Genomic DNA, 72,089 nt, shown 5'->3' with positions numbered 1-72,089 from the left:
AAGCGCAGGTTGCTACCCTGATTAGAGGAGGAAGCACTTGATGCGGCCGATCGGCCACCTCGTGGTCGCGACAGAGAGGCCTCTGAGCCCTCCAATCAAGCCGCACCCCGTACCAAGGCACGGGAATATGCGTCGGACTTACGAGACATGTTGGAGGACAAGGCAAGGCAAACAAGATCCATCTACGGATCGCGTGGGCGCCCCACGGCTCGAGACGGTAACCGTCACGCCGGCCAAAAATTCGGCGCAGCCGAACACAGTAGACAAGGCTCATTGGAGCTACGTCACGATATAGCCCAATACAGAGGCGCCGCACACCCACTCTGCTTTACAGACGAAATAATGGATCATCAAATCCCCGAGGGTTTCAAACCCGTAAACATCGAATCATATGATGGCACAACAGATCCTGCAGTATGGATCGGGGATTATCTCCTTCATATCCACATGGCCCGCGGCGATGATTTCCACGCCATCAAATACCTCCCACTCAAGCTTAAAGGACCAGCTCGGCATTGGCTTAACAGCTTGCCAACAGGATCAATCAGTTGTTGGGAGGACCTGGAAGCCGAATTCCTCGACAATTTCCAGGGCACTTATGTGCGACCCCCAGACGCCGATGACCTAAGTCGCGTAATTCAGCAGCCAGAGGAATCGGCCAGGCAATTCTGGACACGGTTCCTAACAAAGAAAAATCAAATAGTCGATTGGCCGGACGCTGAGGCCCTAGCAGCGCTTCAAACACAATATCCGTGACGAGTGGCTGGCCCGGCACCTCGGACAGGAAAAGCCGAAATCTATGGCAGCACTCACGACACTCATGACCCGCTTTTGCGCGGGAGAAGACAGCTAGCTTGCTCATAGCAACAATATGACCAAGAACCCTGGTAATTCGGACACCAGGGATAGTAGTGACAGGTCGCGTCGCAACAAGCAGAAGCGCCGCATTAACAGCGACAATGCTGAGGATACGGCAGTTAATGCCGGATTCATAGGCTCTAAATCCGGTCAGCGGAAAAAGCCATTCAAAAGGAATCCTAGGGGCCCGTCCTGTTTGGACCGAATACTCGACCGCTCGTGCCAGATACATGGCACCCCCGAAAAGCCAGCCAATCACACCAACAGGGATTGTTGGGTGTTCAAGCAGGCAGGCAAGTTAAACGCCGAAAATGAAGACAAGGGGCTGCATAGCGATGACGACGAGGAGCCTCGGGCGCCGAACAACAGCGGACAGAAGGGTTTTCCCCCACAAGTGCAGACGGTGAACATGATATACGCAACCCATGTCCCCAAAAGGGAGTGGAAGCGCGCGTTAAGGGACGTATACGCGGTAGAGCCAGTAGCCCCAAAGTTCAACCCATGGTCCTCCTGCCCGATCACCTTTGATCGAAGGGACCATCCCACTAGCATCCGTCATGGCGGATTTGCCGCATTGGTTCTAGACCCAATTATTGACGGATTTCATCTCACTAGAGTCCTTATGGACGGCGGCAGCAGCCTGAACCTGCTTTACCAGGATACAGTGCGGAAAATGGGCATAGATCCCTCGAGGATTAAGCCCACCAAAACGACCTTTAAAGGCGTAATACCAGGTGTAGAGGCCAACTGTACAGGCTCAGTCACACTTGAAGTGGTCTTTGGATCTCCGGATAATTTCCGAAGCGAGGAGTTAATCTTCGACATAGTCCCATTTCGCAGTGGTTATCACGCACTGCTCGGGCGAACCGCATTCGCTAAGTTCAATGCGGTACCGCATTACGCATACCTTAAGCTCAAGATGCCAGGCCCTCGAGGAGTAATTACGGTCAATGGAAACACCGAACGCTCCCTCCGAATGGAGGAGCACACGGCGGCCCTTGCAGCGGAAGTACAAAGCAGGCTCTTCAAGCAGTTCTCCAGTCCGGCCACTAAACGACCGGGCACCGTCAAGCGCGCCCGGAGTAACCTACAACAAGACCGCCTGGCATGATCCGAGCAGGCGTAGCAATGCAGCCCCAACCCCAACCCTCGTAAAAAGGCGACGACAGTACTTCGCGTACATAACTACGCTCTAGAGATACCATGGGCACAGGGGGAGGGGCACCATCACGGCACGCCCAAAACACGGCTTAAACCATACCAGGGGCTGCCGACTTTTTAATTTTCTCTTACTTTCAGGACTTCATCCTTCGGAAGGCCTATTCGGCAGTTCTATTGCCGCACAAACGATGCAAGAACCAGGGAAGTAGACAAGCCACGCGGCATTACGGAACTCCCAGGTGCTCTCTATCACGAGCAGTATAGCCATTCCACATACTATTCCGCAGCTTGCCCCTGGAATGGACATGTTAATCAGTCCAACCTTCCACTTATCGCATTACTTGTATCGTTCTGCCTTGATCGCACACCTTCTTAATAAACAATGCATAGCTTTCGTCTATTTTTGCATTACCTTTTTTCTTTATATATGTTCCTTAACGACATGTTGCACCCGTACACGTTGGTACGGCCAAAACACGCCAGGGGCTTTAGTACCCCTCAATATGGTGTGAGAAGTCCGAACACTTTAACAAGTGCGGCACCCTGAACTTATAGCATTATATGCATCGGCTCCGAATCATGTCTTGGGTCAATAGTTGGGTTTGCCCGGCTCCTATGTTTTGGTGCCTTACGTTCCGCTATATCGGCTAAGGTAGCACTAGGAGAACCACTGCGATTGTGCCCCAGTTGAGCTGGGTCGAGCACCTCAGTGGAGAAAGCTAAAACTGACTGTCATGATGAAGCGAGAGCTGGTCGCTGTTCGAGAGGTTTTTTCGAGTCCCTAAAGACTTATGCCGCTTAGGGCGAGGAGCCAGCTCTGTCCGGCCAAGGCGTGGATAGCGCCCCGAACTCGGTCTTCCAAATACCAGGGGCTTCGCTGAAATTTAAAATTATAGAATTCGATGGCTAGCCTTGTTCGTTGGGCTGAGCGCCTCCCTCGAAGGACCCAAACATGGGAAAAAGAGCGCTCAGGTTTATCCCCGAACACCCCAGCACTAGCGGCACGGGGGCAGAAGTCGACGACTCGCCATCTCTCAGAATTGATAAACAGCCGCACAGAAGGTAATATTTTAAATTCCAACAGCATTGCTTAGCGCATATAAACAAGTTTTCAGCGCACAGGACAAAACGAGCAAGTTTCACTCAAAAATTACATCCCTAGAACATTCATCCGCCACAAGGCGGGCACCCTTCAGAACATCCTTGTAGTAATTCTCGGGCTTGCGATGCTCTTTCCCCGGCGGTGGCCCGTCCTTCACAAGCTTCTCAGCATCCAGCTTGCCCCAGTGCACCTTAGCACGGGCAAGGGCCCTACGGGCACCCTCAATGCAGACGGAGCGCTTGATGACTTCGAGCCTTGGACAGGCCTCCACCAGCCCCCGCACCAACCCGAAATAGCTCCCAGGCAGAGCCCCTCCAGGCCACAGCCGAATAATGAGGCCCTTCATGGCCTGTTCGGCCGCCTTGTGGAGCTCGACCAGTTGCTTCAGCTGGTCGCTCAGGGGCACGGGGTGTCCGGCCTCAGCATACTGAGACCAGAACACCTTCTCTGTCGAGCTGCCCTCCTCGGCTCGATAGAATGCGGCGGCATCGGACACACTCCGGGGAAGATCTGCGAACGCTCCTGGAGAGCTCCGGATTCGGGTAAGTAACAAGTAACTCACGTTTATGTGTTTGCTTTGCATAAAGAATGCCTTACCCACCGCTATCTTCTTCACCTCATCCAACTCCTGGAGGGTCTTCTGGGATTCGGCCTTGGCAGACTTGGCATTTTCAATAGCCACCCCGAGCTCGGACGCTCGCGTCATTGAGTCAAGCTCCAAACTCTCATATTTTTCCATGAGAGCCTGGAGCTCTTGCCACACCTTGCCAACCTCGGCCTCATACTTCTCCCGCTGTGTGCGCTCCAAGGCCGCACTCTTCTCGGCCTCGACCAGCGCTTGCTTAAGGGTCACCACTTCAGACGTGGCCCCTACAATGGCCATGATAATCCTGTCATTCTTTGCAATTGCACCTTTTTATATATTTTTTTAACAAGGTATTTCTTACCTTCGTTGTCCTCGAGCTGCTTCTTGGCACGACCGAGCTCTTGCTCGGACCGCTCGAGGTTCTGCTTTAGCGTGTCCACTTCCGCAGTCAGTGCGGCGGACGCAAGCGGAGAAGCCTGCATACACATATTGACTCCTTTTGTCAGACTCCTACGAATTTTATTTGATCCTCTATTCGGCTTTTCTTCCCGAACGCCAAACAGAGCATCAGGGGCTACTGTCTATGCGGTAATATTATTTACACATTCTTTACTTACCTCAAAGCCTGTCAAAAGGCTAGTACAAGCTTCAGTCAATCTGCTCTTGGCGGACTGAACCTTCTGGACCACCGCACTCATAATGGAACGGTGCTCCTCGTCGATGGAGGCGCCTTGGAGCGCCTCCAACATATTGTCCGGCGCCTCCGGTTGGACGGGGGCCACCGGCACGGCGGACTTGCTCCTCTTGGAAGGAGGTCCCCCGCCGGACTCTGGAACCTCTGAAGGTTCCGGAGCGGTGTCCGGCCTAGAGCCGGACTTGGAGCCCCAAGGGGTTTCATCCCCTTTACTCCTGGAGTCCGGGAGGTCGCCTTGTGGCGCCTCTAGGACCACCTCCTCCCGGCTTGGAACCTGTTGGGACAACACTTCGGTGTCGTCCGTAGGGCGGGGGGAGGAAGCCGTTGGAAGTGAGTTCACATCCGACGAGTCCAGTGAGCCGCTCGACGACGCGTCGAGCCGGTCTTTGGGTGGGCTGCATAAACATATTCGACATGAGGGAAAGCTGTGCAATAAATGAATACTATGAATTACTCTGGTATCCGGATACTTACGATTTGGCTAGGGGCTTGGCCCTAGGCGCCCACTCCTCTCCGCCGCCGTCGGCGTCGGTGGAGCAGTCCGGAGGAAGGGTTTTCCCCTTCTTGGACCCTTCGGCCTCCCCAGTTGGGGGGGCCTTCCTTTTCTTCCCTTCCCCCGCTGGAGGGTGAGGGGTCTCTTCTTCCTACTCCTCGTCTTCGCGGGAGGAGTGTGTCTTGGATTCGTCGGATGATGAATCCGACACCTCTGGGCGTCGGGCACTCTTTCGAGTCCCCATGGCCTTCTTCTTGGCCTTCTTCTCCGGCACCACATAGGGTGCCGGAACCAGCAGCCTCGCCAAGCGAGCATCCGCTGGGCCTTCGGGCAAAGGGGCCGAACAGTTGATCTGTTCGGACGTCACCTGCCAATCCTGTCAAAGGAAAGGGAGCTTAGATCCCGCATAGAGTCAAACTATGAAAAGTTGATACCCTGTAAAAGGAAAAAACAGCTTACCGCGAGAGCGTGATGCTGCGCACTGAATCCGCGATCCTCAGTAGCGGATGCGGGAGCCTCGGCGCCCTTGGAAAGCACCTTCCAGGAATCTTCGTACGTCGTGTTGAAGAGCCTGCTCAGAGTTTGGTGCCGCGCCGGGTCGAACTCCCACAGGTTGAAAGCCCGTTGTTGGCACGGGAGGATCAAGCGAATGAGCATAACCTGGACTACGTTGACAAGTTTGAGCTTCTTGTCCACCAGGGTTTTGACGCATGTTTGGAGTCCGGTCAGCTCTCATTCTTTACCCCACGACAGGCCCATCTCTTTCCAGGACGTGAGCCGCTTTGGGGGTCCGGACCGGAACTCGGGGGGTGCGACCCATTCGGCATCGCGCGGCTCGGTGATGTAAAAGCACCCTGATTGCCACCCCTTCAGGGTCTCCACAAAGGAGCCCTCGAGCCATAGGACGTTGTCCATCTTGCCCACCATGGCACCTCCGCACTCCGCTTGGCTGCCGCGCACCACCTTCGGCTTGACGTTGAAAGTCTTGAGCCATAGGCCGAAATGGGGGCGGATGCGGAGGAAGGCCTCGCACACGACGATAAACGCCGAGATGTTGAGGACAAAGTTCAGGGCCAGATCGTGGAAATCCAAGCCGTAGTAGAACATGAGCCCCCGGACAAATGGGTGGAGAGGGAAGCCCAGTCCGCGGAGAAAATGGGGGAGAAACACCACCCTCTCATGGGGCCTAGGGGTGGGGATGAGCTGCCCCTTCTCGGGGAGCCGGTACGCGATGTCGTTAGACAGGTATCCGGCCTTCCTCAGCTTTTTGATATGTCCCTCCGTGACGGAGGAGACCATCCACTTGCTTCCCGCTCCAGACATGGCTGGAGAAGGTTGAGGTGGGGAGTGCGGACTTGGGCGCTGGAGCTCGAGTGCGCAAGAATGGATAGGCGAAGGAGGAAGAAGGCGTAGGTGAAAAGGTGGATCCTTATCGCCTTATATGGGTGGAAGCAACTACATGTCCCCACCAGCCTGGTAAAACTCGCTTATCTCCCAAGCGTCGTAATCAATGGCGTGGTTGGGTTACCCATGCCCGTGTTGATGAGAATCCCGCAAAAAGGGGACACGATCTCTGCTTTAACAAGATGTGCCAAGGAAACCGCCTCGCATAACGCGCTGAGATGGGACAGTAAAACGGTTCGAATAAAAGCTTGGTCGTGGTGTGATGTCACACTACGGAATACGTTAGCAGATTAGATTTGTGTAAATATTATTCTCTCTATGGCAATATGTGGAAACTTATTTTGCAGAGCCGGACACTATCTTTGTGTTCAAAATCTTCTATGAAGTACTTGGAGGAGGAACCCGCCTTGCAATGCCGAAGACAATCTGCACGCCGGACTCGTCGTCATTGAAGCCTGGTTCAGGGGCTACTGAGGGAGTCCTGGATTAGGGGGTGTCCGGATGGCCGGACTATACCTTCAGCCGGACTCCTGGACTATGAAGATACAAGATTGAAGACTCCGTCCCGTGTACGGAAGGGACTTTCCTTGGCGTGGAAGGCAAGCTTGGCGATACGGATATGTAGATCTCCTACCATTGTAACCGACTCTATGTAACCCTAACCCTACCCGGTGTCTATATAAACCGGGGGGTTTTAGTCCGTAGGACAACGTACACATCAACAATCATACCATAGGCTAGCTTCTAGGGTTTAGCCTCCTCGATCTCGTGGTTGATCTAGTCTTGTACTGCCCATATCATCAATATTAATCAAGCAGGACGTATGGTTTTACCTCCATCGAGAGGGCCCGAACCTGGGTAAAACTTCGTGTCCCTTGTCTCCTGTTACCATCCGGCCTAGACGCACAGTTCGGGACCCCCTACCCGAGATCCGCCGGTTTTGACACCGACAAGTACCATTACATGTTGAATTTCGAGGTGCTTAGATCACCCAACGCAAGCAGTGTCAAGAGGAAACTAACCAATGCATGTATAAGTTCATGGAAATTAAGTGGTCATTCATGCATTCATTCTAATTAATGCCTCGGTAAACATAAATTCTTGAGAAAACGAGCGTACTAATTACTTGTGCAAACTATGAAATTAATTCGACCACTCACCGTCTACCATGGTTGGAGAGATTTTGAAATTGAGCCATAAACTGGAAAGGTGGGAGTAGTAACTTTTGTCTCGATTACTATTTGTGGCCTTGTATAGATGCAAAATGTATTTTTTATAGTGGCCTTGTATAAGTAAATGGAGGGAGTACTAACCAAAGTACGTAGTAGGGACGAGGAGTAAACGGAGGGAGTAGTAAAATTCTCTCCTCGTGCTGCGAGCCACCGCGCGCGTGGGCGAGGGAGCGGGCGTAAAGGCGTACAGTAGTAGTAGTACTACTACTACTCGTAAGCAAGCTTCACCTCATCCTACGAGCCACCGCGCCCGTGGGTGGGGGAGACGGTGTACTAAGCAAGCTTCTCCTCGTTCTGCGAGTTGAAGGGACACATCAAAAGGACTCCAGTGTATAGAGCCTTGCCTCTAAGGTAGGCCCCACATGGTTTGCCTCTTTTTTTAATTTAACATAACGCGTCAAGTCGCAATTTGTTTGTCCACCCGTGGTAGATGATCCTCCCTCCACCAAGTGGACAACCAGTACATGTGCCAAATTACCACATGGGCTGCCTTTTTTGTACAAAAATGAGCTCCACCGTGTACCCGCGCGGGTGTGGTTGGGAAAGAGATAGGAGTACGTGCGCCGTGCGTGCATCTCTTCTCTTCGTGCACGTCCCCCACCTACGTGGGTGTGTGTGAGAGAGATACAAACCTAGACATAATGTGCTGTCTATCCCCATGCCTCCGCCCAGTCCGACCACCAGTCACCACCACGCCCCACTCCTCCTCACCTTATCTCTCATCTTTCTCCCTCCATTTTTATAAACAAGGGGCCACTATCAAAATTACAATTTGCAGATATACAAGGCCACTAACACTAATCGATGCAATATTAATGGTGTTTGCCTCATGGTACTAGAAAAGGAGGACATTAATTATCCCTTGCATGCATGCGGGAGTTTGTAAAAAATGCATCGTGATGTTCCGTGCAATGCACGGGCATCTTGCTAGTCCATGAAAACAACACATGAAAAAATTCCACGGCGAACGAGGGATTTGAATCTGTTGGGAGGGGCTGTTTGGATCTTGCCCGGGGTAGCCAATATTTTGGCAATCCTTTTGTCCACCAGTGCCTTTGCCACCGATGAACGAGGAATGGCTCGGGTGCTCATGTTGTCATGGATCCTCCAGCGCGCACGTTGGAGACGAGCTCACACAAGCTGTGTTTTTTTGTCCCACAACGCCGCCCGAGCCGCCCGCAGACCGACCGTCGACCCGCAAATTACGCCATCCAACCGTATCCGCACACATTATGACAGCAACTCAACCAACCGGATGAAATTCACGCAAACACGTAGACAAACTGATATTTCATATAAACAACGACGGAAATAATATAAAATACCAGATTTTCATACAAACATGATGGATTTCATTACATTCAAATGAACTACACGGTGCTAGTTCTGGACAGCACAAGTATATAATACCTGGCCTAAATGGTTGCCCGCCCATCGATTTGTGTTCCTCATGTCCGGCAGCACGATCACCGGACTGCCGGGAGCCCCGGAGGTATATGCTTCAGCGCAAAGGACGGCTCGCTTCCCCACTGCCCAACTGATATCATTGGCTGGTGCCGAAGATGATGGTGGCCGGCACCGGTTTGATTTCATCACCAGCCACTACTTCGCCATGGTCAGCACCGACTCGAGTTCATCCTAACATTCCCCTCTTCCGTAGAGCCCATGCGGGGTCGACGAAGGTCCTTGCAACAAAAGGATCCGACAAGACACCTGTTGTGTATGCCGGCGTCACCTCCGCGGTGGCCTTCATGGGACCCAAGCGGCGGCAGCCTCCCGTGTTCTACTTCTCCTCGATGATGGCGGCGGACGCGAAGGCGCTGGCCACCGACTCGTCGCTCTCCGCGCATCCGGCTTCTGTCACTGCTTGCATGGCGCGGCCACCGGCATGGGAGTCTCGGCCACAGAAATGAGAGACGCGGTACGAGGCGGTGGCGTGGACGGCAGCAACGACGCCCGTGCGCTGCTCCTCATCGAGCTAGCCTGGTGCGGCGAGTTGCTGAACCGCGCGCCGGCTTGGGGCGGCAACTGGCTCCATCGGACGAGGGGAGGGAGGTGGATCAGCGAGCTGCATAGCTCGTATCCGGCGGGCTACCCAGTCGGCTTGGATGCGGAATAACTACTCTTCGTAAGCCATTGTAAGAGTGGACAAAATGGTGGAGGAGATAGGGGAGCGGCGGAGGTGTGCGATTCTTGGCCGACGTTTGGCCTCGTTTAAATAGGAGATTAAATAGACGGTGGACGGGAGGAGCTCGGCCGGTGTTGCGTTTAACGCCGGCCCGGTCATGAACGGACGTGTGTCCAGAGTGGGTTTCTCGAATTCCACATCGGAGGGTTTCATGGAGGCGTTTGAATGTGGCACGGAGGCGTGTTCAGCCGGGCGTGCCGCGAGTGGCGCCCTCGACTCTGACCTAGGACACCACGCTGTTCTTCCACTGACGTGTGGGATCTTTGGGTGCATGGCCTGTATGTCAGTGACCCAATGCAGTCAGCGCACAGCAGAGGAACCTTTGGTGGGCCAGGGCGGTCAGAAGCGGGCATTTCATAAACCGATGATTGTTCATTGAGTGTGACGTCATATTTTTCATGTAGATAAGCCTACTATGTTGATAGCCCGTTCGATACGCTGTTATTCAGAAAGACCGCTGCAAACATCAATGTTCTGCTTATCACAGATAAGATTGATTAATACCCGTAACAATACATGTCCTTAACAAAGGGTGCATGCACGTATAGGTTGAGCGTGTGTCTTGCGTCGTGTGCTATGTGCATGTAGGTGCGCGAGTGTTGCGTGCGTGCAAGGGTACGTTTCAGTGTTGCATGCATGGGTGCGTATGTGTGTGTGTTCGTTAGTGCATGTGTATGTGTCAGTGTTGCACGCTAGCATGCGTGCGTGTGTACGTGTCAGTGTTGCACGCCTACATGCGTGCGTGTCTTGCGTGCGTGCTTGTGTACGTGCGGGGTGAGGCTACACGTCAGTCGACTGACTTTTTCATCTCTGGTCATTAGATTTTCCAGCCGTTGGATACGAAATCAAGGGCCTCCACTTTATCATCAAACTCCACCCCCCTGAGCTGCCAGCCACCATCAGCCGAACGGCCAGCCCCCGCCGCCCGCGGCCGGCCCGCCTTCCCCGAAACCACTCCCCACCGCCGGTCCGCCGCCGCATCGGCCATCCCTCTAGCCCCCCCCCCCCCGTCGAGCTTTTTCTCCGGGGATCCCCACCCCACCGCCCAATGAACGCCCCCCAACCGCCTGTGACTGCCAACCAGAGGTCTCACGACTTCGAATACCCACCGACCACTAATTTATTACCATTTTTGTCCTTCATATACGCGCTGACGGGTGGGCCCTATGGTAATGTGCGCTGCTGAATGTGGACCGTTTGACTGGTCAATTGATCGTGTTATCAACAAATTACGGAGCTGTATGGTGAGCCAGTGACCGTATGATCACCCTAAAATGTACTCCTATTTTATTAACACAATACAGACTCAAACTACCATTTCTTTCTTTCATATACGCGCCCCGATGGTGCAACACTAGTTGCGCCGCGTGGAACATTTGACTGGTCAATTGATTGTGTCATCAACAAAATACAGAGTTGTACGGGTGAGCCGGTGACCGTATAATCATGATATGTATTTTTTTAACATGGTACAGACGCAAGGGCTCATATATACGCGCAAGCACTCACCGCTATAAGCGCACACACGCGAACCCTACCCCTATGAGCACATTCGAGAGAGTGGGCCAGCATATATGATCTTGAGATTTTACGAAGTCACCATAGGTGCCTCGTAGTCGAGTGGAACGTCTCCTCCCACTGAACGTACATCACCGGAAAATACTGAAATTAACACAAGATAAATGCGAGCACCGGGACTTTAACCTTGGTGGGCTCGAGAAACCACTGTCCTCTAACCATCCAACCACATGTTGGTTAGCATGACAAAATGTATGTGGTGACCGTGATGAGCTTATTCTGATGTCCAGTGACCATATCGTGCTTTCGCTTCAAATACAATGACCGTAAGTGTCGTCAACAAAATACGGAGCACGCATCAAATGCAAAGTCCGTCAGTGTCATCAACAAAATATGGAGACGTATCGTGAGCTAGATACCGTTGTACTATTGTATATGCTTATTTTCTTAGTGGCCGATTGTGTGTGTGGTGTGGTGGGCACATCATTTCTAGTTGTGGTGGGTCAACATGAAGACTCATGGGTCGGTTCCATCCTGCGCCACATATAGGTTGGACCGAGATGTGTTATATACGAAGACCCATGTGGAGGACTCGGCGTATAACACGAAGCTACCAGAGTCGCATAGGACTCTATCCCCACTGGTGATAAGCCGACTATATATGATTTGTAACCCTAGGCCCTTAGTATGTTATACAAGCTTGGGGGCTAGTTCATCGATAGTATACACACACGCACAATGCCTGGTATTCACGTGTACTTTGTACACACCCCTATCACTAATATACAGTACCAGGAGTAGGCTCTTTCTTCAACTGCAAGGGTCCGATCCGAACTAGGGGAAAGCTTTGCCTCGTATTACCATCCAGCCTAACAGCCAGGGATATCCTACCGAATGATATGATGAAATCATATCTGCCAACTACTAAGAGAGAGGTGTGTCGGGAGGGGCAATGTGTGCGAGAGAGGCCTAAAGATAATGTGCGTGCGGGAGACACGTAGGCACATATATGTGCGTGTAGAGGGCTAGTAGAGACCGTGCATGTGTATATATGCATGTGAGAGAAATAGTGTTTTCCAACTGAGATTAGTGAAAAGAGTGGTACATAGTAGTCAGAAAGAGAGAGAGAGAGAGAGAGAAACAGAGAGAGCATGTGCATGAGACACCCCGACACCCTGAGAGAGATTGTGAGCATGTGTGAAAGAGAAATGTCGATGCATATAAAGTGTGTGCACTTATGCATTAGATAGAGAGATATATAACGCGTTTGTGAGAACGGGGCGGGGCATAGTGCATCTACGTGTAAAAGGCAGTTCTACGCATTAAATTAAAATATAAATGACATTATTATTTTTGGATGAGATCATGAATTTTGCAAATTGTGTATGGACGAAAATTGGTCTATCAGACACCCATACTCTATTGAATTCTAGCATGTGCATGTGTTTATTTCATATTATCGATCCATAGAGTGAGAGCGGTTTGAAATATAGGCAATGGATGCTTTTGCAATTCATATATAAACATTAATTAGTGCACTCCATGTTGTTAGTGTGAAGCACTTTATACATTTGTCACTTGCATGGATACATTCCAAATTGCTTGCTACGAAATAGAATACATGTCGAAATCATCATAAAGGGGGTTTCGAAGATTCGAATTCATAGGAAGTGCATTCATCTATTTGAACCCGAGATAATGGCATTTGTAAATCAGATGTAAAAGGGGGCATCAATCTTTGTTGTGAGTTTGAACATGCTATATATATTCATATGCATATCTAACTTTTTTTGCAACCAAGGAGATTATATCTGGAACCATGCATGAACTAAGGTAAGTTGCATATTTTTAATATATACTCGTGTACAATGTATATTCAAATGTACCCCCTCCATTCCAAAATAATCTGTAGCGACACGACCTCAAACGGTCAAGTCTCTGCGCTTCAGTGTCATCCCTGGATCGGTAATGCTGACACACAAAGTACTCAAGGATTTATAACAGAGTAGAAATCACACAGTTATTACATCGAATGTCTCCAAAGAGAACTTATTACAATAAATATGGCTTAAGGCCATCTAATACGATAACAGCAGAAAGCTTGGAAGATAAAGTGAGTCCATCAACTCCAACGGCATAGCTGAGCTGCACGGCAACGACCTAACAAACCTTACTCCTCGTCTGAAAAGTCTGCAACATAATACGTTGCAGCCCGAAAACGGTTCAGCACATGGAATATGCTGGCAAAATAACACAGTAGAGGAAGAACAGAATAATGCTATCACTACATGCATATTTGGCTGCTGGAAAGCTCTAAGGTTATAGTTTTTGCGAAAAGCCAATTTTCCCTACAACAAAGGAATAGATTTTTAATATAACTATCATGGTAGTTGAAACATCATTGAGAAGGTTTCTCCAACTCAATCCCAATTAAGGTAATTATCAACCCAACAATATTAATTTAGAGTGATGAGATACTTAAGATACTCCAAGTACTAGATACTCAAGATTGTCCATAACCGGGGACACGGCTAACCATGATTAGTTTATACACTCTGCAGAGGTTTGCGCACTTTTCCCCTCAAGACTCGATCTCCTTCGTTTGAGCGAGACACAGTCTTTCGGAAACATTAACTCTCTACTCCAGGCAGACCATACCAAACCTACAATCCCACTACCTGCTGATCCACCTCTTCAAGAGCTTCACGTAACTTACTCAACTATGCTAGAGCCCATAATAGCTTGTGGCTGCACACGAAAGTTTCTAGCATGAATAATCTCAGTTCCCTTTGAGCCTGGGTGGCGGTCCATAGGAAGATCACACGGGTACTCCGGGATTTTGAAAAAAATACAGGCAACACTGGGTACTCCAGGTGCCTCAATCCACCCAGTTGTGTATTTAAGTTGCCACCTTAGGTTGAACCATTAATTAACAATCTCACATCTGTCATGGATTTCACTCATGCAAATCTTGTATACGAGCATAGCATAGCAATATAAGCAACGCGTAGAAGTAACTCCCAAGGGTTTGAATGTAACAGGGTAATAGGTTCTACCTCATCAACTACTTCCCAACCCACATGTTAATGACATCCTAACCATGCAATGTTTGAGGATTGGTACTAATGCATAAAAACTGGGTGATAAAGGGGTATGATCAAAATGTTACTTGCCTTGCTGACAATCCACGTAACCTAGAGACTCCAAATAACACGCTTCGCACTCTGAGAATTCTATCGCAAACAAACAATAACTTACATAAGCAATCAATCTAGGAAACATGGGCAAATCTCAAATAAGAAGATCTAACCAGAAAGTTCAACTTAAGAACTCCGGTTTGCAAAAAGAATCAAATCGAACGGAGCAACGAAACTCAAACGGCGAAAGAAACAAGATCCGTTTACTAATCTGGACCTAGGTCAAATTTTTATAGTAGCAAAAACTTGTGCAAGTTGGTTAAGCGGAAAGAGGGTCTCGAGACGAAGATCTAGGCGCTTGAATCGCCTGATTCCGACTAACGAGCGAAAAGATAAACTAGAACGAAAATCGGATCAGAAATCACGATCAGAAATAATTGCGGAATAATCCGAAAAAAGAGAACTGACGAACAGGCTAACGAACGAGCGTTCGTTATCTGTAACTAATGAGCAAAAACCGTTCGTTAAAACAAACGTACGGACGAACGTCCACTAAAAAGAAAAACCAGGAAAAACCGGCGAACTGAAAAAAAAACGAGTTAGGGTTTTCCAAACAAAACCGCATCGGTTTTCTTAAAAAAACCACGGTCTACCTCGTCGGTCCGGCGAGGTTCGGCGGTGACGGCGTGATGATGCGCGGCAGCGGGCAGGCGGCGGCGCGGGCGCGGCAGGCGGCGGCGCGGGCGCGGCAGGCGGCGGCGGCGCAGGCAGGCGGCGGCGGCGCGGGCAGGCGGCGGCACGGCCGTGGCAGCGGCAGCGGCTGCGGCGGCTTGGGGCCAGGCAGTGGCGGCGGTGGGTGGTGGTGGCCGGGGGGTATTTATGGGGAGGGGGTGCCTTGGGGGAGGGGGCAAAGGGCGGCGACGGTGGATGCTACCTCTTGAGCACTGCGTTGGATTTCCCCGAAGAGGAGAGGATGATGCAGCAAATTAGCGTAAGTATTTCCCTCAGTTTTTGAGAACCAAGGTATCAATCCAGTAGGAGGCTACGTGCGAGTCCCTCATACCTACACAAAAACAATAGCTCAACGCAACCAACGCGCTTTGGGGTTGTCAATCCCTTCATGGTCACTTACGAAAGTGAGATCTGATAGAGATGATAAATAATATTTTTGGTATTTTTGGTATAGAGATGCAAAGTAAAAAGTAAAACGCAAAGTAAAAGCAAAGCAATAATAAAGTGATGGAGATTGATATGATGAGAAAGAGACCCGGGGGCCATAGGTTTCACCAGTGGCTTCTCTCAAGACCATAAGTATTCTACGGTGGGTGAAAAAATTACTGTTGAGCAATTGACAGAATTGAGCATAGTTATGAGAATATCTAGGTATGATCATGTATATAGGCATCACGTCCAAGACAAGTAGACCGACTCCTGCCTGCATCTACTACTATTAGTCCACTCATCGACCACTATCCAGTATGCATCTAGAGTATTAAGTTAAAACCAGAGTAACGCCTTAAGCAAGATGACATGATGTAGAGGGATAGTTTCATGCAATAAGATAAAAAACCATCTTGTTATCCTCGATGGCAACAATAGAATACGTGCCTTGCTTCCCCTTCTGTCACTGGGAAAGGACACCGCAAGATCGAACCCAAAGCTAAGCACTTCTCCCATGGCAAGAACAACCAATCTAGTAGGCCAAACCAAACTGATAATTCGAGGAGATTTGCAAAGATAACCAATCATACATAAAAGAATTCAGAGAAGATTCAAATATTATTCATAGATAGACTTGATCATAAACCCACAATTCATCGTTCTCAACAAACGCACCGCAAAAAGAAGATTACATCGAATAGACTTCCACAAGAGAGGGGGAGAACATTGTATTGAGATCCAAAAAGAGAGAAGAAGTCGTCTAGCTACTAACTATGCAGCCGTAGGTCTGAAGTAAACTACTCACACTTCATCGGAGGGGCTTGGATGATGATGTAGAAGCCCTCCGTGATCAATGCCCCCTCCGGCGGAGCTCCGAAACAGGCCCCTAGATGGGATCTCGTGGATACAGAAAGTTCCGGCGGTGGAATTAGGTTTTTGGCTCTGTCCCCGATCATTTGGGGGTACGTAGGTATATATAGGAGGAAGGAGTACGTCGGTGGATCTTCGAGGGGCCGACGAGGCAGGGAGTGTGCCCTAGGGGGTGCCCTCTGTCGTGGTTCTAGCGCTGACAGTGATGTAGGGGGTGTGTATGGAGAGGCTAGATCTCAGCTATTGGGAAGTTGTAAACACACGAGGATTACGAGTTCAGGCCCTTCTCGGAGGAAGTAACAGCCCTACGTCTCGGTGCCCGGAGGCGGTCGATTGGATTATGTGTGTATGAGTAACATGGGTGCGAACCCTCCATACTGAGGAGGGGGGTGTCTTATATAGAGTTCGCCGGCCCACTCCTGCCCTCAGTGATGCAGGGTTTAAGGTACATTTAAGGTTGGGCGTTACTGGTAACGCCCCTAATAAAGTGCTATAATGACCATAAAGACTACTTAATAGCCGACCGTTTGCCTGCGGAGTGACTTTAGATCTCCTGGCAGTGGAGTGGTTGGCTTCATGGTCGAGTAATAGCTTCTTGGTCGAGTGTCTTGAACCCGTCGAGTGGGATACCTTCAAGTCGATTGAAAGGTGACTTCTTCTAGGGATGTCCTTGGGTAGGGTTCTTTTGGACAGGTCCGTGCCCCTACCCTAGGTACATAGCTTCATCATTAGCCCCTGGATGGATCGAGGTTAGAGTGGGGAAAGATTTGGGGATCTTTCCGACTGGTTCTTCGGGCTACATGAGTGCCTTGTTTTGGGCCAATCGTCACGGATGACGTCATCAACCTCTTTCAGTCGCCTTGATCCATTCCAGGCCTTTCGTCGAGTGAATTTCTTTACTTGTGACATACCGAGTGTCGGCGCGAGCGGGGTCTTTTGTTTTGACAAGTTGTACTGCAGCCCGCGGATGTCGCGGGATTCGGATTTCGGGAAGCGCGCGGGACGGGAGCGGCCGCAGTAATCGGAAGCGATAAAGCGGAAGCTCCTCGATTGCCGCGCCACCTTTTCGCCACGTACTGCGCGCGCGTCTGCTACGGGATTTGACTGGATAGCCCGGGCCTACCAGTCAGCCACTCTGGAGTGGCCTCTTATAAGTCGCTGGCTCGGGGTTCCAAATAGTGTTCTTTCTTCTTCCTCTCTCCCTTCGCAAGTTCCTCCGCCACCTCCGCCCTCACCTTAGCGCCGCAGGCCCATGCAAGATTTGCCGGCGACGATGGCAAAGGACAAGACATCCGCTCTAGAGCGCGCGAAGAAGGCGGCGGCGCAGGGAAAGGGGAAGAGGTCTGCTTGGGGCGGATCCTCCTCAAGGTCTGCTCTGCCCCGAGGCTGGATCCAGGGCGATTGGATGCCGTCGGTGATTAGGCAAGAAGATCTCGATGACATGGTCGAGGGGGGAGTCATTCCCCACGAAGCTGCGCGTCTCCCGGGGAGAGAGATCGAACCTCAACCCCGCGACGGTGAGTGCATGCTCCTAGCCACCCATGTCGACCGCGGGTTTTCTCTGCCGCCCCACCCTTTTTTCTGGAGCTTCCTGAACTTCTTCGGAGCGCAGCTCCACCACTTCACTCCCAACTCCATCGTATACCTTGCTGCTTTCATTTCCATGTGTGAGGGTTTCTTGGGTTGCCGCCCCCATTGGGGACTCTTCAAGCACATCTTTACCTGCCGCTCTCAATCGGTCAAGAAGGCCAAGTCGAGTGATGAAAGGACGCAGGTGATTCAGCTATGGGGGGGCCTGGCGATCCAGACGAGGGGAAAGAGTTGTTTTCCATCTATTACTTTCCCGGAGTCGGTCCGCGGTTGGCAGGCGACCTGGTTTTACTGTCAAGATCAGGCGAGCCCAGGGCAGTCGACCGGTCTTCCCCCTTTCTCTCTCGACCGAGCTGAAAAACCCGCTTCTCTGAAAGTGACGCCGGAGGAAAAGGCCCAAGTCAAAGTGCTGGCTGGTCGAGTGGTTGAGCTTGTCCGTGAGGGCGTGATTGGTATGGACTTGCTGGAGGTCTTCCTCTGGAGGCGCATCCAACCGCTCCAGGCTCGTGACCACCCGATGTGGCTGTACTCGGGTCTCGACGACACCACTCGGGTCCACCCGGAGGAGGTTACTGACGAGATGCTGGAGGGGTGGCTGTCGAGCATCACGGGGAACAAAGACAACCCCCGAGGAGCCAGGAGGGTAATTCCACTCGACAACTCGTATGACGTGGACCAGGTATGTCTTTATGCTCTTGACTGAGATCTTGTTTCCTTCATTGGTCTTCTTTGAGTAGGTCGATTGACTTTCGTCTTGTCTATTGTTCTCCAGGAGACTACCGAGATGTACTCGACGCCCAACGGGGCACAGGAGCCAACTGAGGAAGGGGAGGCGAGCGGAGGTGAGAGTGGAGATGACCAAGGCGAGTGGGAGTCCGACGGTGAAGGAGAGGGAGACGACAACGTCGACTCCAGCGAAGAGGAGGAGGAGGAGGTTGAACCCCCCCCCCCCCCCCCCCCCCCGCCCGGAGGGGCGATCCAAGCTCACACACGATCCAGCGCGGGAACGTGGCAAGGCGACCGCTCCCTTTGGGCAGTCGTCGAAACGCCCTCGGGCCTCTTCTCCTACGCCGACTGGGAAGGCTCCCAAGCACCCACGCGCGATGCCGTCCAAGCCGCCCAAGGCTCTGCCCAAGATGAAGATGGTTGTCCCTACCATTTCCGGGTAATAACAAAACTTGCTTTCCTTTGTCGACCGTGGACAGACCCTTGGTCGATTCATTGAGCCAACTGACTGACTTTCGAGATTTGCAGCGCTGCTACTTCTGAGATCTCCGCCAAGGACGACGACCAAGAGATGGAGGATGCTGTTACCTCCAACCCTGGTACGATTACTAACGTTCCGCTTTGAGTCGACTGAACATTTATTGCAACTCTGGTCGATTGAACGTTTTCCTTGTAGCTCCTCCTCATGTTATTGACCTCCCGGATGACGACGACAACGAACCGCTGAGAGTGAGGAGGAACAAGAGGGCGTCGTCTGACAAGACCCCCCAATCCGCTCCGGCGTCTGAGGCCGTAGCTCGGGATGGTGGTGACACCACTCGGGCTTCTGTGACTTTCGCCATTCCTCTGACGAGTGTGCGGCCCTCGACGTCGACCGCGGATCCGTCTTCGCTTTTTGCCGCATACCCCGTCCCTGAGGACCAAGCGGCTGCTGCAAAAGAGGCTATACGCCAGGCGGGGATCATGATGGAGCAAGTGAAGGTGGCTCGGGAGGCCAGCCAAGCAGCTTACGACGCAAGTTCGGCTCTTCAGAGTAACGTCCAAGTCAGTCGACTCAACACTTGGTCTGTTCACGATATGCTGTTTGAAGAATCTCTTCTCCGAAGATCTTTGTATCTGTACACCCACTGGGTGTGTCTGCCAATTCTTGGACGAGTGGGGGCACGCTAAGTGCACCCACTGGGTGTAGTCCCCGAGACTACGGTGGACTGCTGGCAGTCGACTGTAGTCTTTATATTGTGTTGCTGTAGCTGTATTTCTTCACTCGGTCTGGTCAGGCCATGTCGAATGGGACTGTATCCAGTCGACTGCGGGCAGTCGACTTTTTTTCAGTGGGGGCACGCTGAGTGCACCCACTGGGTGTAGTCCCCGAGACTACTGTCGAATGTTCTTGATTCGGCTGTAGTCTTAGAAACGTCATCATTGTCTCTGAGTTGCTCGGAAGTAACTTGTCTTGGATGTCTGTCGACTGATTTTTCTTTTTACAGAAATCCTGCGAACTTGTAGCTCGCTATACTGAGTTGGAGAATCAGCAGATCCAGCTCAACATTAACTTGAAGCTTGCTCAGGAGAATTTGAAGAAGGCGCAAGAAGAAGCAAAAGGTATGGCTGGTGAGGTTCTCCATTCTTGACGAGTGGCTTTTCTTTCTTGTCCATTCTTGATGTTGATTTCACTCGACGCGCCGCAGATAAACTGGAGGAAGCTCTAAAGAAGAAGGATCAAGATCTTGCAGAGGCACAGAAGGAGGTCTTGGACAAAACGAGGCTTGCTGAAGAGAAAATGGCCTCGGTCGGAGCTCTTAAGCAGGAGAACTCCAGACTGAAAGCTGCTCTCGAGGTAGCCAATCAAGAGGTCAGCCAACTGAAGAACGACAACGTGGCTCTGCACGACAAGGCAGGTGAGCTGGCGGGGAAGAGGAACGATCTGGAGGCTTATCTCGGTGGACTCGCCAAGAAGCTGTTCGTCGTGCTCGAAGGTAATTGCTCTGCCCCGACTGTCTTGCAGTTACCAAGTCTGTGTAGGGTCACTGTCTTATTCTTGAATCGTGTTTGCAGAATTCTGTCAGAACTTTGAAGAGGAGACCGGTCGAGTGGAGCCAGGCTTGGACCCTGCTAACTCCCTTGTGAAGGACGAGGCTGCAATGAGCGTGCTCCGTATGGAGTCTCGTATTGCCAGCGTGGTTGACTATCTTGCTCGACTGAAGGTTGCGATGTCGCGGATCGACACATCACTCTGGCCTGGGACGACGCTTTAGAACGACCTCGAGTCCCTGATGGCTCGACTTAATGAAGTCCCAGGTCGAGTGGCGGAATGGAAGAAATCTTCTGCTAGATGTGGTGCTGATGTCGCTCTGTCTCTGGTCCGCGTCCATTGCAAGGAGGCGCGAGAAGAAAAGCTGGCCGCCATCCAAGTTGCCAATACCAGGAAGCACAACTTTCAAGACTTCATGGAGACTTTCATTGCTGCTGCCACTCGTATTGCAGACGGGATCGACTTGGACGAGTTCGTCGCCCCTTCCAGTCCTCCTCCTGAGGAATGAAAAACTTTTATGCTTCACTTTAAATTTGCCTCGGAATGTCGAGTGGATTTGTAACCGTTAAACTCCGCCGAGCCGAGGGCTTGAGTACTTTGATCTGAGGTCTGGGACCTTTTAGGCTTTATCTGATCTTGATTTCTCGTTGAATATCTTCATAATTTGATTCGTCGAGTGGAACTTGATCTTCACTCGGAATAACCTTGTCTTTGCGGCGCAACTCCGAAGGAGAAGGTAGCAGTCGACTTGCACCTCATCGTCCTTGCGGATTGGGTTGTGTCCTGTACTTAGGCGAGCACTGGGCTGCAGATAAGCCTCCGAGTGGGAGGTTTGCTCTCCACTCGGTAGGATTTTTAAACACTTAGGCGAGCGCTGGGCTGCAGCTAAGCCCCCGAGTGGGAGGTTTGCTCTCCACTCGGTAGGATTGTTAAACACTTAGGCGAGCACTGGGCTGCAGCTAAGCCCCCGAGTGGGAGGTTTGCTCTCACTCGGTAGGGTTTTTAAACACTTAGGTGAGCACTGGGCTGCAGCTAAGCCTCCGAGTGGGAGGTTTGCTCTCACTCGGTAGGATTTTTAAACACTTAGGCGAGCGCTGAGCCGCAGCTAAGCCCCCGAGTGGGAGGTTTGCTCTCACTCGGTAGAATTTTTAAATACTTAGGCGAGCACTGGGCTGCAGCTAAGCCCCCGAGTGGGAGGATTGCTCTCCACTCGGTAGGATTTTTTCAAACTTAGGCGAGTGCCTGACTGCAGCTAAGTCTCTAGGTGGGAGAACTTAGGCGAGTACTGGACTGCAGCTAAGCCCCCGAGTGGGAGGATTGCTCTCCACTCGGTAGGATTTTTTCAAACTTAGGCGAGTGCCTGACTGCAGCTAAGTCTCTAGGTGGGAGAACTTAGGCGAGTACTGGACTGCAGCTAAGCCCCCGAGTGGGAGGATTTCTCTCCACTCGGTAGGATTTTTTCAAACTTAGGCGAGTGCCTGACTGCAGCTAAGTCTCTAAGTGGGAGAACTTAGGCGAGTACTAGACTGCAGCTAAGCCCCCGAGTGGGAGGATTGCTCTCCACTCGGTAGGATTTTTTCAAACTTAGGCGAGCACTAGGCTGCAGCTAAGCCCCCGAGTGGGAGGTTTGCTCTCCACTCGGTAGGATTTTTTCAAACTTAGGCGAGTGCCTGACTGCTGCTAAGTCTCTAAGTGGGAGAACTTAGGTGAGTACTGGACTGCAGCTAAGCCCCCGAGTGGGAATCTGGCTCTCCACTCGGTAGGATTTTTTCAAACTTAGGCGAGCACTGGGCTGCAGCTAAGCCCCCGAGTGGGAGGTTTGCTCTCCACTCGGTAGGATTTTTTCAAACTTAGGCGAGTGCCTGACTGCAGCTAAGTCTCTAGGTGGGAGAACTTAGGCGAGTACTGGACTGCAGCTAAGCCCCCGAGTGGGAGGATTGCTCTCCACTCGGTAGGATTTTTTCAAACTTAAGTGAGTGCCTGACTGCAGCTAAGTCTCTAAGTGGGAGAACTTAGGCGAGTACTGGACTGCAGCTAAGCCCCCGAGTGAGAGTCTGGCTCGCCACTCGGTAGGATTTTTAAACACTTAGGCGAGCACTGGGCTGTAGCTAAGCCCCGAGTGGGAGTCTGGCTCTCCACTCGGTAGGATTTTTGAACACTTAGGCAAGCACTGGGCTGCAGCTAAGCCCCCGAGTGGGAGTCTGGCTCTCCACTCGGTAGGATTTTTCAAACTTAGGCGGAACGGATTCGCAGCTAAGTCACCCACTGGGGGATTTCGTATGCAAACAAAAGTGACAGCAATTATTGGAACACTCTTGTCTTTGGTAAAAATAAACTGCAGAAATTTTTTCTTCTTACATCTCGTCCAAGGGAGAACTCAAGTGTAAAAGGGGCGGAGTAGTTCCGCATTCCAAGCTCGTGGCTCATCGATTTGGCGATCAACATTGTAGAGGTGATATGCTCCGTTGTGGAGGACTCTGGTGACAATGAAGTGGCCTTCCCAAGTAGGATCAAGCTTGTGTGGTTTCTGCTAATCCACTCGGAGGACCAAATCTCCTTCTTGGAAGGCTTGGCTCTTCACATTTCTGGCATGGAATCGACGCAAGTCTTGCTGATAGATGGTCGATCTGATCATAGCCATTTCCCTCTCCTCCTCTAGGAGGTCGACTGCGTCTTGCCGGGCTTGCTCTGCTTTGTCTTCGTTATAAAGCTCGACTTTGGGGGCGTTGTGAAGTAGATCGCTCGGCAGGACGGCTTCGGCTCCGTAAACCAGAAAGAATGGCGTTCTTCCAGTCGACCGGTTTGGGGTGGTCCTCAGTCCCCAAAAAACCGACGGAAGCTCGTCGACCCAAGCGCCTGCTGCGTGCTGGAGATCACGCATCAGTCGAGGCTTTAGTCCTTTGAGAATTAGACCATTCGCTCTTTCAGCTTGTCCATTCGACTGGGGATGCGCGACTGACGCGTAGTCGACTCGTGTGCCTTGAGAGGCGCAAAAAGCTCTAAACTTGTCTGAATCGAAGTTTGACCCATTGTCAGTGATGATGCTATGCGGGACCCCGTATCTGAATATCAACTCTCTGACGAAACTGTTAGCAGTGCTAGCATCAAGATTTTTGATAGGCTTGGCTTCAATCCATTTGGTAAACTTGTCGACTGCCACAAGCACATGTGTGAATCCACTCCTGCCTGTTCTCAGTGGACCAACCATGTCCAGTCCCCAAACAGCGAAGGGCCAGACGAGTGGAATGGTCCTCAGAGCTGATGCTAGCTTGTGCGACATGTTGGAGTAGAACTGGCAGCCTTCACACTTGTCGACTATCTCTTTCGCCATTTCGTTTGCCCTGGGCCAGAAAAAACCTGCTCGGTATGCTTTGGCCACAATGGTCCGAGAGGACGCATGGTGACCACAAGTCCCCGAGTGGATATCATCAAGGATCATCTGACCTTCTTCTGGCGTTATGCACTTCTGACCGATTCCAGTTGCGCTTTCTCTATACAACTGTCCTTTTATGACTGTGAAAGCTTTAGATCGACGGACGATCTGTCGAGCCTCTTCTTCGTCCTCTGGAAGTTCTTTCCTCAAGATATACGCGATGTATGGTATCGTCCAGTCGGGAGTGATAGCCAAGACCTCCATGACTAGGTCGACCACAGCAAGAATTTCGACTTCAGTCGGATCTGTGGCACTTTTCGGTTGCGGGGCTTCTTCTGTAAAAGGATCCTCCTGGACCGACGGCGAGCGGATGTGCTCCCAAAACACATTGTTGGGAATGGCTTCTCTCTTGGAGCCTATCTTTGCCAGATCATCAGCTGCTTGATTTTTCAGTCGGGGGATGTGATGAAGCTCTAACCCCTCGAATTTCTTTTCTAACTTTCTTACTGCGTTGCAGTAGCCAGTCATAGCTGGGCTTCTGACGTCCCACTCCTTCATCACCTGGTTGACCACCAAATCTGAGTCGCCATAGACCATGAGGCGCCGGACGCCGAGTGAAATGGCCATGCGCAACCCATACAAGAGTGCTTCATATTCTGCTTCATTATTGGAGGAATCGAAGTGAATCTGGAGAATGTATCTGAGCTTATCTCCTCGGGGGGAGACCAATACTACCCCAGCACCGGAACCATTCATCATCTTAGATCCATCGAAGAACATGGTCCGGTGCTCCGAGTGAACTTGAGTCGGAAGTTGCTGTTCAATCCACTCGGCGACGAAATCTGCAATTGCTTGAGACTTGATAGCCTTCTTTGCTTCAAACTTGATATCTAGGGGAAGGATTTCAATCGCCCACTTCGCCACTCGACCAGTTGCATCTCTGTTGTGCAAAATCTCTGACAGCGGAGCGTCGCTGACGACTATAATGGAATGGTCAGAGAAGTAGTGTGCAACCTTCTTTGTGGTCATGTAAATCCCATATACAAGCTTCTGGTAATGGGGATATCTTTGCTTCGACTGAGTCAAAACTTCAGACACGTAATATACTGGGCGCTGAACTCTGAAGGCCTTTCCTTCTTCTTCCCGCTCGACCGTAAGTACTGTACTGACAACTTGTCCCATGGCCGCAATGTAAAGCAACAGAGGCTCTTTACTGATTGGGGCAGCAAGCACCGGCTGGGTGGAGAGCAGAGCTTTGAGCTCTGCGAACGCTGCATCAGCTTCTGGAGTCCACTCGAACTTGTCAGACTTCTTCATCAGTCGGTAAAGAGGCAACGCCTTTTCACCGAGATGAGAAATGAATCGACTTAGAGCGGCCAAGCAACCTGTAAGCTTCTGGACATCGTGTACACGCACAGGGCGCTTCATCCGGAGTATGATGCCAACTTTCTCGGGATTGGCGTCGATTCCTCGTTCGGAAACGAGGAAACCGAGTAACTTTCCACCTGGAACTCCGAATGTGCACTTTGATGGATTGAGCTTGATATCATATCTCCTGAGGTTAGCAAAGGTTTCGGCAAGGTCAGTCAGTAGGTCGGAACCTTTCCGTGACTTAACCACAATATCATCCATGTATGCTTCTACGTTCCGACTGATCTGAGTGAGCAAACACTTTTGAATCATCCTCATGAACGTGGCTCCAGCATTCTTGAGGCCGAAGGGCATGGTGATGTAACAGAAGCACCCGAATGGGGTGATGAAAGCCGTTTTGATCTCGTCGGGTCCATATAGACGGATCTGATGGTACCCTGAATAAGCTTCTAGAAAAGACAAATGCTCACACCCCGCGGTCGAGTTGACTACCTGGTCGATGCGGGGGAGAGGGAAATGATCTTTTGGGCAGGCCCGATAGATATGTTTAAAGTCAATGCACATGCGAAGTGACTTGTCCTTCTTGGGGACCATGACAACATTGGCGAGCCACTCGGAGTGGTAAATCTCTCGGATGAACTCCACTGCTAAGAGCCGAGCCACCTCCTCGCCAATAGATTTCCTCTTCTGGACAGTGGACCGTCGAAGATGTTCTTTCATAGGCTTGAACTTCGGGTCGACTCGTAAACGGTGCTCAGCCAGCCCCCTGGGAACTCCAGGCATGTCAGAAGGCTTCCATGCGAAGATGTCCCAGTTCTCACGGAGGAACTGGATGAGCGCTTCTTCCTATTTGGAGTCGAGCGTCGTTGAGATGTGAATCGGGGCAGCATCGGGGTCGGTCGGGTGAATGTGGGCTGGCTTTGTTTCACCGGACGACTGAAAAGCAGATTCTGATGCAGGCTTCTTGGCTCGTAGCAATTCACTCGGATCAGCAGTCTTCTGGTACTTTTGCAGCTCAACAACTGCCATCTGAGCGTCAGCAATCTTTGAGCCTTTCTGAAAACACTCTTCTGCCTTCTTCCGATTGCCTGTAACAGTGATCACACCTTTGGGACCAGGCATCTTCAATTTGAGATACACATAATACGGTCGAGCCATGAAGCATGCGTAAGATGGCCTGCCAAAAATGGCATGATAAGCACTTTGGAAGTCCACAACCTCGAATGTCAACTTTTCCTTGCGGTAATTCTTTGAATCACCGAAAACCACATCAAGAGCGATCTGGCCGAGTGATTCGGCTTTCTTCCCAGGAATGACTCCGTGGAAGCTCATGTTACTGGTACTGAGCCTGGACATCAGAATGCCCATTCCTTTCAATGTTTCAGCATACAATATGTTCAGGCCACTGCCACCATCCATCAGGACTTTGGTCAGTCGGGTGCCTTCGACAACTGGGTCGACCACCAAAGCTTGCCTCCCAGGGGTGGCAATGTGCGTAGGGTGATCAGACTGGTCGAATGTGATGGCAGTCTGAGACCACTTCAGATAACTGGGTGTTGCCGGAGCAACCATATTCACCTCACGGTTAATGACTTTCAATCGACTTTTGCCTTCAACATCAGCAAAAATCATCAGGGTGGAATTGATTTGGGGGTATCCGGCGTCACTATCTTCCTTGTCCTCAACTCTGTCCGACTCTTTTTCCTTATCTTTGGACTGTTTGCCCTGAAACTGCTGGATCAGGAGCCGGCACTGTCGAGTGGTATGCTTTGGGTAAATAAAATTACCCTCTTCATCTTTCTTGGTGTGGATGTGACATGGAAGATCCAAAACATCATTTCCATCTTGATCCTTGACTTTCTTGGGCTTCCAGGGGCCTTTGGGTTTTCCCTTGAAATTTCCCTGGGTTACGGCCAGGGCCTCCCCAGGGGCGGCTGGCTCGGCCTTCCGCTTCTGTTTCCGACTGGAGTTTCCTCCGGTTTCTTGGGCGACTGCCTTGTGCTTGCCACTCCAGAGTCGATCTTCGTCTTCACCATTAGCGTATTTGGTGGCAATCTCCATCATCCGGTTCAGAGACATCTCTCCAGTTCGACCGAACTTCAGATTCAATTCTCTGTATTTAACGCCTTCTTTAAAGGCACAAACTGCTTGATGGTCAGGCACATTCTCAACTGTGTGATGCAACGTGATCCACCTCTGGATGTAATCCCTCAGAGTTTCATTCGGTTTCTGTATGCAAGAACGCAATTCTGTAAGGCCTGCGGGTCGCTTGCATGTTCCCTCAAAGGTTGTGACAAACACTCGGGAGAAGTCCTCCCAAGTGTAGATGTTGCTGGGTGCCAACTGATTTAGCCACGCTCTGGCTGAGCCCTCTAACATGAGAGGCAAATGCTTCATGGCCACCTCATCATTGCCACCGCCAATCTGTACAGCCACTCGGTAATCTTCGAGCCAAGTGTCAGGCTTAGACTCACCGGTGAACTTGCTGACTCCAGTCGCCAACCTGAAGTTGGGAGGAATCACTGCGGCTCTGATGGCTCGACTGAAACACTCTGGCCCCGAAACATGTACTCTGCTGCTGGCAGGCGCATCTCTGTTGTGGCCTTCCCGATGAGCTCTGTTCCTGTCAACCAAACCTTGAATGAGGATAGATCTCGCGTCAAAGCCTGGGTCCCTGGGGTCGACTGGAATCCTCCGCCCAACACTATGAGGGCGCCTGTCATCTCGATGTCGAGGCGCATATGACCCACTCCTCGGGGGAGGGGTTGGCACTCGATGTCGATCATCACGGTCGGATAGGTGATCATACTGCTCATTCCTTCTGTACTGATCATGCCGGTCACCACGTCCCTCACGCCTCGGGGGCGATCTCGGGCTGTGAGCCGACTCGACTGTATCTATTGCAACGGATCGACTGTGGATCCTATTCCGCGACTGAGAAAAAGCGGAATTCTGGTTTCCCGCCGCCCGGAGCAACGCTCTGATCTGCAACAAGCCCCTGCCAGCCTCCGATTGGGAGGGCTGAATCGATTCTGCTATACGGGCCGCGGTGGCCAAATTCTATACTGGGGTTCGGTATACCTGCGTTGGCGGGAAGAGCTGACGTCGACTAGACTCAGGAACCCGCTGACGCGCTTGCTCGTCGAGTGCTCGCTGGAGATTCTCCAGTCGAGTGCGCTCGGCCAAGTTAGCCAAGCGCGCGTCCTCCAAGGCCCGGGCCTCGGGGGTCTCTCCGACGATAGGAGTGTGGAGCGCGTCCATGTTCCGGCGGCGAAGCTCCTCTCGCTGTAATGACGTGAGAGGTTCAGGGAGATACTCATCGTCGGGATGCGACGGGTCGCCCCCACCCACGCCTCCATCAGCGCGAGGGAAACCAGGAGGACTGTGCGTTCCATCGACCGCCAGAACCTCAGCCGCTGGGTCGCTGCTGTCGCATTCGGATGCGATCTCCGCGGAGCCAGTCGAACCGGCCACAGAGGGATTCGTCAGGCTCGATCGCCGCGACTTGTGGGGCGGCCGACTGGCGAGCCACGGCATGCCTCACCCACCTCTGAAGTCTCGACCGACCGGAGCGCTTGCGCCGGTGGGAGACAGAGCGGGGAGACGACACGGGGGCCGACCGATACTGGGTCGACGGCTGCCGCAGGAGGACGCCACGAACGCATGCGCGGAAGTGCGTCGGACCGCGGACGGGGAGCGCGTCGATGTCGAGTGGTGCCTCCTGAAGCCAGGCAGAGTCGTCGGTGATGAATGTGAGCGCGACGAGGTGGATCTCGCGGCCCTCCACCAAAACTCCGCATGAAACCATGATCAAAGGGATCGGAAAAATCGCAACTTCTCCAATCAGGCACTAAGATTCCTGCCCCACGGTGGGCGCCAACTGTCATGGTTCTAGCTCTGACAGTGATGTAGGGGGGTGTGTATGGAGAGGCTAGATCTCAGCTATTGGGAAGTTGTAAACACACGAGGATTACGAGTTCAGGCCCTTCTCGAAGGAAGTAACAGCCCTACGTCTCGGTGCCCGGAGGCGGTCGATTGGATTATGTGTGTATGAGTAACAGGGGTGCGAACCCTCCATACTGAGGAGGGGGGTGGCTTATATAGAGTTTGCCGGCCCACTCCTACCCTCAGTGATGCAGGGTTTAAGGTACATTTAAGGTTAGGCGTTACAGGTAACGCCCCTAATAAAGTGCTATAATGACCATAAAGACTACTTAATAGCTGACCGTTTGCCTGCGGAGTGACTTTAGATCTCCTGGCAGTCGAGTGGTTGGCTTCATGGTCGAGTGATAGCTTCTTGGTCGAGTGTCTTGAACCCGTCGAGTGGGATACCTTCAAGTCGATTGAAAGGTGACTTCTTCTAGGGATGTCCTTGGGTAGGGTTCTTTTGGACAGGTCCGTGCCCCTACCCTAGGTACATAGCTTCATCACCCTCCACCTTCGTGACCGCCTCGTGGCTTTCTTGACTGAGGGTCCAAGTCTCCTGGATCTTATCTGATGAGAAAATCATGTTTCCGAAGGTTTCATTCCGTTTGGACTCCGTTTGATGTTTTGTTTCTCCGAAACACTAAAATAGGCAAAAAAAATCAATTCTGGGCTGGGCCTCCGGTTAATAGGTTAGTCCGTAAAATAATATAAAAGTGGATAATAAAGCCCAATAATGTCCAAAACAGTAGATAATATAGCATGGAGCAATCAAAAATTATAGATACGTTGGAGACGTATCAAGCATCCCCAAGCTTAATTCCTGCTCGTCCTTGAGTAGGTAAATGATAAAAAGAGAATTTTTGATGCGGAGTGCTACTTGGAATAATTTTAATGTAATTCTTCTTAATTGTGGTATGAATATTCAGATCCGAAAGATTCAAGACAAAATTCCATATTGACATAAAAATGATAATACTTCAAGCATACTAACTAAGCAATTATGTCTTCTCAAAATAACATGGCCAAAGAAAGTTCATCCCTACAAAATCATATAGTTTAGTCATGTTTCATTTTCATCACACAAGAATGCTCTCATCATGCACAACCCCGATGACAAGCCAAGCAATTGTTTCATACTTTAGTAATCTCAAACCTATAAACTTTCACGCAATATATGAGCGCGAGCCATGGACATAGCACTATGGGTGGAATAGAATATAATGAGGGGGTTATGTGGAGAAGACAAAAAGGAGAAAGTCTCACATCAACGTGGCTAATCAATGGGCTATGGAGATGCCCACCGATTGATGTTAATGCAAGGAGTAGGGATTGCCATGCAACGGATGCACTAGAGCTATAAATGTATGAAAGCTCAACAAAAGAAACTAGTGGGTGTGCATCCAACTTGCTTGCTCACGAAGACCTACGGCACTTGAGGAGGCCCATTGTTGGAATATACAAGCCAAGTTCTATAATGAAAAATTCCCACTAGTATATGAAAGTGATAACATGAGAGACTCTCTACTATGAAGATCATGGTGCTACTTTGAAGCACAAGTGTGGTAAAAGGATACTAACATTGTCCATTCTCTCTTTTTCTCTCATTTTTTGGGCCTTTTCTTTTTTATGGCCTTTCTCTTTTTTTGGGCCTTCTCTTTTTTATGGCCTTTCTTTTTTTTTCTTCACTTGGGACAATGCTATAATAATGATGATCATCACACTTCTATTTATTTAAAACTCAATGATTACAACTCGATACTAGAACAAAGATGACTCTATATGAATGCCTCCGGCGGTGTACTGGGATATGCAATGAACCAAGAGTGAAATGTATGAAAGAATTATGAACGGTGGCTTTGCCACAAATACTATGTCAACTACATGATCATGCTAAGTAATATGACAATGATGAATGTGTCATGATGAACGGAATGATGGAAAGTTGCATGGAAATATATCTCGGAATGGCTATGGAATTGCCATAATAGGTAGGTATGGTGGCTGTTTTGAGGAAGATATAAGGAGGTTTATGTGTGAAACAGCGTATCATATCACGGGGTTTGGATGCACCGGCGAAGTTTGCGCCAACTCTCAAAGTGAGAAAGGGCAATGCACGATACCGAAGAGGCTAGCAAGGATGGAAGGGTGAGAGTGCGTATAATCCATGGACTCAACATTAGTCATAAAGAACTCACATACTTATTGCAAAAATCTACAAGTCATCAAAAACCTCGGCACTACGCGCATGCTCCTAGGGGGATAGATTGGTAGGAAAAGACCATCACTCGTCCCCGACCGCCACTCATAAGGAGGACAATCAAATAACACCTCATGTTTCAAATTTGTTGCATAACGTTTACCATACGTGCATGCTACGGGACTTGCAAGCTTCAACACAAGTATTTCTCAATTTCACAACTACTCAACTAGCATGACTTTGATATTATTACCTCCATATCTCAAAACAATCATCAATAATCAAACTTTTCTCAGTATTCAACACACTCATAAGAAAGTTTTATTATTAATCTTGCATACCAAGCATATTAGGATTTTAAGCAAATTACCATGCTATTAAGACTCTCAAAATAATATAAGTGAATCATGATAGATCAATAGTTCCTATAAAACAAATCCACCACCGTGCTCTAAAAGATATAAGTGAAGCACTAGAGCAAAACTATAAAGCTCACAAGATATAAGTGAAGCACATAGAGTATTCTATCAAATTCCAATTCATGTATGGCTATCTAAAAAGGTGTGTACAGCAAAGATGATTGTAGTAGACTAACAAGCAAAGACTCAAATCATAAAAGACGCTCCAAGCAAAACACATATCATGTGGTGAATAAAAATATAGCTCCAAGTAAAGTTACCGATAGAAGTAGACGAAAGAGGGGATGCCTTCTGGGGCATCCCCAAGATTTGGATTTTAGGTGTCTTTAGATTATCTTGGGGGTGCCATGGGCATCCCCAAGCTTAGGCTCTTGCAACTCCGTGTTTCATAATCCATCAAATATTTACCCAAAACTTGAAAACTTCACAACACAAAACTTAAAGTAGAAAATCTCGTGAGCTCCGTTAGCGAAAGAAAACAAAAGACCACTTCAAAGTAATGTAATGAACTCATTATTTATTTATATTGCTGTTAAACCTATTGTATTCCAACTTCTCTATGGATTATAAACTATTTTGCTAGCCATAGATTCATCAAAATAAGAAAACAACACACGAAAAACAGAATCTATCAAAAACAGAACAGTCTGTAGTAATCTGTAGCTAGCGCAAGATCTGGAACCCCAAAAAATCTAAAATAAATTGTTGGACGTGAGGAATTTATCTATTAATCATCTGCAAAAATAATTAACTAAATAGCACTTTCAAAATAAAAATTACAGCGGTTCTCGTAAGCGCTAAAGTTTCTGTTTTTTTACAGCAAGTTCAACAAGACTTTCCCCAAGTCTTCACAATGGTTCTACTTGGCACAAACACTAATTAAACACAAAAAACACAACCAAAACAGAGGATAGATAAATTATTTATTACTAAACAGGAGCAAAAAGCAAGGAATAAAAATAAAATTGGGTTGCCTCCCAACAAGCGCTATCGTTTAACGCCCCTAGCTAGGCATAACAAGCAAGAATAGATCTAGGTATTGCCATCGTTGGTAGGCAATCCATAAATGGCTCTCATGATAGATTCATATGGTAATTTTATTTTCTTTCTAGGGAAGTGTTCCATGCCCTTTTTAATGGAAATTGAAATCTAATATTCCCTTCCTTCATATCAATAATTGCACCAACCGTTCTAAGGAAAGGTCTACCAAGAATAATAGGGCAAGAAGGATTGCAATCTATATCAAGAACGATAAAATCTATGGGCACATAATTACTATTTGCAACAATAAGAACATCATTAATTCTTCCCATAGGTTTCTTAATAGTGGAATCTGCAAGATGCAAGTTTAGAGAGCAATCATCAAAATCACGGAAATCTAGCAAATCAAACAAAGTTTTGGGAATAGTAGAGACACTAGCACCCAAATCACACAAAGCATAAAACTCATAATCTTTAATTTTAATTTTAATAGTAGGTTCCCACTCATCATAAAGTTTTCTAGGGATAGAAACTTTCAACTCAAGTTTTTCTTCATAATATTGCATCAAGGCATCAACGATATGTTCGGTAAAGGCTTTATTTTGACTATAAGCATGAGGAGAATTTAGCACGGATTGCAACAAGGAAATCCAATCAATTAAAGAGCAATTTTCATAATTAAATTCCTTGAAATCCAATATAGTGGGTTTAGCATCATCTAGGGTTTTATTTCCTTTAATCCCACTTTTATCAATTTCATCATCAAGATCTAAATACTCCGAATTTTTAGAACACCTTCTAGGTAAAGGTGGATCATATTCAGTCCCATCATTATCAAGATTAATATTGCAAAACAAAGATTTAATAGGGGACACATCAATAACTTTTAGATCTTCATCAATATTTTCATAGGAACTAGAAGAACACACTTTAATAAAGGCATCTTTCATAGCACGCGTCCTAGCGGTTCTTTCCTTGCACTTATCAATGGAAATTCTCATGGCTTTGAGAGACCCATTGATATCATGCTTAGGAGGAATAGATCTAAGCTTTAAAGAATCAACATCAAGAGAAATTCTATCAACGTTCCTAGCCAAATCATCAATCTTAAGCAATTTTTCTTCAATCATAGCATTAAAATTATTTTGCAAAGAAATAAATTCTTTAATATTAGATTCAAAATCAGAGGGCATCTTATTATAATTTCCATAAGAATTGTTGTAGGAATTACCATAATTATTAGATGGATTACTAGGATAAGGCCTAGGATTGAAATTTCCTCTATACGCGTTGTTACCAAAATTATTCCTACCAACAAAATTCACATCCATAGATTCATTATTATTCTCAATCAAAGTAGACAAGGGAATATCATTAGGATCAGAAGTAACACCTTATTAGCAAATAATTTCATAAGTTCATCCATCTTTCCACTCAAAATATTAATGTCTTCTATCGCATGCACCTTTTTATTAGTAGATCTTTCAGTATGCCATTGAGAATAATTAACCATAATATTATCTAGGAGTTTAGTAGCATCTCCTAAAGTGATTTCCATAAAAGTGCCTCCCGCGGCCGAATCTAAAAGATTTCTAGAAGCAAAATTCAATCCGATATAAAAATTTTGTATAATCATCCACAAATTCAAACCATGAGTAGGGCAATTACGTATCATTAATTTCATTCTCTCCCAAGCTTGTGCAACATGTTCATGATCAAGTTTCTTAAAATTCATAATATCGTTTCTAAGAGAGATGATCTTAGCGGGAGGAAAATACTTAGAGATAAAAGCATCTTTGCACTTGTTCCATGAATCAATACTATTTTTAGGCAAAGATGAAACCCAAGCTTTAACATGATCTCTAAGCGAAAAAGGGACTAGCTTCAATTTAACAATATCATTATTGACATCTTTCTTCTTTTGCATGTCACACAAATCAACGAAGCTATTAAGATGGGTAGTGGCATCTTCACTAGGAAGGCTGGAAAATGGATCTTTCATGACAAGATTCAGCAAAGCAGCATTAATTTCACAAGATTCAGCATCGGTAAGAGGAGCAATTGGAGTGCTAAGGAAATCATTATTGTTGGTATTGGTGAAGTCACAAAATTTAGTATTATCTTGAGCCATTGCGACAAACAAGCAATCCAACACATGAGCAAACATAAAGCAAACGGGCAAAAAGAGGCAAACCGAGAGGGAGGATAGAGAGAGAGAGAGGGCAAATAAAACGGCAAGGGTGAAGTGGGGAGAGGAAAACGAGAGGCAAATGGAAAATAATGTAAAGCGGGAGATAGGGATTGTGATGGGTACTTGGTATGTTGACTTTTGCGCAGACTCCCCGGCAACGGCGCCAGAAATTCTTCTTGCTACCTCTTGAGCACTGCGTTGGATTTCCCCGAAGAGGAGAGGATGATGCAGCAAAGTAGCGTAAGTATTTCCCTCAGTTTTTGAGAACCAAGGTATCGATCCAGTAGGAGGCTACGCGCGAGTCCCTCGTACCTACACAAAAACAATAGCTCAATGCAACCAACGCGCTTAGGGGTTGTCAATCCCTTCATGGTCACTTACAAAAGTGAGATCTGATAAAGATGATAAATAATATTTTTGGTATTTTTGGTATAGAGATGCAAAGTAAAAAGTAAAAGGCAAAGTAAAAGCAAAGCAATAATAAAGTGATGGAGATTGATATGATGAGAAAGAGACCCGGGGGCCATAGGTTTCACCAGTGGCTTCTCTCAAGAGCATAAGTATTCTACGGTGGGTGAACAAATTACTGTTGAGCAATTGACAGAATTGAGCATAGTTATGAGAATATCTAGGTATGATCATGTATATAGGCATCAGGTCCGAGACAAGTAGAACGACTCCTGCCTGCATCTACTACTATTACTCCACTCATCGACCGCTATCCAGCATGCATCTAGAGTATTAAGTTAAAAACAGAGTAACGCCTTAAGCAAGATGAAATGATGTAGAGGGACAATTTCATGCAATATGATAAAAACCCCATCTTGTTATCCTCGATGGCAACAATACAATACGTGCCTTGCTGCCCCTTCTGTCACTGGGAAAGGACACCGCAAGATCGAACCCAAAGCTAAGCACTTCTCCCATGGCAAGAACAACCAATCTAGTAGGCCAAACCAAACTGATAATTCGAAGAGACTTGCAAAGATAACCAATCATACATAAAAGAATTCAGAGAAGATTCAAATATTATTCATAGATAGACTTGATCATAAACCCACAATTCATCGTTCTCAACAAACGCACCGCAAAAAGAAGATTACATCGAATAGACCTCCACAAGAGAGGGGGAGAACATTGTATTGAGATCCAAAAAGAGAGAAGAAGTCGTCTAGCTACTAACTATGCAGCCGTAGGTCTGAAGTAAACTACTCACACTTCATCGGAGGGGCTTGGATGATGATGTAGAAGCCCTCCGTGATCAATGCCCCCTCCGGCGGAGCTCCGAAACAGGCCCCAAGACGGGATCTCGTGGATACAGAAAGTTGCGGCGGTGGAATTAGGTTTTTGGCTCTGTCCCCGAACGTTTGGGGGTACGTAGCTATATATAGGAGGAAGGAGTACGTCGGTGGAGCTTCGAGGGGCCCACGAGGCAGGGGGGCGTGCCCTAGGGGGCGCCCTCCACCCTCGTGACCGCCTCGTGGCTTTCTAGACTGAGTGTCCAATTCTCCTGGATCTTATCTGATAAGACAATCACGTTTCGGAAGGTTTCATTCCGTTTGGACTCCGTTTGATATTATGTTTCTCCGAAACACAAAAATAGGCAAAAAAGAGCAATTCTGGGCTGGGCCTCCGGTTAATAGGTTAGTCCCAAAAATAATATAAAAGTGGATAATAAAGCCCAATAATGTCCAAAACAGTAGATAATATAGTATGGAGCAATCAAAAATTATAGATACGTTGGAGACATATCAGCGGAGTCCTAACCGGACTCCGGTCCGGCTCGGGGCGTGGCGGCGTCGGTCTCCTGAGGGAGACGGCGTCGCGGGGGAGATGGGCCGACGGCTGGACTTCGGCCCATTTAGCCCTGGCGTTTTTTTAAATAATTCCGCCGAAAAACAAATCCTAGAAAATAAAATAAAATTCTAAAAATGCCAAAATAAATTTTCTCCGTATAAATAAAATATTTAGAACGAGATGAATATTTTCTTGGCCCTAAAATGCAATTTTGAAAACGTGCAATTTTTCTAATGCAAACAAAATTGCAAATAAAATCCAAAATAAAACAAATATTGATTTTAATATTTTTCCTCCAATAGTTCATTTATTTTGGAGAAGTCATGTTATCTCCTCTCATATATTTTAATATGAAATATTTTCAGAGAGAAAAATAATTAAAACCAAAATCCTTGTTTCAAAAATTGATAAAAATCAAATTTGAAAACTGGGGAAATCCCCAACTCTCTCCGAGGGTCCTTGAGTTGCTTAGGATTTCGAGGATCACGAGACGAAATGCAATAAAATATGATATGCAAGAATGATCTATGTATAACATTCCAATTTGAAAATTTGGGATGTTACAAAATCGTAGCTTTAGGATTTTCAAGAGTAAAGATTTGTGAAGTTTGACAAATCGTGAATGTTCAATTCAAGAGAACAGAGAACGTTAATGCTTCTACTCCCAAATATTGAACGAAGCACCAAATTGGCCCCTGGTCACCCGAAACCACGCGAGACTAATGTTTTGGTGGTAGGAAATTACTGTCCTGACTCTGGCCCATGTAGCATATCGGCCTGATGTCCAAAGGTCTAAACCGGGGTAGGTTTGTAACTTCACCAAGACGCCAGTCTCAACCGCCTCCGAGAAGCATTCATACGCCGTGGGCGCCTACCATGCGCTCGGCCAAAATCTATCCCGCCCACATTTGGGACACCTGACATGACTGTCCTACCCCCAACCCGCAGTATGTCCGAAATTTTATATGGGGGCAAAGTTTGTAACTTTCCCCAAATTTCAAACAAGCGCGTCTCAAACCGAAACATTGTTCCCCCTTAGTTCCCCGCCTCCCTCCGTTTCCCCATTCATACTCCGTGGGCACGAAACTGCCCTCTCCACCAGCCGTGAAACCCTATCCTCCTCCGTCCTCCACCCCATAGCGGCCAATCCACCGCCAATCTCCTCCATCACACCGGAGCCGGTACCCCGATGTTGTCATCCAACGCAACCGCAACGCCCTCAAGGACCTAGCAGCTGAAGCTGAGGCAGAGCTGCCTCCACAACGCCGACGTGCGCCGTACCAGAACCACTCCGACCACGTCGTCCTGCGCCTCACTGTTGCGGCTCCACTATCGCAACCGTCCACCGCACCGGAGCTGTTCTCGCTACACCGTCATTTGCGGCCTCGGATCTGCTTCCCCGCCGCTGACAGACGGCCACCGCACCACTCAACAACTTGGCCATGGGTTTGTACAAGGTTGCACCGTCCTCCATAACTTCTGGTTTCCGGCGAACAACAAGAAGATCGTTGGAAAAACAGAAGGACACAGCACTGCCAGTAGAAAGAGGTACTCCTCTTCCCTTATTCGTGCAAATCTTATGTCTCCGCTCACACCGTATTCATCCCATGAAAGAAACTAGTTGAGCGCTTCTTACTACATCTTCTTCGTGATACTAAATGCGCAAGGTTTCCTCCCTTTTACTATTTCACCTTTGCTAGAGGTTAGTAGCCCGCTTGGATTTCAATTCAGGGTCAGTCGAACCACAATTAAAAGAAGCAGCACCCGGTTAGGCACGCGGAGAACCTAGTCCGCCTGTTCCCCGGGGAAGCAGTGCATCGGTGTCTATCATAGGGGTGTGGGCGCGGGAGCTGCTTGCGCCCAATCTGGAGGTCGGCGGGGCTTGAATGGATGGCCCGGGGGCGTGCCAAGCACGGCGGTGCGGTGAGGTCGAGGGGAGGGCGCAGGCAGGGGAGGAATACTGGGCCGGTGGTCGCTGGCGTTTCAAGGAAGATCGTCAACACTGACTGGCTGGAGGTAGATGAAGGCGATCTGCCCGTTCTGTGTACATCGGACGGTGCAGAAAAAATGGACTAACCTATTTGCTTTCAGTCGACTGTTATTTTCATAGAATCCTATAGTAATTTAGTGTGCCATGCATGTTGTAGAGCTATCATAGGTCTCCCGTCATTTATTTCTCACCGACCTGCTATCTGCTGCCTTTACACTGTACTAATTGTGCACACACTTCACCCATACTCACACTATTGTTTTTTTATGCATGGGTATTTCAGACTCTGACACAGTGTTGATGAATGCAGAAAATAAAAGACAGAAGTCGCTCCAATGTAATTCGAAGATAAGCACTAAGCGTTTCAGCGCTCTAATGGGTGCAGTGTCAGCAGTTGGAGACACTAAACGTAGCTCTACAGTTGATGATCTCAATTTCCACACACAACCATCCCAGGTGCTTGCTTTAACTTCGCGCTGTCAAATGTGGTTGCATGTTGCATATGGTCTCTAGCTTGTATTTCTTCCGATTTGGTTAAATTACATATGCTTACTTTACACATTATACCTTTGATAATGACATGCCTTCCTGTTTTTGATACATACTACATATGTCTATTAACCATGTTCGTACATCAAACTAATGCTCTTTCGTATCCCTCGTCAATCACTTATGATGAGACAGTCACCCGAGTGGGTTACTGTGAGACGCCCTACTCGTTTAAAGAGTGCAGTGTCATCCTCCCCACATGATTCTCAAGAAACAACAAGGCTAAATGAAGATAGTCAATGTAGCTCTCTAGTTGATCACCGCAATTCCCCCACACCACCATCGCAGGTGCTTGCTCTTACTTGGCAGTGTGATATGTGGTTGCATGTTGCATATGGTGTCTACCTTGTAATGCTTCTAATTAGGGTAAATTGCATCTGCTTAGTTAACACATTATACCTGTGAATATGACATGCCTTCCTATTTTTGGTACATACTACGTCTTTTTATTAACCATGTTCTTACATCAAACTACTTTTCTTGTGTATCCCTCATCAATGCTCCTAATTTGTTAAATTGCAAATCCTTAGCTTACACATTATACATGTGAATATGACACGCCTTCCTGTTTTTGGTACATACTACATCTACCTATCACACCATGTTCTTACATCAAACTACTGTTCTTGTGTATCCTGCGTCTATCGCTTATGATGAGACAGTCACATGCGTGGGTTAATATGAGACGCAATACTCTTATAAAGAATGCAATTTCATCCTCTCCACATGATCCTCAAGAAACAGCAAGCATAAATGAAGATATTGAACGTAGCTCTGTACTTGAAGACCGCACTTCCCCTACACCACCATCACAGGTGCTTGCTCTAACTTCGCAGTGTGATATGTGGTTGCATGTTGCATACGGTGTCTAGCTTGTAATGCTTCTAATTAGGGTAAATTTCATCTGCTTAGTTTACACACTATACCTGTGAATATGACATGCCTTCCTATTTTTGGTACACACTACATCTATGTGTTAACCTTGTTCTTACATGAAACTACCTCTCTTCTATATCCTGCATCAATCACTTACGATGAGTCACCTTTATTCGTTGCATATTGCATATTATTTCTAGCATGTTTCCATGTATTTCTTCTAATTTGGTCAAATACATTTGTTAGGGCACCCTTTTAATTTGGCAGAGTGATATTGGTTTCATCTTTCATATGGTTTCTAGCTTGCATTGATTCTAACAAGTTCAAGCACCTTGTGCTTAGTTTATACTTTATACATCATACATGTCAATATGTCACGCCGTCCTGTTTTTCATACATATTCCATTCTCCTATCATGCGGCTGCCTTACATGAAAGTAGTGTTCGTCAGTATCATGCATCAATGAGTTCTTAAGAGAAAATTTTATTCCTTTTTCTTGTGGGTTTGACTTGACAAAGCAAAATCAAGAAAGAGGTAGGAAAAGAGTAAGGTAGGCGATGATGGTGGTCCTCTGCAGCAACGTAAACGGAGCATCGGTACCGATTCTCCTTGTACTGATAGTGCATTACAAGGTCCAAGTCTCCGCTCCCCTACTCCACCATCGAAGGTGCTTGCTCTAACTTGGCAGTGTGATATCTGGTTGCATGTTGCATATGGTGTCTAGCTCGTATTGCTCCTAATTAGTGTAAACTGCATCTGCTTAGCTTACACATGATACATGTGAATATGACACGCTTTCCTGTTTTTGGTACATACTATATCTGTCTATCACACCATGTTCTTACATGAAACTACTCTTCTTGTGTATCCTGCATCCGTCACTTATGATGGGACACCTTTAATTTGGCAGTGTGATATTGGTTTGCGTCTTGAATATGATTTCTAGCATGTATTGCTTCTAGTTTGATGAACGCCACCTATGACGAGACAGTTTTAACTTGGTAGAGTGATATTGATTGCACCTTCCATATGGTGTCTTGCAGTGTTTCTAATTTTTTGAAGTGCCTTCTACTTAGTTACCACATCATAGGTGTGAATATGCCAAGCCGTCCATTTTTTCATACATATTCCATCCTCGTATCATGACTTTGCCTTTCATCAGAATAGTGTTTGTCAGTATCATGCATGAATGAGTTCTGAAGAGTGAATGATATTCCTTTTTCTTGTCGATATGACCTCACAATGCAAAATCAATAAAGCTGAAGGAAATTGGCAAGGCATTGGATGATGGTGGTCCTTCCGAGCAACTGAAACGGAGGTTGTCTACAGATTCTACTCCGCCATCCTCCCAACAAGATTCGCAAGACAATGCAAGGCTAGACAGTCAACGTAGTTGTGTAGATGATGAGCACATCTCCCCTACACCATCACAGGTGCTTGCTCTAACTTGGCACTATTATATGTGGTTGCATGTTGCGTATGATGTCTAGCATGTATTGCTTCTAACTTTGTTGAATTGCATCTGATTACTTCACACATAATGCTTGTGAATATGACATGTGTTCCTGTTTCTACATCAGACTACTATTCTTGTATATCCCGCATCAGTCACTTATGATAAGGCACCTTTAAGTCGCCACTGTGATATTGGTTGTGTCTTGCATATGATTTCTATCATGTACTGCTTCTAATTTGTTGAAACGCCATACAGTTTGAACTTGGCAGAGTGATATTGGTTGCATCTTTCATATGGTGTCTAGCTTGCAGTGCTTCTAATTTGTTGAAATGCCTTCTACTTAGTTACCACATCATAGGTGTGAATGTCACACCATCCTATTTTTCATACATATTCCATCCTCGCATCATGTGTTTGCCTTTCATCCGAGTAGTGTTCGTCAGTATCATGCATGAATGAGTTCTGAAGAGCGAATTTTATTCCTTTTTCTTATCGGTTTGACTTCACAATGCAAAATCATTATAGCTAAAGGAAATTAGTCCGGCAATGGATGATGGTGGTCCTTCGGAGCAACTCAAACAGGGGGTCTCTACAGATTCTACTCCGCCATCCTCCCAACAAGATTCGCAAGACAATAGAAGGCTGGATAGTCAACGTAGCTGTGTAGATGATGAGCACATCCCCCCTACTCCACCATCACAGGTGCTTGCTCTAACTTGACACTATTATATGTGGTTGCATGTTGCGTATGATGTCTAGCTTGTATTGCTTCTAACTTGAATTGCATCTGCTTACGTTACACATAATGCCTGTGAATATGACACGTGTTCCTGTTTCTAGAACATACGTGTACATGATGAGCACATCTCCCCTACTCCACCATCACAAGTGCTTGCTCTTACTTGGAACTGTTATACGTGGTTGCGTTTTCCGTATGATGTCTAGTTTGTATTGCTTCTGATTATGTTGAATTGCATCTGCATAGCTTACAACTTGTACCTGCAACGATCACTTACCCATAAGACACATTTAAGTTGGGACTGTGATGTAGGTTGCATCTTGCATTGTCTTCTAGCTTGTACTGCTTCTAATTTCTTGAAATGGAACTTACGACGAGACACTTTTTACCTGATAGGGTGATATTGGTTGCATGTTCATATGGTGCCTAGCTTCCATTTCTTCTAATTTTGTTGAAATGCCTTCCGCTTACTGTTTTTTCATACATATTCCATCCTCCTATCGTACGTGTGAATATGAAACATTGTATTTTTTGTATATATTCCATCCTCCTATCCTGCGCTTGCCTTACATCAAAGTAGTGTTCGTCTGTATCATGCATCAACCAGTTATGCAGAGCTAATTTTATTCATCTTCTTGTGGTTTTGACTTCATAAGGCAATATCAGAAAATAGGAAGGAAAAGAGTAAGTTAGGGGATGTTGGTGGTCCTCCGCACCGACACAAATAGAGACTCTCTAGATTTTCCACTACTACTGCTAATGAAGTTGAAGTCCCAAGTCTACATGATGAGTTCATCTCCCGTACTCCAGCATCGCAGGTGCTTGCTCTAAGTTGACAGTGTGATAATTGGTTTCATGTTGCATATGTTGTCTAGCCTGTATTTCTTCTATTTTGATTAAATTGCACCTACTGAGTTTATACGTTATACATGTGCATATGACATGGCTTTCTGTGTCTAGAATACACTACATCTATCTATCATACCATGTTCTTACATCAAAGTACTGCTGTTGTGTATCCCGCATCATTCACTCATGATTGGACGCTTTTAACATGGCAGTTTGATAGTGGTTGCATCTTGCATTGATTTCTACATTGTACTGCTTCTAATTTTTCGAATTGCCACTTATGACAAGACACTTTTAACTTGGCAGAGTAATATTGGTTGCATCTTTCATATGGTGTCTAGCTTGCATTACTTCTATTTTCTTGATAATCCTTCTGCTTAGTTTGCACATCGTAGCTGTGAATATGTCATGTCGTCCTGTTTTCTTACATATTCCATCCTCATGCGGTTGTCTTACATCAAAGTATTGCTTGTCTGTATCATGCATCAATGAGTTCTGAAGAGTGATTTTATTCTTTTGTGTTGTGGGTACAGCTTGACATGGCAAAGTCAAAAAAGAGCAAGGAAAATAATATAGTAGGGAGTGCTGTTACTCGTCGGGTGAAACGGAAAAGGTTCTGCCATCAAGATTGTGCTGGTACTTATAGTGAAGTAGAAGGTCCAAGTCCACCGGCTAAATCTACAAACACAATATCACCTGCTCCACCAGCTACAGCATCCACTTCAACTATACCAGCGTCTCAACAAGTTACTCGTTCATTTGCTCCGGAACTGGCTAATTCCCAAGCTGCCTTCACACCTAACACTACTTCCGAAGCACTGCTGACACAACAGGACTTGGCAAGATCAGATGAACCTCATGAGAATCAACACCAAGACGGTACCTGACCGAGTCAAGTTGCAGTTGCATGCTCCTTTATATGTACTGTCACAGTTTGATGTACACTAACACTTTCCATATTCGTTGTTGAACTAGCACCACGGCGCAAGCGGAAACAGACATCAGGGATAATGCTTGACAGGTTAACAAAATCTAAAGAAGGAAGAATGGAGATCCATTTTGAGGCAGGTTTAAAAAGGCGATGCTACAGAGTCAACCAAGTTAGTATCAAAGGCAGCCATTGCCGTTAGGTGTCATGCACGTATCCTCCCAACGTGGATCCAGTACAGGAATGAGAAAGACAATACCCAGTTTAACACCTTCCTTGACCATTTATCCGTAAGTAATGTTATTCATCGCAATTAGTAATATTGTCTTGCTCTGTCCCATACTTTCTAGCTTCCTCCTAATAAGACTCACATTCTTTTTTCAACAGATGAGGTTCATGTTGGATCCGAAAGATGATGCAACTAAACAAGCATGCACTCATGTTTTTCAGTCTGCTCTGCGACAGTACCGGTACCACCTTAGAAAATCTCACTTTGAAGGCAAGGCTAACAATGAAATCGCCCAAACATCTCCAGTGGAATATATTACAGATGAAGACTGGACAGCCCTCGTTAAACACTAGTCTGATCCAAAGTATCAGGTAGGCTATATGTATTTGATCAGACCACATATTGAACTTGTATTTATGTATGTGCTTTACAAGTGTATCTTCTTCTAGGCTAACTGTTTGAAGAACAAAACCAACCGTTCTAAAGTGAAATTCCAACCAACAACATGATCTCGTAGCTATATTGCACACTGCGAGGCTCTTGTAAATAGCTGCTACTTCCTTCTTCTTCTTTGTGCCATATTATCGTATCTATATTGACTTGTTCCAAATACAGAGGAAAGCCCGTGCGGATCAAAAAGAACCTGAACCGAATGCAGTGCAAATCTTCAAGGATTGCCACACCAGTAAGATGAAGGGCATGAGCACACCAGTTCAAGCCGCTGTTGTAAGTCCTTACTCCTCCTGCCTTGAACTGATTGGTACTGTGATGTGTTTATTTAACTACTTGGTTTGCAGCCAATGTCAGTTACTCTGTTCATTTTTATTCACAGTTGTCTTAACGTATCATTTCACCTTACATGGTTTAAAAGAGATGAAGGATATTCTTTTGGTCTTGATCTGTAATCTAGTTGTTATGTTCACGTGCGCACACAATGATAAAATAGCCTGTTTGTTTTATATCTGTTTGCCCATGATATGAATGATGTCATACTATGTTCATCCTACTTTAAACCATGTCTCTTTATCCTTAGATGTCAACGAATGTGAGGAAATAGACAATACAGTAGGCATGCTACATAGACATATGTTCCGAAAGTGATTTTATTATGTAGTTGGCACTACAATACATGCTAATGTATTACAGTAGTTCACCAAAATAAGTTATGTATAAACGTTTAACCTACTTTGTTTGTTTTTGTCTCATTAGTAACTTATCTGGTACACTAATCTACAAGTTCAAACTTTCAGGAAGCTATGGAACAAATGATTGAACAACCACAACCACCTGAAGGTGACGAGCTACTACAGGCACAATGTCACCTCTTGCTGCAGTGCATCAGTATCTCTCCACTAACAGTGCAAAAAGCACCTTCCTGCGCAATTCCGGGTTGGTTGTCAAGGTAACCTTGTCCAAATCGCCTACTGAACAAAATCTTCCTGCTAGATAGATTGATATATCTGTGCTCCAGACACAAGTCCAATCCCTAATGGAAGTTGTTTCGGAAACAAGAATAGTGGTTGAGAAATGTCGTCAAGATATGAATGGTTTTGAGACCAGACTATCAGACATTCGCTTCGTTGTTCAAGAGCAATGGCGGAAAAAAGATGGAGATCGTGCTGCTCCATCAGATTCTACAGCCTGAAACATTAGCACTCAGGTCAAATGATCTGTGCTTCTATACATCTGATGGTGCTTTTATCTGGAAGGACTGTAAACTTTATGCCAACTGGCCTTTTGTTGTATGGTTGGAATTTATTTTGTTGTGATTCAACATTGATGATGTTGCCTCGGGCTATAGTAATTACGACGCCATTTTTGTATAGTGTAGGTTTATCTTAGTAATGTATTCGGTCGAAAGCTTCATAGGAGCCCAACATGCCAACATTCGTCGGGCCCATTCCAATTGGGCTAAAAACGATTAACGGCCGAAATTGGCATGTAGCCCACTAAAAATATCTGGGCCTAAATCAGCATAAGCTTTCATATTTTTCTAGTAGGCCTGTGCCCATAGTGGGCCTTTAACAGGCCTAAACATAATTTGGGCCCTCACTAAAAATAGGCCGTTTACAGGTGTAAATATCTCGAGCCCATAAAAAACATGGGCCTTTAATAGACCAAAAGTGAGATTCGGCCCTGATTGTGCCAAATAACCCACTGGACTTAGCAGGCCAAAATGGTGGCCCATTTACGATGCGGATCTTTGACAGGCCGAAATTCGGACGGGCCGTAAATGAACCGACCTAATACACGGGCCTTTAATAGGACAGAACTTCGGTCAAGCTAGATTATCGTCATTTTTATATGGGCCGTTAATGGGCCCGATATGACGTTGGGCCACATATGGCCCATGGTTTATGTCCGGCGTTAACAGGCCGAAAATGACAACAGGCCGAAAGTGGCCCAAAGCTATAGTGGGCCTCTAACAGGCCGAATGTCAGACATGGCCGAATATGACCAAATCCTTCACGGTCGTTTATGGGCCGAAAGTGTTGATGGCCTGTAAATGGGCCCAAATGAAGCCAGACCTTTAACAGGCCGGAAATACACCGGGTCGTAATTCGGCCCAATTACTTAGCGGACTGTAAACGGGCCAGAAGTGACCATGGGTCGCGTTGATGACAAGTTTAGGACAAGCCATTGACGAGCCGATTTGACAAAGAATGTTGGGCCTTTAGCTGGTTCGGCCCATTATGGTCTGCAGAATCTTGTGGGCCTTTAGCTGGGCTGGCCCATTATGGTCCGCAAAATCTTGTGGGCCTTTAGCTGGGCCGGCCCATTATGGTTCGCTAAATTTTGTGGGCCTTTGGCTGGGCCGGCCCATTATGGTCCGCTAAATCTTATGGGCCTTCGGTTGGGCCGGCCCATTTAAACTTTGTGGGCCACTTTTGGGCCGGCCCACGTGTCAACATATCATAGGCCCATCTCAACCGTTCGATGAGTGACACTTGTGCCAACGCGGAGCTGACGCGTGGATCCGTCAGCCAATGAGAATTTTACACGTGGAAAATCGGCATTGGTCGTGGCTGTTAACGGGTTATCGGATCCAAAATCCGACCTGATAGCTTAAGGGCGTTCCGTTACGGTCGATGCCATGTGTCGGTCACCCTTGACGAAAGCACTTCTGTGACGCGCGATTTATCGTCATGGAAGTGGACACTTCCGTGATGATAATTTTGGCAATGTCATGCAACAGTTCTACGACAGCACAGGTATGACTATCTTGATTCTGTCATAAATTTTTCATGGATGTACATGCATGACAGAAAACGCGACCTACTGTGACAAACACGTATCATCACGGAAGTGTATTTTTCGTAGTGGGGGTTACCGGAACCCCCCGGGGAGCATATGGGCCTTAATGGGCCTTAGTGGGAGAGAAGAGAAGGCAGCCTAGGAGGGGGCGCCCCCCCCCCAAGCCCAATCTGAATTGGGTGGGGGCTGACCCCCCTTTCCTTTCTCCTTCTCCCTCTTCGTTATATTCCTAGTTGGACTAGGAAAGGGAGGAGTCCTTCTCCTACTAGGAGGAGGACTGGTACATCTACAACGTATCTATAATTTTTGATTGTTCCATGCTATTATATTATAAACCTTGGATGTTGTATATGCATTTATATGCAATTTTATATGATTTCTGGGACTAACCTGTTAACCTAGAGCCCAGTGCCAGTTTATGTTTTTCCTTGTTTTTGAGTTTTACAGAAAAGGAACACAAACGGAGTCCAATTGACGTGCCAAGTTTTGACAATTTTTTATGATCCAAAAGAAGACCCCGGAGTGAAAGAGTTGGGCCATAAGAGTCCCGGGCCGTCCACGAGGGTGGGGGCACCCCCCCTCCCAGGCGCGTGGGCCTGCCTCGTGGACGACTCGGGCACCTTCTTGATGTGAGACCGACGCCAAAAATTCCTATAAATACAGAAACCTCCAGAAAATAACCTAGATCGGGAGTTCCGCCGCCACAAGCCTCTGTAGCCATCGAAAACTGATCTAGACCCATTCTGGCACCCTTCCGGAGGGGGGAATCCCTCTCCAGTGGCCATCTTCATCATCCCGGCGCTCTCCATGACGAGGAGGGAGTAGTTCACCCTTGGGGCTGAGGGTATGTACGAGTAGCTATGTGTTTGATCTCTCTCCCTCTCTCTCTCTCTCATGTTCTTGAGTCGGCATGATCTTGGTGTATTGCGAGCTTTGCTATTATATATGGATCTTATGACGTTTCTCCCCCTCTACTCTCTTGTGATGAATTGAGTTTTCCCTTTGAAGTTATCTTATTAGATTGAGTCTTTAAGGATTTGAGAACACTTGATGTATGTCTTGCATGCGCTTATCTGTGGTGACAATGGGATATCACGTGATCCACTTGATGTATGTTTTGGTGATCAACTTGCGAGTTCCGTGACCTCGTGAACTTATGCATAGGGGTTGGCACACGTTTTCGTCTTGACTCTCCGGTAGAAACTTTGGGGCACTCTTTGAAGTTCTTTGTGTTGGTTGAATAGATGAATCTGAGATTGTGTGATGCATATTGTATAATCATACCCATGGATACTTGAGGTGACATTGGAGTATCTAGGTGACATTAGGGTTTTGGTTGATTTGTGTCTTAAGGTGTTATTCTAGTACGAACCCTATAATAGATTAATTAGAAAGAATAACTTTGAGGTGGTTTCGTACCCTACAATAATCTCTTCGTTTGTTCTCCGCTATTAGTGACTTCAGAGTGACTCTTTGTTGCATGTTGAGGGATAGTTATATGATCCAGTTATGTTATTATTGTTGAGAGAACTTGCACTAGTGAAAGTATGAACCCTAGGCCTTGTTTCCTAGCATTGCAATACCGTTTATGCTCACTTTTACCACTTGTTACCTTGATATTTTTATATTTTCAGATTAGAAAAACCATTATCTACTATCCATATTGCACTTGTATCACCATCTCTTCGCCGAACTAGCACACCTATACAATTTACCATTGTATTGGGTGTGTTGGGGACACAAGAGACTCTTTGTTATTTGGTTGCAGGGTTGCTTGAGAGTGACCATCTTCATCCTACGCCTCCCACGGATTGATAAACCTTAGGTCATCCACTTGAGGGAAATTTGCTACTATCCTACAAACCTCTGAACTTGGAGGCCCAACAACGTCTACAAGAAGAAGGTTGTGTAGTAGACATCAAGCTCTTTTCTGGCGCCGTTGCCGGGGAGGTTAGCGCTTGAAGGTATATCTTTAGATCTTGCAATCGAATCTTTTAGTTTCTTGTTTTATCACTAGTTTAGTTTATAAAAGAAAATTACAAAAAAATGGAATTGAGTTTGCCTCATACGCTTCATCTTTTTAATATTTTTCGTGAGAATGATGGAAATGAAAATTTTGCTCAATTACTAGAAGAAGAAGTCTATAAAATGTTTGGCACTAAATCTTTGAATGATGAGCATGATTGCAATGTTCTTAGTATGAATTCCTTGAATACCCATGATGCAAATGATATGCAAAGCCACAAGCTTGGGGATGCTATGCATGATGAATATGATATTTTTAGTCCCCCAAGTTTTGATGAGCAAATTTATTATGATCATAGCATGCCTCCTATTTATGATGGTCATATTGATGAAATTGGGTTTGAAAGAGTGTCATCTTTAGGAAGTAATGATCCCACTATTTTGTAGGGTGTTGAATCTTATTTTGACAATTATGAAAGTGGATTTGGAGACGTCATGACTTTATTTAGTAATGATTCCACTGTCTTGGAGGAGGTTTCAATTGATTATGATGAGAACAAAGTTGATACTTATGATGATTATTGTGATGACACTTATGCTATAAAAATTAGTGATGATTATATTTATAAAACTTGTTATTATTATGATTACCCTCTTTCTGAATATTACTCTTTTAATGTGGAAACAATTTATAGTATTCTAGTTTCTTATGATACTCCCACTATTCCGATTGAGAAGAATCTTGCTTATGTGTAGAGTAGTAAATTTTGTATCCTTGTGCATCATGAAAATAATGCTTTATGTGATAGTTATATTGTTGAATTCATTCATGATTCTACTTAAAATTATTATGAGGGAGTAATATGTGCTTGTAGGAATTGTAATAATACCAAGTTTCCTCTCTATGTGCTCAAAATCTTGAAGTTATGCTTGTTTTGCGTTCCTATGAAAGTTGATTCTTGTTTCCATAAGATGTTTGCTCACAAAATCCCTATGCATAGGAAGTGGGTTAGACTTAAATTTGCTAGTCATATTCTTCATGATGCTCTCTTTATATTTCAATACTTATCTTTTATGTGAGCATCATTGAAATCCTCATGCCTAGCTAGGGGCGTTAAACGATAGTGCTTGTTGGGAGGCAACCCAACTTTATTTTTGTTCGTTGCTTTGTGTTTCTGTTTAGTAATAAATAATTCATCTAGCCTCTGTTTAGATGTGGTTTTATGTTTTAATTAGTGTTTGTGCCAAGTAGAACCTTTGGGAAGACTTGGGGAAGTCTTTGCGATCTTGCTGTAAAAAACAGAAACTTTAGCGCTCGCGAGATTTGCTGCCACTTTTTACTGGAGAGTGGGATGAGGTTTATTATTTTTGCAGATGATTAATATACAAATTCCTCACGTCCAAAAATTTATTTCAGAAATTTTGGGATTACATAAGTATACGTTTGATACAGATTACTACACACTGTTCTGTTTTTGACAGATTCTGTTTTCATTGTGTTGTTTGCTTATTTTGATGAATCTATGAGTAGTATCAGAGGGTATGAACCATAGAGAAGTTGGAATACAGTAGATATTACACTAATATGAATTTATAATGAGTTCACAACAGTACCTAAGTGGTGATTTATTTTCTTATACTAACGGAGCTTACGAGTTTTCTGTTAATTAAGTTTTGTGTTGTGAAGTTTTCAAGTTTTGGGTAAAGATTCGATGGACTATGGAATAAGGAATGGCAAGAGCCTAAGCTTGGGGATTCCCAAGGCACCCCAAGGTAATATTAAAGGACAACCAAGATCCTAAACTTGGGGATGCCCCTGATGGCATCCCCTCTTTCGTCTTCGTTCATCGGTAACTTTACTTGAGGCTATATTTTTATTCACCACATGATTTGTGTTTTGCTTGGAGCATAATTTTATTTTATTTTGTTTTGCTTGCTGTTTGAATAAAATACCAAGATCTGAAATTATTAAATGTTAGAGAGTCTTCACATAGTTGCATAATTATTCAACTACTCATTGATCTTCACTTATATTTTTCGGAGTAGTTTGTCGTTTACTCTAGTGCCTCACTTATATCCTTTTAGAGCATGGCGGTGGTTTTATTTTGAAGAAATAGATGAAATCTCATGATTCACTTATATTATTTTGAGTCTTTTAGAACAGCATGGTAATTTGCTTTGGTTATGAAACTAGTCCTAATATGATAGGCATCCAAGATGGGTATAATAAAAACTTTCATATAAGTGCATCGAATACTATGAGAAGTTTGATACTTGATGATTGTTTTGAGATATGAAGATGGTGATATTAGAGTCATGCTAGTTGAGTAGTTGTGAATTTGAGAAATACTTGTGTTAGAGTTTGCAAGTCCCGTAGCATGCACGTATGGTAAACGTTGTGTGTCAAATTTGAAGCATGAGGTGTTTCTTTGATTGTCCTCCTTATGAGTGGCGGTCGGGGACGAGCGATGGTCTTTTCCTACCAATCTATCCCCCTAGGAGCATGCACGTAGTGCTTGGTTTTTGATGACTAGTAGATTTTTGCAATAAGTATATGAGTTCTTTATGACTAATGTTGAGTCCATGGATTATACGCACTCTCACCCTTCCATCATTGCTAGCCTCTTCACTAACATGCATTGCCCTTTCTCACCTTGAGAGTTGGTGCAAACTTCGCCAGTGCATCCAAACCCCGTGATATGATATGCTCTGTCACACATAAACCTCCTTATATCTTCCTCAAAACAGCCACCATACCTACCTATTATGGCATTTCCATAGCCATTCCGAGATATATTGCCATGCAATTTTCCATCATTTCATTTATGACATGCTTCATCATTCTCATATTGCTTTGCATGATCATGTAGTTGACATCGTATTTGTGGCAAAGCCACCATGCATAATTTATCATACATGTCAGTCTTGATTCATTGCTTTCCCGATACTCCGCCGAGGCATTCATATAGAGTCATATTTTGTTCTAGTATCAAGTTGTAATTATTGAGTTGTAAATAAATAGAAGTGTGATGATCATCATTAATAGAGAATTGTCCCAAATAAAAAAAAAAGAAAGGCCAAAAAAAGGAAAGGCCCAAAAAAGGAAAAAGGGGCAATGCTACTATCCTTTTTTTCCACACTTGTTCTTCAAAGTAGCACCATGATCTTTATGATAGAGAGTCTCTTGTTTTGTCACTTTCATATACTAGTGGGAATTTTTCATTATAGAACTTGGCTTGTATATTCCAACAATGGGCTTCCTCAAATGCCCTAGGTCTTCGTGAGCAAGCAAGTTGGATGCACACCCACTTAGTTTCTTTTGTTGAGCTTTCATACATTTACAGCTCTAGTGCATCCGTTGCATGGCAATCCCTACTCCTTGCATTGACATAAATTGATGGGCATCTCCCTAGCCGATTGATTAGCCGCGTCGATGTGAGACTTTCTCCTTTTTGTCTTCTCCACACAACCTCCATCATCATATTCTATTCCACCCATAGTGCTATATCCATGGCTCATGCTCATGTATTGCGTGAAAGTTGAAAAGAGTTTGAGATTACTAAAGTATGAAACAATTGCTTGGCTTGTCACCGGGGTTGTGCATGATGAGAGCATTCTTGTGTGAAGAAAATGGAGCATGACTAAACTATATGATTTTGTAGGGATGAACTTTCTTTGGCCATGTTATTTTGAGAAGACATAATTGCTTAGTTAGTATGCTTGAAGTATTATTATTTTTATGTCAATATTAAACTTTTGTCTTGAATCTTATGGATCTGAATATTCATGCCACAATAAAGAAGATTACATTGATAAATATATTAGGTAGCATTCCACATCAAAAATTCCGTTTTTATCATTTACCTACTCGAGGACGAGCATGAATTAAGCTCGGGGATGCTTGATACGTCTCCAACGTCTCTATAATTTTTGATTGTTCCATGCTATTATATTATCAACCTTGGATGTTTTATATGCATTTATATGATTTTTGGGACTAACCTATTAACCTAGAGCCCAGTGCCAATTTCTTTTTTTTCCTTGTTTTTGAGTTTTACAGAAAAGGAATACCAAACGGAGTCCAATTGACGTCCCAATTTTGACCATTTTTTATGAACCAAAAGAAGACTCCGGAGTGAAAGAGTTGGGCCAGAAGAGTCCCGGGCCGTCCACGAGGGTGGGGGGGCACCTCCCAGGCACGTGGGCCTGCCTCGTGGATGACTCGGGCACCTTCTTGACGTGAGACCGACGCCAAAAATTCCTATAAATACAGAAACCTCGAGAAAATAACCTATATCGGGAGTTCCGCCACCAGAAGCCTCCGTAGCCACCGAACACCAATATAGACCCATTCCGGCACCCTGTCGGAGGGGGGAATCCCTCTCCGCTGGCCATCTTCATCATCCCGGCGATCTCCATGACGAGGAGGGAGTAGTTCACCCTCGGGTCTGAGTGTATGTACCAGTATCTATGTGTTTGATCTCTCTCTCTCGTGTTCTTGAGTCGGCATGATCTTGATGTATCGTGAGCTTTGCTGTTATATTTGGATATTATGATGTTTCTCCCCCTCTACTCTCTTGTGATGAATTGAGTTTTTCCTTTGAAGTTATCTTATCAGATTGAGTCTTTACGGATTTGAGAACACTTGATGTATGTCTTGCATGTGCTTATCTGTGGTGACAATGGGATATCACGTGATCCACTTGATGTATGTTTTGGTGATCAACTTGCGAGTTCCGTGACCTCGTGAACTTATGCATAGGGGTTGGCACACGTTTTCGTCTTGACTCTCCGGTAGAAACTTTGGGGCACTCTTTGAAGTTCTTTGTGTTGGTTGAATAGATGAATCTGAGATTGTGTGATGCATATCGTATAATCATACCCTTGGGTACTTGAGGTGACATTGGAGTATCTAGGTGATTAGGGTTTTGGTTGATTTGTGTCTTAAGGTGTTATTCTAGTACGAACTCTATAATAGATTGATCAGAAAGAATAACTTTGAGGTGGTTTCGTACCCTACAATAATCTCTTCGTTTGTTCTCCGCTATTAGTGACTTTGGAGTGACTCTTTGTTGCATGTTGAGGGATAGTTATATGATCCAATTATGTTATTATTGTTGAGAGAACTTGCACTAGTGAAAGTATGAACCATAGGACTTGTTTCCTAGCATTGCAATACCGTTTATGCTCACTTTTACCACTTGTTACCCTGCTGTTTTTATATTTTCAGATTACAAAACCATCATCTACTATCCATATTGCACTTTTATCACCATCTCTTCGCCGAACTAGTGCACCTATACAGTTTACCATTGTTTTGGGTGTGTTGGGGACACAAGAGACTCTTTGTTATTTGGTTGCAGGGTTATTTGAGAGAGACCATCTTCATCCTACGCCTCCCATAGATTGATAAACCTTAGGTCATCCACTTGAGGGAAATTTGCTACTATCCTACAAACCTCTGCACTTGGAGGCCCAACAACGTCTACAAGAAGAAGGTTGTGTAGTAGACATCAAGTACTCCTCCCACTTAGGCGTGCCTAGAGAGGCCGACCGGCCTCCCCTCTCCCTCCTTCATATATATGGGGAGGGGGCACCCTAGAACACACAAGTTGATCTCTTAGCCATGTGTGGTGCCCCCATCCACAGATTTCCACCTCGGTCATATCATTGTAGTGCTTAGGCGAAGCCCTGCGTTGGTACCTTCATCATCACCGTCATCATGCCATCGTGCAGACGAAGCTCTCCCCCGACACTCAGCTGGATCTAGAGTTCATGGGACGTCACCGAGCTGAACGCATGCAGATCACGGAGGTGTCGTACCTTCTGTGCTAGGATCGGTCGGATCGTGAAGACGTATGTCTACATCAACCGCGTTGTCATAACACTTCCGTTTACGGTCTACGAGGGTACGTGGACTACAGTATCCCCTCTCGATGAAGGAAATATGCCCTAGAGGCAATAATAAAGTTGTTATTTATATTTCCTTAAATCATGATAAATGTTTATTATTAATGCTAAAATTGTATTAACCGGAAACTTAGTACATGTGTGAATACATAGACAAACAGAGTGTCACTAGTTTGCCCCTACTCGACTAGCTCGTTGAATCAATGATGGTTATGTTTCCTAACCATAGACATGAGTTGTCATTTGATTAACGGGATCACATCATTAGAGAATGATGTGATTGACTTGACCCATCTGTTAGCTTAACATGATGATCGTTTAGTTTGTTGATATTGCTTTCTCCATAACTATACATGTTCCTATGACTATGAGAACATGCAACTCCCGAATACCGGAGGAACACTTTGTGTGGTACCAAACGTCACAACGTAACTGGGTGATTATAAAGGTGCTCTACAGGTGTCTCGGATGGTCTTTTTTGAGTTGGCATGGACCAAGATTAGGATTTGTCACTCCGATTGTCGGAGAGGTATCTCTGGGCCCTCTCGGTAATGCACATCACTATAAGCCTTGCAAGCAATGTGACTAATGTGTTAGTTGCGGGATGCTGCATTACGGAACGAGTAAAGAGGCTTGCCGGTAACGAGATTGAACTAGGTATTGGGATACCGACGATCGAATCTCGGGCAAGTAACATACCGATGATAAAGGGAACAACGTATATCGTTATGCAGTTTGACCGATAAAGATCTTCGTAGAATATGTAGGAACCAATATGAGCATCCAGGTTCCGCTATTGGTTATTGACCGGAGACATGTCCTGGTCATGTCTACATAGTTCTCGAACCCGTAGGGTCCGCACTCTTAACGTTCGGTGACGATCAGTATTATGAGTTTATTTGTTTTTATGTACCAAAGATTGTTCGGAGTCCCGGATGAGATCAGGGACATGACGAGGAGTCTCGAAGTGTTCGAGACGTAAAGATCGATATATTGGAAGGCTATATTCGGACATCGGAAAGGTTCTGAGTGGTTCGGGTATTTATCGGAGTACTGGAGAGTTACGGGAATTCACCGGGGAGTATATGGGCCTTATTGGGCTTTAGGGACAGATAGAGAGGGGCTGCCTAGGGCAGGCCACACGCCCCCATAGGCCTAGTCCGAATTGGACTAGGGGGATGGGCAGCGCCCCCTCCTTCCTTCTCTTCTCTCTTTCCCTTCCTTCTCCCTTACTCCTATTACTTGGAAGGGGGGAATCCTACTCCCGGTGGGAGTAGGACTCCCCAGGGCGTGCCATAGTAGAGGGTCGGCCCTCCCCCTCCTCCACTCCTTTATATACGGGGGAGGGGCACCCCATGAACACACAAGTTGATCTTTGATCTTTTAGCCGTGTGTGGTGCCCCCCTTGAAGGAAATATGCCCTAGAGGCAATAATAAAGTTGTTATTTATATTTCCTTATATCATGATAAATGTTTATTATTCATGCTAGAATTGTGTTAACCGGAAACTTAGTACATGTGTGAATACATAGATAAACAGAGTGTCCCTAGTATGCCTCTACTTGACTAGCTCGTTAATCAAAGATGGTTAAGTTTCCTAGCCATGGACATGTGTTGTCATTTGATGAACGGGATCACATCATTAGAGAATGATGTGATGGACAAGACCCATCCGTTAGCTTAGCACTATGATTGTTTAGTTTATTGCTATTGCTTTCTTCATGACTTATACATGTTCCTCTGACTATGAGATTATGCAACTCCCGAATACTGGAGGAACACTTAGTGTGTTATCATACGTCACAACGTAATTGGGTGATTATAAAGATGCTCTACATGTGTCTTCGATGGTGTTTGTTGAGTTGGCATAGATCAAGATTAGGATTTGTCACTCCGTGTATCGGACAGGTATCTCTGGGCCCTCTCGGTAATGCACATCACTATAAGCCTTGCAAGCAATGTGACTAATGAGTTAGTTATGGGATGATGCATTACGGTACGAGTAAAGAGATTTGCTGGTAACGAGATTGAACTAGGTATTGTGATACCGATGATCGAATCTCGGGCAAGTAACATACCGATGACAAAGGGAACAAGTATACCGTTATGCGGTTTGACCGATAAAGATCTTCGTAGAATATGTAGGAGCCAATATGAGCATCCAGGTTCCACTATTGGTTATTGACCGAAGATGAGTCTCGGGCATGTCTACATAGTTCTCGAACCCATAGGGTTCGCACGCTTAACATTTGGTGACGATCGGTAATATGAGTTTATGTGTTTTCATGTACCGAAGGTAGTTCAGAGTCCCGGATTTGATCACGGACATGACGGGGAGTCTCGAAATGGTCGGGACATAAAGATCGATATATTGGATGACTATATTTGGACTTTGGAAGGGTTCCGGGTGAGTTCGGATAAATACCGGAGTACCGGGGGGTTACTGGAACCCTCCGGGGAGTGTAATGGGCCTGTTGGGCCTTAGTGGAGAAGAGGAGGGGCGACCAGGACAGGCCGCGCGCCCCCTCTCCCTCTAGTCCGAATTGCACAATGAGGGGGGCGACGCCCCCCTTTCCTTCCCCCTCTCTCCTCCTTCCCTCTCTCCTACTCCTACTCTTGGAAGGGTTGGAGTCCTACTCGACCATAATCCACCTCGGTCATATCGTAGCGGTGCTTAGGCGAAGCCCTGTGTCGGTATCTTCATCAACACCTTCATCACGCCATCGTGCTAACGGAACTCTCCCTCGAAGCTCTACTGGATCATGAGTTCATGGGACGTCACCGAGCTGAACGTGTGCAGATCGCGGAGTTGCCGTACGTTCGGTACTAGGATCGGTCGATCGTGAATACGTATGACTATATCAACCACGTTGTCATAACGCTTCCGCTTACGGTCTACGAGGGTACGTGGAAGACGCTCTCCCCTCTCGTTGCTATGCATCACCATGATCTTGCATGTGCGTATGAATTTTTTTGAAATTACTGCGTTCCCCAACAGTGGCATCCGAGCCAGGTTTATGCGTAGATGTTATATGCACGAGTATAACACAAAGGAGTTGTGGGCGTGGGTATATACATATTGCTTGCCGTCACTAGTTGATTCTTGATTCGGCGGTATTGTTGGATGAAGCGGCTCAGACCGACATTACACGTACGCTTACGCGAGACTGGTTCTACCGACGTGCTTCGCACACAGGTGGCTAGTGGGTGTCAGTTTCTCCAACTTTAGTTGAATCAGATTCAATGAACAGGGTTCTTTCCGAAGATCAAAAGCAATCACTATACCACGTTGTGGTTTTTGATGCGTAGGTAAGAACGGTTCTTGCTCAGCTCGTAGCAGCCACGTAAAACTTGCAACAATAAAGTAGAGGATGTCTAACTTGTTTTTGTAGGGCATGTTGTGATGTGATATGGTTAAGACGTGATGAGATATAAATTGTTGTATGAGATGATCATGTTTTGTTATAGTTATCGGCAACTGGCAGGAGCCTTATGGCTGTCTCTTTATTGTATAAGATGCAAGCGCCATATAATTGCTTTATTTTATCGCTATGCGATAGCAATAGTTGCAAAAGCAATAGTTGGTGAGACGACCATGTGATGACACGTTGATAGAGATCAAGATGATGGAGATCATGGTGTCATGCCGGTGACGATAGAGATCATGACGGTGTTTTGGAGATGGATATCAAAGGCACAAGATGATGATGGCCATATCATGTCAAATATTTTGATTGCATGTGATCTTTATCCTTTATGTATCTTATTTTGCTTAGTTCGGCGGTAGCACTATAAGATGATGTCTCACTAAATTTCAAGGTATAAGTGTTCTCCCTGAGTATGCACCGTTGCGATAGTTCGTTGTGCCGAGACACCATGTGATGATCGGGTGTGATAAGCTCTACGTTCACATACAACGGGTGTAAGCCAGTTTTGCACACGCAGAATACTCGGGTTAAACTTGACGAGCCTAGCATATGCATATATGGCCTCGGAACACTGGAGACCAAAAGGTCGAGCGCGAATCATATAGTAGATATGATCAACATAGTGATGTTCACCATTGAAAACTACTCCATCTCACGTGATGATCGGACATGGTTTAGTTGATTTGGATCACGTGATCATTTAGATGATTAGAGGGATGTCTATCTAAGTGGGAGTTCTTAAGTAATATGATTAATTGAACTTTAATTTATCATGAACTTAGTCCTAATAGTATTTGCATATCTATGTTGTAGATCAATAGCTTGCAATGTAGCTCCCCATTTAATTTTTGATATGTTCCTAGAGAAAAATAAGTTGAAAGATGATAGTAGCAATGATGTAGACTGGGTCCGTAATCTGAGGATTATGTCCTTGAAGCACCGCTAGGTGACAGACCTATTGCAGGAGTTGATGCACACGTTATGAATGTTTGACAAAGCTCGGTATGATGACTACTTAATAGTTTAGTGCACCATGCTTTACGACTTAGAACCGGGATTTCAACAACATTTTGAATGCCACGAAACATATAAGATGTTCTAAGAGTTGAAATTGGTATTTCATACTCATGCCCATGTCGAGAGGTATGAGACCTCTGACAGTACTTTTCCCACAAGGTGGAGGAGAATGGCTCAACCAGTGAGCATGTGCTCAGATTGTCTGGGTACTACAATTGCTTGAATAAAGTGGGAGCTAATCTTCCAGATAATATAGTAATTGATAAAGTTCTGTAGTCACTATCACCAAGTTACTAGAACTTAGTGATGAACTATAATATGCAAGGGATGACGAAAGTAATTCCCAAGATGTTCGCGATGCTAAACTCGGTGAAGGTAGAAATCAAGAAATAGCATCAAGAGTTGATGTTTAACAAGACCACTAGTTTCAAGAGAAGGGCAAAGGGAAAGAAAGAGGAACTTCAAAGTAGAAAGGCAAGCAAGTTACAACTCCCATGAAGAAGCTCAATGCTAGACCCAAGCCTGGAACTGAGTGCTTCTACTGCAAAGGAAATGGTCACTGGAAGTGGAACTGCCCTAGATATTTGGCGGATAAGAAGGATGGCAAAGTGAACAAAAGTATATATTTGATATACATGTTATTGATGTGTACTTTACTAGTGTTCATAACAACACCTCAGTATTTGATACTGGTTCAGTTACTAAGAGTAGTAACTCGAAACGGGTGTTGCAGAATAAACAGATACTAGTTAAGGGCGAGGTGATGATGTGAGTTGGAAGTGATTCCAAGGTTGATAAGATCACCATCGCAAACTCCCTTTACCTTCAGGATTAGTGTTGAACCTAAAATAAATGTTATGTGGTGTTTGTGTAAAGCATAATATGATTGGAGCATGTTTATTGCAATACGGTTATTCATTTAAGTCAAGGATAATTGTTATTCTGTTTACATGAATAAAACCTCCTGAGGTCATACACCCAAGGTGAATGGTTTATTGAATCTCGATCATAGTAATACACATATTCATAATATTGAAGCCCAAATATGCAAAACTAATAATGATAGTGCAACTTATATGTGGCATTGCCGTTTAGGTCATATTGGTGTAAAGCGCATGAAGAAACTCCATGTTGATGGGTTTTGGAATTACTTGAATATGAATCATTTGATGCTTCCGAACCATGCCTCGTGGGCAAGATGACTAAAACTCCTTTCTCCGGAACAATGGAGCAAGCAACTGACTTATTGGAAATAATACATACTGATGTATGCAATCCGATGAGTGTTGAGGCTCGCGGCGGGTATCGTTATTTTCTGATCTTCACAGATCATTTGAGAAAATATGGGTATATCTAATTGATGAAACATAAGTCTGAAACATTTGAAAAGTTCAAAGAATTTCAGAGTGATGTGGAAAATCATTGTAACAAGAAAATAAAGTTTCTGCGATTTGATCATGCAGGAGAATATTTGAGGTACGAGTTTGGTCTTCATTTGAAACAATGTGGAATAGTTTCGCAACTCACGCCACCTGGAATACCACAGCGTAATGGTGTGTCCGAACGTCATAACCGTACATTATTAGATATGGTGCAATCTATGATTTCTCTTACCGATTTATCACTATCATTTTGGGGTTATGCATTAGAGACAGTTGCATTCAAATTAACTAGGGCACCATCTAAATCCGTTGAGACGACACCATATGAACTGTGGTTTAGCGAGAAACCTAAGCTATCGTTTCTTAAAGTTTGGGGCTATGATGCTTATGTGAAAAAGTTTCAACCTGGTAAGCTCGAACCCAAATTTGAGAAATGTATCTTCATAGGATACCCAAAGGAGACTGTTGGGTACACCTTCTATCACAGATCCGAAGGCAAGACATTCGTTCCTAAGAATGGATCCTTTCTAGAGAAGAAGTTTCTCTCAAAAAAAGTGATTGGGAGGAATATAAAACTTGATGAGGTAATTGTACCTTCTCCCGAGTTGGAAAGTAGTTCATCATAGAAATCAGTTCTAGTGATTCCTACACCAATTAGTGAGGAAGTTAATGATGATGATCATAAAACTTCAGATCCAGTTACTACCGAACCTCGTAGGTCAACCAGAATACGTTCTGCATCAAAGTGGTACGGTAATCCTGTTCTGGAGGTCATGTTACTTGACCATGACGAACCTACGAACTATAAGGAAGCGATGATGAGCCCAGATTCCGCGAAATGGCTTCACGCCAAGAAATCTGAGATGAGATCCATGTATTAGATCAAAGTATGGACTTTGATTGGCTTGCCCGTTGATCGGTGAGCCATTAATAATAAATGTATTTTTAAGAGGAAGACGGACACTGATAGTAGTGTTACTATCTACAAAGCTCGAATTGTCGCAAAAGGTTTTCGAAAAGTTCAAGATGTTGACTACGATGAGATTTTCTCATTCATAGCGATGCTTAAGTCTGTCCGAATCATGTTAGCAATTGCCACATTTTATAAAATCTGGCAAATGGATGTCAAAACTGCATTCCTTAAAGGATTTCTTAAAGAAGAGTTGTATATGATGCAACAAGAAGGTTTTGTCAATCCTAAAGGTGCTAGCAAAGTGTGCAAGCTCTAGCGATCCATCTATGGAATGGTGCAAGCATCTCGGAGTTGGAATATATACTTTGATAAAGTGATTAGAGCATATAGTTTTATACAGACTTGCGGTGAAGCCTGTATTTACAAGAAAGTGAGTGGGAGCACTACAGTATTTCTGATAAGTATATGTGAATGACATATTCTTAATCGGAAATAATGTAGAATTTTCTGGAAAGCATAAACGAGTGTTTGAAAAGAGTTTTTCAAAGAGAAGACCACGATGAAGCTACTTACATATTGGGCATCATGATCTATAGAAATAGATGAAGACGCTTGATATATTTTCAATGAGTACATACCTTGACAAGATTTTGAAGTAGTTCAAAATGGAAAACACAAAGAAGGATTTCTTGCCTGTGTTGCAAGCTGTGAAGTTGAGTAAAGACTCAAAACCCAACCATGGCAGAAAATAGAAAGAGAATGAAAAGTCATTCCCTATGCCTCAGTCATAGGTTCTATAAAGTATGCTATGCTGTGTACCAGACCTATTGTGTACCTCACCATAAGTTTGGCAAGAGGGTACAATAGTGATCCAGGAGTGGATCACTAGACAGCGGTCAAAAATATCCTTAGTGGAATAAGGAAATGTTTCACGGTTATGGAGGTGACAAAGAGTTCGTCGTAAATAGTTACGTCGATGCAAGCTTTGACACCTATCTGGATGACTCTAGGTCTCGATCTAGATACATATCGAAAGTGGGAGCAATTAGCTAGAGTAGCTACGTGCAAAGCATTGTGGACGTAGAAAATTTGCAAAATACATACGGCTCTGAATGTGGCAGACCCGTTGACTAAATTTCTCTCACAAGCAAAACATGATCACTCTTTGGGTGTTAATCACATAGCGATGTGAACTAGATTATTGAATCTAGTAAACCCTTTGGGTGTTAGTCACATGGAGATGTGAACTAATCACATAAAGATGTGAACTATTGGTGTTAAATCACATGATAATGTGAACTAGATTATTGACTCTAGTGCAAGTGGGAGATGGAAGGAAATATGACCTAGAGGCAATAATAAAGTTGTTATTTATATTTCTTTATATCATGATAAATCTTTATTATCCATGCTAGAATCGTATTAACCGGAAACATAGTGCATGTGTGAATACATAGACAAACAGAGTGTCCCTAGTATGCCTCTACTTGACTAGCTCGTTTATCAAAGATGGTTAAGTTTCCTAGCCATGGACATGTGTTGTCATTTGATGAATGGGATCACATCATTAGAGAATGATGTGATGGACAAGACCCATCCATTAGCTTAGCACTATGATCATTTAGTTTATTGCTATTGCTTTCTTCATGACTTATGCATGTTCCTCTTACTATGAGATTATGCAACTCCCGAATACGGGAGGCACACTTAGTGTGCTATCAAACGTCACAACGTAACTGGGTGATTATAAAGATGCTCTATAGGTGTCTCCAATTGTGTTTGTTAAGTTGGCATAGATCGAGATTAGGATTTGTCACTCCGTGTATCGAAGAGGTATCTCTGGGCCCTCTCGGTAATGCACATCACTATAAGCCTTGCAAGTAATGTGACTAATGAGTTAGTTACGGGATGATGCTTTACGGAACGAGTAAAGAGACTTGCCGGTAACGAGATTGAACTAGGAATTGAGATACCGACGATCGAATCTCGGGCAAGTAACATACCAATGACAAAGGGAACATATACCGTTATGCGGTTTGACTGATAAAGATTGTCGTAGAATATGTAGGAGCCAATATGAGCATCCAGGTTACGCTATTGGTTATTGACCGGAGATGAGTCTCGGTCATGTCTACATGGTTCTCGAACCCGTAGGGTCTGCACGCTTAACGTTTAGTGACGATCGGTAATATGAGTTTATGTGTTTTGATGTACGGAAGGTAGTTTGGAGTCCTGGATTTGATCACGGACATGACGAGGAGTCTCAAAATGGTCGAGACATAAAGATCGATATGTTTGATGACTATATTTGGACTTTGGAGGGGTTCCGGGCAAGTTCGGATAAATACCGGAGTACCGGGGGGTTACCGGAACCCCCGGGGAGTGTAATGGGCCTGTTGGGCCTTAGTGGAGAAGAGGAGGGGCGGCCAGGGCAGGCTGCGCGCCCCCTATCCCTCTAGTACGAATTGGACAAGGAGGGGAGCGGCGCCCCCCTTTTCTTCCCCCTCTCTCCTCCTCCCCTCTGTCCTACTCCTACTCTTGGAAGGGTTGGAGTCCTACTCCTAGTGGGAGTAGGACTCCCCTTGGGGCGCGCCTAGGAGGGCCGGCCTCTCCACCTCCTCCACTCCTTTATATACTAGGAGTGGGGCACCCCATTGACACACAAGTTGGTCATTGATCTTTAGCCGTGTGCGGTGCCCCCCTCCACCATAATCCACCTCGGTCATATCGTAGCGGTGCTTAGGCGAAGCCCTGCGTCGGTAGCTTCATCAACACCATCATCACGCCGTCGTGCTAACGGAACTCTCCCTCGAAGCTCTAAAGGATCGTGAGTTCGCGGGACGTCACCGAGATGAACGTGTGCAGATCGCGGAGGTGTCGGATGTTCGGTACTAGGATCGGTCGATCGTGAAGACGTACGACTACATCAACCGCGTTGTCACAATGCTTCCGCTTATGGTCTATGAGGGTACGTGGATGACACTCTCCCCTCTCGTTGCTATGCATCACCATGATCTTGCGTGTGCGTAGGAATTTTTTTGAAATTACTGTGTTCCCCAACACCCCTCCACCATAATCCACGTCTGTCATATCGAAGCGGTGCTTAGGCAAGCCCTGCGTCGGTAGCTTCATAAACACCGTCGTGCTGACAGAACTCTCCCTCGAAGCTCTACTGGATCGTGAGTTAGTGGGACGTCACCGAGCTGAATGTGTGCAGATCGTGGAGGTGCCGTACGTTCGGTACTAGGATTGGTCGATCATGAAGACGTACTACTACATCAACCGCGCTGTCGTAACGCTTCCGCTTACGGTCTACGAGGGTACGTGGATGACACTCTCCCCTCTCGTTGCTATGCATCACCATGATCTTGCGTGTGTGTAGGAATTTTTTTGAAATTGATGCGTTTCCCAACAGTGGCATCTGAGCCAGGTTTAAGTGTAGATGTTATATGCACGAGTAGAACACAAAGGAGTTGTGGCCGTGGGTGTCGGTGTCGAAACCGGCGGATCTCGGGTAGGGGGTCCCGAACTGTACGTCTAAGGCGGATGGTAACAGGAGGCAGGGGACACGATGTTTACCCAGGTTCGGGCCCTCTTGATGGAGGTAATACCCTACGTCCTGCTTGATTGTTCTTGTTGATATGAGTATTACAAGAGTTGATCTACCACGAGATCGTAGAGGCTAAACCCTAGAAGCTAGCCTATGGTATGATTGTCTGTTGTCCTACGGGCTAAACCCTCCGGTTTATATAGACACCGAAGGGGGCTAGGGTTACACAAGGTCGGTTACCTGGGAGGAGATATACATATCCGTATTTCCTAGCTTGCCTTCCACGCCAAGTAGAGTCCCATCAGGACATGGGACGAAGTCTTCAATCGTGTATCTTTGTAGTCCAACAGTTCGGCCAAAGGATATAGTCCGGCTGTCCAGAGACCCCCTAATCCAGGACTCCCTCAGTAGCCCCTGAACAAGGCTTCAATGACGATGAGTCCGGTGCACGGTATTGTCTTCGGCATTGCAAGGCGGGTTCCTCCTCCGAATACTCCATGGAAGAGTTTGAACACAAGGATAGTGTCTGGCCCTGCAAAACAAGTTCCACATACCATCATAGAGAGAAAAATATGTCCACAAATCTATTCTGTAGACACGTTTTGACGGTATTACATCACGCCATGGTCCGGTCATTATTCGAACCATTTTTCTCAACCAACACCGCATATATCGCGAGGCGGTTTTCTTGGCATGTCTTGTCAAAGCAGAGATCGTGTTCCCCTTGTCACGGGATTGTCATCAATACGGACGTGGGTAACCCAACCGCGCCATCAATTACGGTGCCTGGGGAATAATCGGTTTTACCAGCCAATTGGGGAGACACATCGCCTCTTCCGCCCTTATAAAGGGACAAGAATTTCCCCTTTTCACCCACGCCTTCTTCTTCATCGCTTACCCATTCCCGCACACTCGAGCTCTAGCTCCCAAGCTCGCGTTCTTCTTCTCAAACCACTCCTAGCATGTCCGGAGCAGGAGGCAAGTGGATGGTCTCCTCCGTCACGGAGGAGAACATCAAAAAGTTATAGGAAGCCGGATATCTTGCCGCGGATATCACGCACCGGCTGCCAGATGCGGGGCAGATCATCCCTACGCCTGAACCCCATGAGAGGGTAGTTTTTCTTAACCACTTCGTCCGTGGACTGGGATTTCCTCTCCACCCATTCGTCCGCGGACTCATGTTCTACTACGGGCTAGATTTTCATGATCTGGCCCCCAATTTCATCCTCAACATCTCGGCGTTTATCGTCGTGTGCGAGGCCTTCCTCCGCATCAATCCCCATTTCGGCTTGTGGCTGAAGACTTTTAATGTCAAACCGAAGGTGGTGGTCGGCCAGCAGGCAGAGTGTGGAGGCGCCATGGTGGGAAAGATGCCTAACGTCACCTGGCTTGAGGGCTCCTATGTGGAGACCATAAAGGGGTGGCAATCGGGGTGGTTCTACATCACCGAGCCGCGCGACTCCAACTGGGCGGCGGCCCCCAAATTTCGACCTGGAGTCCCCACGCGGCTCACCTCCTAGAATGAGAAGGGCCTGTCCTGGGGTTCTTCGATAGAGCTGACTGGACTCCAGACCTGCATCCAGAACATGACGAACAAGAAAATCAAGCTTGTCAACGTGGTCCAGGTTATGCTCTTCCGCCGGATCCTTCCGTGTCAACGACGGGCATTTGATTTGTGGGAGTTCGACTCGGCCAAGCACCAGACGCTGCGAGAGCTCTATGACACGTTGCACGAGGACGTCTGGAGGGTGTTGTTCAAGAGCGTCGAGATTCCTCCCTCCCTCACCGAGGACCGCGGACTCAGCGCAAAGCGCCGTGCCAATCCGGTAGGTTTTTATATCTCTTAGGGTATTTATTTGCCCCGGTTTAGTTATGTGCAGGATCTAAGCTTCCATGTCATTAACAAGACTGGGTAGAGTCAACGGAGCAGCTTGATTGCCCAACCCCCCTGCCCGAGGATCCTGCAGACGCTCTTCTAACGAAGATGCTGACTCCGGCACCTTACGAGGTGCCGGCAAAGAAGGCCAAGAAGAAGGCCACGGGGACCCGAAAGGGTCTCCAGCGCAAGGTTGTATTAGACTCATCGTCCGATGACTCCGACGCGCACTCCACCCACAGAAACGGGGAGGAGGAGGAGAAAAGTTCCCCCCCCCCCACCGGGGGAGACAAGAAAAGGAAGGCCGACCCATCCGGGGAGGCCGAAGGGTCCAAGAAGGGAAGGAACCTCCCTCCAGACTGCGCCACGACGGCCGCAGATAGCGGCGACGAGTGGCTACCCAGGGACAAGCCCCTGGCGAAGTCGTAAGTGTCCAGACACCATAGTACTTCTTGGCATGTTTCATTGCACTGCCTCTCCTCATGCCGAACATGATTATGCAGTCCGTCCCGAGCTCATCTCGACGTAACCTCGTCGAGCGGCTCTTTGGACTCGTCGGATATGAACAGCGGTTCTCTTCTGACCGCTTCCACCCCTCACCCTATGGACAACACAGAGGTGTTGTCTCAAAAGGCACCGAGCCAAGGGGAGGTGGTCCTAGGGGCGCCTCAAGGCGACTTCGCGGACCCTGGGTACCAAGGGAGTGAGGCTCCTACGGGCTCCGAGTTCGGGCCCCAGCCGGACACTGCGCCGGAACCTTTGATGGTTCTGGACTCCAGCAGGCGGTCCCCCGTTAAGGGGGGCCAACCATCCGTGACGGTGTCCTCTGTCCATCCAGAGGCACCAGACAACTTGCTGGAAGCGCTTCGCAACGCTTCCATCAACGAAGAGCACCGCACAATCATGAGTGCGGTGGTTGAAAAGGTTCAGTCCGCCAAAAACGGACTGACCGAAGCTTGCGCCAGCCTCCTAATAGGCTTTGAGGTAAGCAATCAAAATACAAGAAAAAATTACCGCATAGATAGTAGCCCCTAATGCTTTGTTCAGCGTTCAAGAAGAAAAGCCGAATAGAGGATCAAATGATGACTCAGGAGTCTATTCAGAATGTATCTATGTGTATGTGCAGGCTTCACTACTGGCCGCTGCCGCACGTACTGCGGAGGTCTCTGCACTAAAGCAGGACCTAGAGAGGTCTGAGACCGAGCTCGGCCTTACCAAGAGGCAGCTCCAGGAGAACAAAGGTAAGCAATACCACTTCTAGGGAAAACTCTAGTAGTAGTGCGGGTTTTGAGGCTAGCAGCAGCGTGGGTGGACGCGCTACTAATAAGGCGCTACAGCTAACTTATAGTAGTAGCGCGGTCCTTACCCGCGCTACTACAGTTGACGATATCAGTAGCACTTTTTATGAACGCGCTACTATTACTTAGCTGTAGCGATTTCGTAGTCCCTCACTACTGCTATATCTTTCATCATTTTCCCCCCGTACCCCTTTCCCTTTCAGTTTCCCTTTCGGATACTAGATACTAGGTACTGCTAGTAGATATCAAATTCATAAACCATTACTAGGTAGTACTCCCTTCGTTCCAAATTACTCATCGTGGTTTTAGTTCAAACCATGATGAGTAATTTGGAATGAAGGGAGTACTAGATAACAATTTAATACATAGTCAACATGCATCCTCAAGCAGTACAAGGTCATATCAACGGCGATCATCATATGTAGTTCTAGATGATATCGATGACGATCATCATATGTAGTTCTAGATGATATAGCCACGCACACATATGTAGTTCTAGATGATATAGCCACACACACATATGTACTTCTAGATGATATCGAAGACAACCATCATCCTCAAGCCTGGGCGTTTGGTGTTCCTGATAGTAATTAGGATGGCCTGTCCAACACGAAGATTATTGCCATCGAGGAATTTCTTCCACCCAACCAAGTTTAAGTGTGTGCGACCGTCCGTGTCCACGTTGTAAGTACAGGTTGTGACGGAGCCCCTTGCAGTAAGGCGTAGTCCAGCTGAGCCTTCTTCATCAGGCTCGATACCATAACTCACAGATATGCTCTTTGCCAATTTCTGAATAAGAAAAACATTTCAATTAATAAATAGCCTCGCAAATAAGTACATATGGATTATCTACACTATTAATAGTTTCCTTAGATTCTATACTAATAAGCATGTGATCAAACTCTACACTAAAACATATCATCGACTAGATTCCACACAACATACCATATCATTGGACTGTACACTAAGTATTTCATCGGATAATTTGCATTTGTAAGTATAACATACCATATCATGTCGATCAACCATGGTATTTGTCAGGCGGGTCACGAATGGCACCCCGACAAAGTCAGCACGTGGCGGAATTATGTCCCATAGGTTGGACACCTCCTCCTCGCTCAGCCTTTTTCTTTGAGCTACGATGGCTTCATGAAGTGGGTTCTCATCATCTTCATCGAGTGGTTCCTCATTATCTTCATCATCTTCATCATCTTCCACCAGGTTGAGATAAATGACAGCCAACTTGGGTCTTTCTGCTCTGAAGGAGAAGCTGATCAACTCACCACCAGTAAGACGCATGTGAGCGGCGAAACGGGCCCATCCATCTCCTCCAATCTGCGACATATTGCGTCCTTTCTCGACCTCCATAGTGTACGCCCCCCCCCAGGAGCCTCGAATGTCACGGTGTCTCCTGTCAGCTTGTTGAATTTCAACCTCACATTGCATGGGACGATTTGTGTAAAATAAGCAAAATGACACAACGCAGTAATGCCAACACTAAAAATAAAATAGTTATTACATTTCATCTAATTTCTTACCGCCGCATGACGAAAACCCGGCTAGAAGTAGATGCCGAACAATTTGCCAGTTGCAAGGCTGCTGGCGCACCTTGACTTGCAAAGTCGACATAGTGGTGGTGGTGGTGGCGCCATTTTTCCTAAAGCAATATTAGCAAAGGATTAACGATCCACTTCATAGGAAAGAAAAACAGTAGCATGAGATATTTTTGGTTCTTCCGCGAGAAGCAATTTGATGGACAATTATAATCCTAAGATCTAGTAACATATTAGATGACAAGGTACCACCTACATTTTGCCAAAAAGTAACTAAATCAACTAAATGAAAATGTTCTAAATCAACTAAATGAAAATGTTCTAAATCAACTAAATCAAAATGGTGCATACTAAATCAACTAAATGAACTAGCCTACTAAATCAACTAAATCAAAATGTTCTAAATCAACTAAATCAACTAGCCTAATAAATCAACTAAATCAAAATATTCTAAATCAACTAAATCAACTAGCCTACTAAATCAACTAAATCAAAATGTTCTAAATCAACTAAATCAACTAGCCTACTAAATCAACTAAATCAAAATATAGGGAGGACGGAGGAGGAGGCCGGTACCGAGTCCAGCAAGGAGGAGGAGGGGCCGGCCGGCGGCCAGTGGAGGGAGGACGGAGGAGGAAGGCGGAGCGAGGAGGGGCTGGCCGGCGGCCAATGATGGGAGGATGGAGGAGGAAGGCGGAGCGAGGAGGGGCCGACCAGCGGCGAGTGGAGAGGGAGGACGGAGGAGGAGGCCGGTACCGAGTCCAGCAAGGAGGAGGAGGTGACGGCGGCGCAGAGGGAGGAGGGGCGACGGGGGAGGACCGGCGCGGGGGATTAAGAGGGATCCAGTGAGTGTGTGACTGTGAGTGGATCGGATAGAGGAGATAGGGTGGGAGATGGAATGGCTTAGCAGTAGCGCGCTATAGAGAAAGACGCTACTGCTAAACTACATAGAAGCAGCGCCTTTCACAGAGAAGCGCTACTGCTATGTGTCAGCATGTAAAAATAGACTTATAGTTCAATGTATCAAAAATACATTGATCATCAACGATCTTTTTGTGTACAATCTGATTTGTCAATATGAGTCCTCACCGGTTTACGAACAAGTGAAGACTCATATTGCAGCCACAAATTCTACACATAGAGTTCAATGAAGACCAAGTGCTTGTCAAAGTTTGAGAAGTAACATATTTAAGGTGGTAGAAACCCTCTTCACGGAGCGAGGTGGGACTAAATTTTTGCAGTAAACTTAGCAGTAGCGCTTATTGGAGAAATGCACTGCTACTATGCTACGTAGCAGTAGCACCCGTCGTTATAACGC

Source organism: Triticum urartu, chromosome 3A (genome assembly GCF_056163025.1).
Source record: "Triticum urartu cultivar PI428250 chromosome 3A, HENAU_Tu73, whole genome shotgun sequence".
Taxonomy (NCBI): Eukaryota; Viridiplantae; Streptophyta; class Magnoliopsida; order Poales; family Poaceae; genus Triticum; species Triticum urartu.
This window is presented reverse-complemented; position numbering follows the sequence as displayed.